At 46.5% G+C, this 72,089-nt stretch overlaps 3 protein-coding genes across 3 annotated transcripts; 1 reads left to right on the forward strand and 2 right to left on the reverse strand.

The window, feature by feature from the left end:
- The first annotated feature begins 18,081 nt into the window (after positions 1-18,081).
- LOC124671925 (cilia- and flagella-associated protein 99-like) lies at positions 18,082-20,139 on the forward strand. Its single transcript, XM_047208242.1, has 2 exons — positions 18,082-18,357; positions 18,504-20,139. The coding sequence occupies exons 1-2, from the start codon at positions 18,193-18,195 to the stop codon at positions 20,106-20,108; spliced, it is 1,770 nt and encodes a 589-aa protein (XP_047064198.1). The 5' UTR covers positions 18,082-18,192; the 3' UTR covers positions 20,109-20,139.
- Positions 20,140-33,547: 13,408 nt separating this feature from the next.
- LOC124675939 (histone H3.3) lies at positions 33,548-36,578 on the reverse strand. The gene is made up of 5 exons (XM_047212026.1): positions 36,492-36,578; positions 34,500-34,590; positions 34,256-34,332; positions 34,066-34,156; positions 33,548-33,975 (listed from the first exon to the last, which is right to left on the reverse strand). The coding sequence occupies exons 2-5, from the start codon at positions 34,569-34,571 to the stop codon at positions 33,805-33,807; spliced, it is 411 nt and encodes a 136-aa protein (XP_047067982.1). The 5' UTR covers positions 34,572-34,590; positions 36,492-36,578; the 3' UTR covers positions 33,548-33,804.
- A 2,701-nt stretch (positions 36,579-39,279) lies between these two features.
- LOC124673879 (26S proteasome non-ATPase regulatory subunit 11 homolog) lies at positions 39,280-43,953 on the reverse strand. The gene is made up of 2 exons (XM_047209922.1): positions 43,848-43,953; positions 39,280-40,820 (listed from the first exon to the last, which is right to left on the reverse strand). Exon 2 carries the CDS (start codon positions 40,797-40,799, stop codon positions 39,531-39,533), a length of 1,269 nt encoding a protein of 422 aa, XP_047065878.1. The 5' UTR covers positions 40,800-40,820; positions 43,848-43,953; the 3' UTR covers positions 39,280-39,530.
- Positions 43,954-72,089: the final 28,136 nt, after the last annotated feature.

Here is a 72,089-nt window from a genome sequence, read left to right on the forward strand (position 1 = left end):
GGAATCCTCACGAAGGGTTACGGCCGCCTGCGCGGGGCGGAGAACACCGAGAGAAAAGAGCTCTCCGGCGGGCGAGGAATCCGCCGGGAAGTTCCCTCCCGGAGGGGAAATCGACGCCATCGTCACCGCCATCGAGCTGGACATCATCTCCATCACCATCATCATCATCTCCACCATCATCACCGCCATCTCCACCGCTGGACATCGTCACCGCTGTAGCAATTTGGGTTTGATCTTGATTGTTTGTTAGGGGAAACTCTCCCGGTACTGATTTCTACTTGTTATTGATGCTATTGAGTGAAACCATTGAACCAAGGTTTATGTTCAGATTGTTATCCATCATCATATCACCTCTGATCATGTTCCATATGATGTCTCGTGAGTAGTTCGTTTAGTTCTTGAGGACATGGGTGAAGTCTAAATGTTAGTAGTGAATTATGGTTGAGTAATATTCAATGTTATGATATTTAAGTTGTGGTGTTATTCTTCTAGTGGTGTCGTGTGAACGTCGACTACACGACACTTCACCATTTATGGGCCTAGGGGGATGCATCTTGTACTCGTTTGCCAATTGCGGGGTTGCCGGAGTGACAAACCTAAACCCCCGTTGGTATATCGATGCAGGAGGGATCGCAGGATCTCAGAGTTTAAGGCTGTGGTTAGATTTATCTTAATTACTTTCTTGTAGTTGCGGATGCTTGCAAGGGGTATAATCACAAGTATGTATTAGTGACAAGGGATTAACTTATCAATGCCTATGGATTGTAGGCTAGGGTTTAGTTAGAAGTAGAGGGCAAGTAGATCTCGAAGGTTTCAGCCGAAAAGTACTCGACGAATATGAAAATTTGGGTTTGCAGACAATGATTCGATGATCTCCTCGTCCCTCGACTCCCCTTTATATAAGAGGTGGAGCCGAGGGTTTCGTTTTGTACAAGTTACAAAGTCCGGGACGGTTTCTAACTCATCCCGCCGGATTACAAATAACACTTCCTATTGCAACTCTATCTTTTCCTTAAATACATCTTGGGCTTCCGAATCTTCTTATTCTTCGGGTAGTGGGCCTTCAATAAACCCCGGGTACTATATTCAGCAGGCCCATTTGGGATGCCTATGTCAGTAGCCCCCGAGATTTTGCTTGAATCATAGAGTCAGGGAAAATCTCCACTGTTTATTTTTACTCGAAAGCTCTAACTTTTATACTTTTTCTCATAAAATTCTATATTGTACAGGGATATTGGTAGTTGGGGCTAGTTCATCTGACGGATCAGGTACTAGTTAACTGCTCTAGTGGCAATCCGCAAAAACCTACTTCAAAATCACGTCCCTGGACATGATCTCGGGATACTGGTGTAAACTTCGACGGGTGCCGCTTAAGGTCTTACCATTCTGTCGAGTCCCGGTCAAATTTATCGAGTACCTAACGCGTCCGTTAGGATTTTTCTTCGTATCCGTGTGATACGGATAAAAGTAGCAGAGCGCGGTCTTCGGCGATGCCACGCCCGGCGAGAATAGATCCGGGGTCTTACCTTCGCAAATTTGCGGCATTCGGAAATTGATCGCAACTTTGGCGTTCGAGAATATATTGTCGAGTGCTTTTCCGGCTGTTGGAATGGCACATTTTATCGAGTCAAATATGACTTATATTAATCTCCCGATGGGAGTATATGTAGAGTTAATTATAACTCGAAATATACTCTCTTGTTGTTCTATCTTTCTTTTTCTTTTTTCCTTTTTATATTTCATCGGGCACGCGAACAGGCGTTCCCGATGGGAGTAGCCCCGAGGCTACAGCCAAGAACTTGTGCTTGGTTGTAGGCTCAACATTTTAGTCCACCTTGTCGCTATATTGCCATTATCTCCCGATAATCTTTCTCTTCTTTTTTATCTATCGGGTGCGCGAACAGCGCTCCCGATGGGAGTAGCCCCCGAGGCTACAGCCAAGAACTTGTGCTTGGTTGTAGGCTCCCACAACTTCTATATTTGTCATAGTCGAAACTTTACTTTTTTCGAAGTAGCCCCCGAGCATTTGGGCAAAAACTTGTTCTTGACCAAAGGCTCCCGAAGTATGCAAATAACTTATCCTATCGCCATTCTCCTTTCATTTTTCTTGTCGACCTATTTTCCCTTGTCAAATTTTCTTCAACTCTATTAATGGTCGAGTTTTTTCTGCCTTGTGGGTCCATCGTTCCCACCACGTTGACACGTCGTGTAAGTGGGGGACACACGTCCTCCGCTTTTTCTGGCGCACGTACGGTAACGCCTATCTCAATAAAAATACTTGTTTGCCCTTGTATCTAGAAGATCTATTCTCACCATACGATTTCCTCATCCAACGGCACACTGCTTCACCCAATTCTTATATAAACCTGTCTTCAACCTCCGTTCATCCCCTCGCTTGCGCCGCTCACCTGTTCCTCTTCGCAAATCTTCCCCTGCGCCCAACTCTCTCTGATTTCCCGCACTCGCACACATTGCTCTGCCCATTACCGTTGATGCCACCGCGTGCGCGTTTGACTCGGCACAGCACTCCGGAGTCCAAGATGGCCGCTGAAGATCTTGAGTGGGAGAGATCCAAAATCTCCAACCAAGATGTCAATATGCTGAAGAGGCTCGGCCTGATGAAGAAGGAAGACGCCATCCGCTTTCCCGGCGAAGAAAGCTACCCCAAGCCTCCAATGGAGTATCGGGTTAGTTTCGTTGATCATCTCATCCGCGGCCGCTCTACCCCAATCCATGACTTCCTCCGCGGTCTTCTCTTTGTCTATGGGATTCAGCTGCACCAGTCGACCCCCAATTCCATCCTTCACATTTCTATTTTTATCACGCTTTGCGAATGCTTTCTTGGAGTCGCTCCCAATTGGGTTCTTTGGAAGCGCATTTTCTGCCTTCGCCGCAATGGCGCTCACAACGCCACCTACAACATAGGTGGCGTAGTTATCTGTGTCCGAACCGATGTCGATTATTTCGACGTTAAATTTCCCGACTCTGTCCAAGGATGGCGCAAAAGGTGGCTCTATATACACGAAGAAAGCGCCAATTCCGTGGAACACAACATAGTTCCTTTCGACGGAAACGCAAAGATTCAACGCCGCTACTCTGGGACGTCGAAGCTTCCGAAGAAGAGAAAAAGGCGACGAAGCTCTTATGTCTCGTATTCATCAACTTCAAAATACTCGAGGCAAAGAGTTATCCGGTGTCCAAATCACTGCCTATTTTCTTAGGATTAGAGTGCGGCCTCTTCGGGCTCGCAAAAATCCCCTTTGGACGTACTACGGGTGCCAATGACGCCAATAGGCTCTCCAATGATCTTTACGTGAAAGACTTGGAGAAGCTTATTCGAAGAATTACCTCGCTGAGTAAGAAGGATCCTATTCCTTCCTCTTGTCGCGTGGAACCCTACAACTCCACCAATCCTCTCCCCGAGGTATTTTGTCTTCTCGAATTTTATCTTGTTGTGAATTTTCCCTGCATCTCATTGCATTGATATTTCTCTATTTTTCCCTTTGTCGCTATTTTCTCGTAGAATCACCCTACTATGGCTTCCCTTCCTCCTCTTCCTGAGGATGGAGAAGTCGAAGAAATGGGCATGGTTACTGACGACAATCAAGAAGCTCCGTCCTTTGTGAATGATCCCGTGGATTCTCGAAAGTCTGCGGGATCTTCCGAGGACACCACGTCGATCCAATCTCCTCCTCCCGCTGTTTCCCCACAAAGGAAAAGGAAGAGGAACGATGTCGAAGATTCCGGCACTTCCAAAGCCGAAGAAGTTGTTCCTTCTCCTCCGAAGGCAACTTATGATCCTTATGTTGCATCCCTCGTCGGCTCGTAAGTTCCTCGGCTTCCTCTTTATTTACTGTAATCGAAGTTTTTTCTTGTCTTGCTTTTTATGCTATTGCTCCTTACTCGCGGTGATGACGAGGAAGAAGTACCAACTCGTGACGTAGCTCCTCGGACGAGCACGTCACACACTTTGAGTTATTTCGAGAAGCTTGTTGAAGGAGAAGAATCGTCGCCTCCTCAACGGAATGTTGATACATCTACTCTTCCTTCAAGCCCCCTTGTCCCTTCGCCAAAAAGGGCAAGGGTTGAAATGATCGTTGAGCCTCCTCCTCAATTGAGCAGCTCTTCATCGCAGCTCTTGGATGATGTAAGTTTGTCGATGTCTATATTTCTTCTATTTTGCTTTTGTGGACCCTTACTTTTTGTAATGCCGAAGTTTTCCCCTTCTTTTCTTCTTCTTTGACAGCCTATGATCAAGGATCTTATCCGCATCGGGTCCCAATTTATTGGGTACCGCGAGTATGCCGGCGAGCCGAAGGTAACGACTTTTATACTTGCTTGTTTTTCCTTGGTTTTTTACTCCTGCTTGCTTGTCGCTATTTTTGATCTTTCTTCTCTCTCTTTTCCACATCTCAACGGAAAAACTTGCGAGAGGCTAACGAACGTGCCGAGACACTTGCTCGAAAACTTGAGCAAAGTGAGGCGGCTCGCAAGAAAGCTGAGCTTGCCGCTAGCGAAGCTAGAGCTGAAGCTGATGATGCCAAAGCAAAGGCCGCTAGTGTCGAGGAATTGCAGCAAAGGCTCAAAGATGCTGAATCTGCCTTACACGAGCAAAAATCTGCACAGGCTGCACGTGAGCAAGGGATCATCAAGCGTTTGAAGTCGCAAAGTCGACGTACGCTGAGTAATATCCTCAATTTCTTCTATTTTATTGTACTTCCTGTATCTTTGTTTTCAACTAATGTTTTGTCTCATGTGGCAGCCCAAACGGACCAAGATTTTGATCCGGAGAATCCCGTCAATGACCCTCTCCTTGACGCACTTTCTCTTTGGAGCTCCATGGGCGCGAAATTCGTGAAGGCGTGGCCAATGCCAATGCGGGTTTGTCGGCGTTGTTCCCCTACTTCTTCCCGAAGAAAGAGGAACCTTCGACTTTCCTTGACCTTGCCAAGCTTTTCAATTCATCGGAAGATCTTGGACTGAAGATGCGCCATGAAAATATGAAGGTGGCTGTTGAAAATACTTGTTGCTGCGGTTGCTGACAGCCAACGGACTCTCGACTTGGATGAAGGTTGGCGACACCGATCGGATAGAACGGTCGAGATGGAAGTCAACGATTAAGGCGGCCAAGCCCAACACGAAGAAAATCTTGGCGTATCTCGGGATCAAGCCAACTTCGACTCCTAGCTCCTCGAGGCCGGAGGTCTAGTTGCATGCCTCCTTGTTTCTTTTCTGTTTCTTTTGCTCTCGTCGCCATTTTAGCCTTGGCGACAATTACTCACTTAGTCCTCTGGAGAACTTTCTTTTGTAATACCCATGTAAATTTTCTAGCAAGTAATGAAATTTCCCTTCGTGCTTTTCATTGATCCTGGGCCTTTCTTTTCCGGTTAATATTTGATAACTACTCGACTCCTCCTTGTTACTGCATGCTGCTTCCCTGCATCTTCCTTCTCGAAGAAAATACTAGTCGACCATAATCTCCTCGAGAGTTCATCAAGCGGACATTTGTCGGAAGATTTACAAGAACTTCGACAACAACTTCAGTCTATGAAGAAACAAACTTTGGCCATGATGGAACAATCTCGAAAAGCCTGCGAGGAGAAAAACTTGCTCTTCATCAAGCCGAAGAAGGCTGTGGCTGCTAGGGATGCTTCTGTATCTTGGAAGCAAAGGGAGCCACAACCCGAGAAAATAGTATGCTTGAGCTAATGCTGGAAGCTAGCACGGATATGCTAGGTACGTTTTTGCTTTCTTTTGATGCCTCTTCTTTATCTTGCTTGTGCCTTTCTTCCAATTTCTTGCCACTGTCGCTTTTAACGGGCTCGAGTTCTTGATTCCTGCTGCCAAAGATCGGAGAGTGAATGAGAGGACAAATCTTCTTGTTAATCTCTCCCTTAATCATGGGTGTTTGTTACGGGCCACTCCTGAACGAACCCAACAAATTGTTAGGTTCCAAGATCGTGCTTGCCAGGTGCGCGATTTTCTCAGCTTTTGCACGTCGACATTAACCCTTGTCTATAGGAATCTGTTTCCCGAAACGAGGTTCCAAAAACTCTTCCCGAATTATTGGAGGTATTCGGAGATGCTCCTCGCATCCATAACTTTGTGCGGGCTCAACTCACTGCTCGGAGCGAGATTTGCCATGATTATGATAAACATTTGTTATCCAAAGTTGGACCTGACGAAGATTGTTGCTTGGTTGCACGGCCAAGAAAACGCGGCGAAAAAATGATATTGACTCAATCGATGCAATGGTAGCTCATGTAGCTGAATCGATGATAGATGAACTTCTTCGGATGGACTCGGAGTTTTTTACCAAGGGTTCTTATGCTGAGCATAAAACAACCAGGGGCTTGTCCGTAGATACTATCTTGGGATTTAACTGACTTGTATTATATTGGAAACCTTATATCTCACTCTTTTTTAATGTCCCTTCTCTTTTTTATGTTTCCGAAGGATTTTATTGTATATTGCTGAGGTCCTCTATGTTGTTGAAGCCCCAGAGCCTAACTAGGCGAAGATTGCACTATTTTTCCTTCCTTGAAATCTATTTTTTCTGTTGGTAGCAGATTGCCCCTTGGGTAGATTGCCCATTTTTGAGTATCTTTGATGTCGAAGTTCTATATTTGCATGGCGAGGTTTTTAAACCAAGGCACTTACGTTTTTGATGTGTACACTATATTTATGATTGCTTTGTCTTCCGACTTTGTTATATTTGGCGAGGTATTAATGTACCAAGGCGAAATATTTCGGTGAATCTATATTGTATGTATTTTGAGATTTGGGCGTTTGAGCCCCGGCGTGTCGAAAAAATAAGAAGTATATCTCCACTATCTTTATTATATTGCAGCACCACGAGCCCGCCTCATTAAAAACCTTTCCCGGCCCCACTCGGTGCCCAGAAAAAGGAAAAGAGTGAGTCTGAAAACTCGTGGGCGTTTCAGTACATTGAAGTTTTTACAAGGACTATATTTTAGCTCTAGGCGTAGAACCGCTGAGTTGCGCCACGTTCCAGGGGTTTTGCTCCTCCACCCTGTCTTCTTGTCCTTTATTCTGTATGCTCCTCCTCCAATTACTTCCGTGACGATATAGGGACCAAGCCATGGTGACTCGAGTTTTTCATGACTTTTTTGCGTGAGCCGAAGAACTAAGTCCCCCACTTGAACAGATCTTGGCCGCAAACGTCGGCTGTGATAATTTTTCAAGTCTGTTGATATTTGGTGACCCTTGATAATACTTCGTCTCGAGCTTCGTCGAGTGCATCTACATCGTCTTCCAATGCTTGTCTTTGACGCTTCTTCATCATATCTTTGTGACTCTAGGGGAGTCGTGCTCTATTTCTATCGGAAGTACGCTTCCGCGCCATGGACTAGAAAAAACGGGGTTTCTTGTGTCGCCGTATTTGGTGTTGTTCGGATGCTCCACGAGCACACTTGGTAGTTCTTCGGGCCGAGGTATGTCGAGCTTTTTCTAAAGGTCCCAACGAGACGTTTCTTGATGCCATTGCGGATGATGCCATTGGCTTTCTCGACTTGCCATTGGTTTGAGGATGTGCAAGCGACGCAAAGTTCAGCTTGATACCCACCTCTTTGCAATAGTCTTTGAATTCATTGGATGTGAAATTGCTGCCGTTGTACGTGACGATCTTTGTGGGGCACTCCAAATGCGAAGACGAGGCCTTTTATGAATTTTCTGCTGCGGATGCTCCGTACGGTGAATTTATCGGCTTCGCTTCTATCCACTTTGTAAATTTGTCGACAGACTACTAGCATGTATTCCTTTCCTCCTGGCCATGATTTGTGTAACTTGCCCACCATATCGAGTCCCCATTGTGCAAAGGGCCACGACAAAGGTATTGGTGCTAGCTCGCTTGCTGGAGAGTGAGGTTTTGCGGCAAACCTTTGACACGCGTCGCAAGTTCGTACTATGTCCTTAGCGTCCTCAATTGCTGTTAACCAGTAGAATCCTGCCCGAAAAACCTTGGCTGCGATAGCTCGACTACTTGCGTGGTGGCCACATATCCCTTCGTGTACATCCTTCGAATTATTCTTCCTTCTTCGGGTGTGACGCACCTTTGCAAGGCGCCTGAAATACTTCTCTTATATAATTCTCCCTTAACCACTTGTGAAAGCTTTGGAGCGTCGAATTACTCGCCTTGCCTCAACTTGGATCGTCGGGTATTTCTTTCCTGAGTATATATGATATGTATGGCTGCATCCACGGTATCCGTATTACCATGACCAGGTCTTGCTCTTCTTCTTCTTCCTCTTGCTTCTCCTTGGTAGCCCCGAGGGTTTCTTCTCCTTCTTTTTTGATTTTGTCGACTCGGTGGATCTCTCTGTTATCTCTTCCTAAAATACACCTGGTGGGACTGCAGAGGCACTTGCGACCCGATGTTTGCAAGAACGTCGGCTTCGTCGTTGCTCAATCTACTAATATGATTTACTTCGCATCCATCGAATAACTTCTCGAGCTCATTGTACACCTCCTTGTATGCCATCATGCTATCATTGATTGCGTCACATTGGTTCATAACTTGCTGAGCTACCAAGCTGTGAATCGCCAAAGATTTTTAATCGAGTTGCTCCGCGAGCTTTCGCCATCTTCATCCCGTGTATGAGAGCCTCATATTACTGCTTCATTGTTAGATGCGTTAGGGAACGTCATCCGAAGGATGTACTTCAACTTGTCGCCTTCGGGTGATATGAGTACTACTCTGCGCCGGCCCTTCTAGTCTCTTGGACCCATCAAAGTTCATAGTCCGGGTTCTCGACAAATGCGGAGGTCCTGTATTTTGCAACTCCATCCACTCTGCGATGAAGTCCGGCGGTATTTGCGACTTTATTGCTTTTCTTTTTCGTACGTGATGTCCCGAGGGAAAGTTCTATTCCCCAAAGGGAGACACGACCCGTAACTCACGGATTGTTCGGTATATTTGACAAGGGAGCTTCGTTGACCACTATGATCGGGTGTGCCAGAAAAATAGTGGCGCAATTTCCGTCTTTGTCGTGAACACTCCATATGCTAGTTTTTGATGTCGAGGGTACCTTTGTTTTGAGGGCGACAAGACTTCGCTCACGAAGTATGCTGGCGCTGCACTCCATGGATTTTCCCTTCTTCTTCTCTTTCGACAACTAACACCGTGCTAACCACTTGGGGTGTGGGCTGCAATATACAACGGGAGAGGTTCCTTTTCCTTTGGAGCCACCGGGATTGGTGGTGTCGAGATTTTCGCTTCGGATCCTCGAAAGCTCTATCGGCCTCTTCGTTCCACTGGAATTTATCTCCTTGTTTTATCGGCGCATAAAATGGTAACGCTTTTTCTCCTAACACTGGCGACAAATCTGCTCAAAGCTGCGATTCGCCCGGTTAGCTGCTTTGTATTTCTTTCAACTTTGTTGGCTTTCTCATTGTTACTATGGCTTGTATTTTGTCGGGATTTGCTTCAATCCCTCTTGCTTGAAACTAGAAACCCCGGAAGTTCTCCTGTTCGGGACGCCAAAAGAACACTTCGTCGGGTTCGGCTTGAGGCGGAATCTGTCGAGGTTGTCAAAAGTTTCTTTGAGATCCTCGATCAGCGTTGCCCCTTTTTGACGTTATGACGACATCATCAATGTATACTTGCACATTTTTCCCGATCTGTGTTGCTAAACACTTACGCATCATCCTACGATATGTTGCTCCCGCATTTTTTAGACCGAAGGGCATTGTCTTGTAGCAAAACACGCCGTAAGGTGTAATAAACGCTGTTTTGGCTTCATCATCTTCTTTTAATCTGATCTGGTTATAACCATAGTATGCATCTAAAAAGGAAAGACGTTCACAACCTGCCGTGGAGTCGATGATTTGATCGATCCTTGGGAGGGGAAGTGATCCTTAGGGCAATGTTTGTTGAGACACGTAAAGTCGACGCACATGCGAAGGGCTCGTCGTGTTTTCTTCGGCACCATCACTGGGTTAGCTACCCATGTGGCTTCGTAGATATCTCTACGATAAAACCAGCTTCCTCTAGTCGGTTTATTTCGATAGCATGGCTTTGCGGTTTGGTTCCGAAAAACGCCGCAAGGTTGTCCGATTGGTTTATTTGTTGGATCCAAATTTAGGTGGTGCTCGGCAAGTTCCACTGGGTACTCCTGGCATGTCGGCTGGACACCATGCGAAGATTTTCCGGTTCTCACGGAGGAACTCGACGAGCGCGCTTTCCTATGCGATATCCATGTTGTTTGCAATGGATGTCGTCTTTTGGATCTGTCGGGTGAATCTGCACCTCCTTAGAATTTTTCTCTGTGTTGAAAGTTGATTCTTTGTTTGGCCTTCCAACGTACGGCGATGCGTCGTAATCGGTCATGCTTTTCGACGCCAAGTATTCAGCTTGCATCCCGAAGGTTTCGATAGCCGATGGAAATCCTTGTCGCACTTATCGGCTAAGGCAAAACTCCCTTTGACCGTGATTGGTCCCTTGGGTCCGGGCAATCTCCATAACGGTATGTATAGTGTGGTACTGCCATAAATCTAGCGTATGCTTGGTCGTCCCAACAAAGCGTGGTGCTTGCGATGGGAAATCCACGACTTCAAACTCCGAGTTTCTCGATTCTATAATTTTCTCGGGTTCCAAAGCTGAACGTCAAGGTTGATCTTCCCCAATGGGTAACTTGGTTTCTCCGGTGTGATGCCGTGGAACCTTGTGTCCGTTGGCTTCGGGTTTGCTAAGGATATGTTCATCTTCCTCAATGTATCTGCATACATAAGGTTTAAGCTGTTGCCACCATCTATGAATACTCGAGAAACGTCAAATCCTGCGATAGCTGTCGGCGAGAATAAGTGCTTGTGCCCTACGGTCGAGGAACTTGTTGCGGGTGGTGCTGCTATGGTGAAGCCGATGTCTTGCCACGACCAATTGAGGTACTCAAGCTGTTGGTGGAGGCATTTTCTACTGCCATGAACACCTGTCGTGAGATTACTTTTTGAGCTCTATTGGACGGCCTTCCCTTCGAATCATCGACACTTGCTCCGTTGGAATTAGGATCAACATAGGGTGGTGGTGCGGAGTCTTGCCGCTATTCCGAGCTGGTGTCGATTGTCCTCTGTAATCGCGGGAGGTGGCGGTAGGTGAACTTCGCTCCTGGGCTCCCGAGGATTTCTCTGTGCTTGCTCGAGCGTGAGCATTTTACGCGTATACGAACATTGCACTGAAAATTTCGACGGTCTTCTGCGCAGTGCCACTGACTTGTCTTTTCCCATTGCTGTCGAGGAAGAAGTGCATCTGGCACGGTCCGTTCAGCATTTCTTCGGGGGACACGAAAGGTCTTGGAAACCTCGGCCCGCTATTTTGTCTATTGCGGGAGTCGTCTCTGTTGTCGCTTCTCTGCTCATTACTTCTCTGATAATCATCTCTATTATTTCCGCTGCGCGGCTCGGAATCCAGCCGAAATTTGCCCTGGAGCGTCGTAGTTACGATGCTGCCGAGGAAATCGTCGCCTCGATTGATAATTTCGACCACGGTCCTCCTGCGGCGACTGTGTCGTTTATTGTGGACGAGCGTCTTCTCCGTCCGCCCATCTATTTGCTATCTCCATCAACGCGGATCTTGTTTTTGGATTGGTCCTTCCCAAATCCTCGACAAAATCTCCACGCCTAATTCCTGCGACAAACGCATCTATTGCTCTCTCGTCGGATATATTTTACTGCAGAGTTTTTTATGATGTTCCACCTTTGGATATATTTTCTCATTGACTCATCGGCTTTTGTCGACATGCCCTCGGCTCTTCTAACGACGCGGGTTTTTTGCACGTGGACCTGAAGTTCTTGACGAATACGTCCTCGAAACTTTCCCGAGTTGTCGATGGATCTGGCGGAAGTTTTTTGATCCAAGATCGTGCGGCTCCACTTAAGTGCACCTGAATACTTTGCATGGTCTGTTGCTCTAGTTCCTCCGGTTAGCTTCATTGTCTCGAGGTAATCAATTAGCCGGTCCTCCGGATCTTGCGGGCCGTCGAACTTTTTGAAGTGATCGGGTAACTTGAATCCTGAGGGGACTCGAGTTTTTCGGACTCTTCTCGTGAAGCACGGTAGACCGCACATATCCTCGTCATTAAGCTCCGGGGACTGCCGATGATCTCTTCTGCTTTGCCTCGCTCTATCGACCCTTGCTTGTGCTCCTGTATCTCTTGCTCCACTTGGTCCTTCCGGAGCTGCCGCTGTTCTGCTGCCGCGGGTCGTGGACTATTTTGCCTTGCCGCTCCTTCGGGAGGCGTTGCTACGAGCAGCTGTCCCCATAGCTCCAACCCCTGCCAATGCCATGTTGTATAATGTTTCCCTTGGATCTCCTGGGGGTGGCACGGATGCAAGGATGTAAGCTTGTGTCGCCATATACCCGGCTTACGGTGTCTTAGGGATAATATTTCCTCTTGTATCTATCGACATAAAAGACATGTCGAGGTTTTGAACCAAGTGCTCTCTTTACGCTTCGGGTATGTGTTGTAACCTTGATCTTCCTGCATTCGAGCCTCCCTGTGGCTATCACCCGAAACTCTAGATTGTCCACTTAGATCTGCCCTTCTCTGCCTCGGATGCGAAGCTGCCTCCTTTCTCCTGTTCAACTCAGTGTACTGTTTTTCTATTTCTCGGGCGGTTCGTGCGAGCCTATATTGATAAGCTTGCGGTTCTTGAGCTGTAGCTGTTGTCGTCATTGGTTACGAACCATCTAGGGCTTTTGCCGCTCTATCCCAGAGCTGCTGTGGAAGTTGAACTCCGACGCGTGGTGTGGGCCCGACATATTTAGTGCCCATACCTCTCCTTAGATCCGAGGGATCGACAAAAGGATTTCCCAACTCGTCGAAAGCCTCCGATGTTTCCTCTTGATTTTCGATAGCATAAATCGATGATATTTTGTACTCGGATCTATGTTGGGTTTGGTGACATCATTGTTGAGATTGATGAAGACCTTGCCTTGTGAGAGATTTGTCGATGAAGTCATAGCTCATCGACATCGCTTGAGCCATCGCTTATATATGAGTCCGCGAGATGACTCAAACGATGCGTTGCTGAAGATCTTGGCGAGTTTCTCTCTTGCTCGATGCTGACGTAACGTGTTGCCGAAGTTTCTTCTTCGACTCAGTTGACGATGCATAGCTTGAAAAATCAGAATCGACCGCCGACGATCCCGACGAAATCGGAATTTCGAGACGATACGATCCTTCCTTCTCGACGCGAAAGTGGAACCTTCCGAACGTCATCTCCAAGGGCTCCGCCAGATACGCATATGCATCCAAACGGGAGGGTGGGTGAGGAACAAAATCAACAAGACCGGCGGCGATCTGTTTACCTCGATCCATAGTGTTGCTTCCGGTTGACGATGTCGAAGATCTTGAACGTGCCATCGAGATCGAGATCCTTACGCCTCTAATTCCCACAGACGGCGCCAATTGACAAGGGATTAACTTATCAATGCCTATGGATTGTAGGCTAGGGTTTAGTTAGAAGTAGAGGGCAAGTAGATCTCGAAGGTTTCAGCCGAAAAGTACTCGACGAATATGAAAATTTGGGTTTGCAGACAATGATTCGATGATCTCCTCGTCCCTCGACTCCCCCTTTATATAAGAGGTGGAGCCGAGGGTTTCGTTTTGTACAAGTTACAAAGTCCGGGACGGTTTCTAACTCATCCCGCCAGATTACAAATAACACTTCCTATTGCAACTCTATCTTTTCCTTAAATACATCTTGGGCTTCCGAATCTTCTTATTCTTCGGGTAGTGGGCCTTCAATAAACCCCGGGTACTATATTCAGCAGGCCCATTTGGGATGCCTATGTCAATTAGTCCTAGGAAGGGCGGTACATTAGCATAGGTTCACCCACACAACACTTATCAAAACAATGAAGATTAATCAACTGTATGTAGCGAAAGCACTAGACTAAAATCCCGTGTGTCCTCGAGAACGTTTGGTCATTATAAGTAAACAAACCGGCTTGTCCTTTGTGCTAAAAAGGATTGGGCCACTCGCTGCAATTATTTCTCTCGCATTTTACTTACTCGTACTTTATTCACCTATTACATCAAAACCCCGGAATACTTGTCCGTGAGCATTTACGGTGAATCCTTCATCAAAACTGCTGTCAACACCTTCGCTCCTCGTTGGGATCGACATTCTTACTTATCGAAGATACTACGATACACCCCTATACTTGTGGGTCATCGGGGAGTGCATCTTGTACTCGTTTGCCAATTGCGGGGTTGCGGAGTGACAGAAACCTAAACCCCCGTTGGTATATCGATGCGGGAGGGATCGCGGGATCTCGAGTTTAAGGTCTGTGGTTAGATTTATCTTAATTACTTTCTTGTAGTTGCGGATGCTTGCAAGGGGTATAATCACAAGTATGTATTAGTCCTAGGAAGGGCGGTACATTAGCATAGGTTCACCCACACAACACTTATCAAAACAATGAAGATTAATCGGCTGTATGTAGCGAAAGCACTAGACTAAAATCCCGTGTGTCCTCGAGAACGTTTGGTCATTATAAGTAAACAAACCGGCTTGTCCTTTGTGCTAAAAAGGATTGGGCCACTCGCTGCAATTATTTCTCTCGCATTTTACTTACTCGTACTTTATTCATACGTTACATCAAAACCCCACGAATACTTGTTTGTGAGCGTTTACAGTGAATCCTTCATCAAAACTGCCTGTCAACACCTTCTGCTCCTCGTTGGGATCGACATTCTTACTTATCGAAGATACTACGATACACCCCCTATACTTGTGGGTCATCAATAAGCAGGATAAAGAAGGTTCAAATAAAATGGGATCGGCATCCCCTAACAGACCGAAGCTTGGATAATTACGAAAGTCTGGGCGGGGTGTTTGCCTGCGAAGATTTGCTTTAGCCCTTGCGCCTGGAGTTCCAGCTTTGCACGGTCCCATGCCTTTGAGTTTATCGCCCTCGGCTGCAAAAAGGTAGAACTTTTTCAAATAAGATCAGAGGGGTGCTTGCTAACTTTAGTTTCAATAGTAAGCTTATTAAGAATGTGTCACAATGCTCAAGCCTGAGCCCCAAACAAGATCTAAAAAATTATACGTGATTGCCTCCGAAAGCAAAAGAGAGAATGGTGAAAAATGTGCAAAGTTCCCATGGCACCGACTACACCCGAGTAGATGTTGAACCACATTCCAGGCAAACCTATCCATAGCGCACGTGAAAAATATATGTGAGGCATGCTCTGGAGGGTTACTAAGAATACACAAGCCGTTGGAAGGGTCATGCCTAGATGCAAGCAACGTGTTTGAGGGGAGGCGGTCAAGGACAAGTTGCCACGAGAAAACATAAATTTTAGAAGGGATCCTAGCATACCAAATAACATGAAGTGCGTCACGGGAACGCTTTAAGATAGCTTGGCATACATCAAGCTGGCCAAGAATTGTCGATTGCGTTCGACAGCCTAGGACACCTTATACCAAGCCTATGAGAGAAACATCTATTACATGAGTTGAGTTAACTGAAGCCTTCACGAGCTCCGTCTTGGTCAGGAGAGTGTTAGAGTCGGATGTTAATTCTGTCATTAGCAAGCACCCTGTTCACCAAGATCAGTTGGTTGTCGCAGATCGCAAACAGCTTTTGAAAGCAACAACCAGAACATGTCTAGCCCCAAGCTTAAGTAAGTGTTTGATTTTGTTTAGGCTTCGCCAAAACTGCAAGCCATCCTGGCCCGAGCTAGCCAAAATGTTATATGCTTCTTCGTAAACTATGACAACATCACACAAAAGCAAACCAAGCTTTCAGTTCATCGGTTCTTCCATAGCTACTTCGCGTGTTTAGGTAAATCAAGTACCTAGCTAATAGGAATGGCAGTTTATATGTTAGTCCCTAGCTACTAAGAATGGGGATTTATTATTACAGTACGATGGTAATCAAAGGGGGAGTTCTTCTTCCTTCTTCTTCCTCCTTCTTTTTCTTCCTTGTACCTTTTCTTCTTCTTCTTCTCAAATGGTGGTGTTACCTCTGTTCTCCCACATTGTTTTTTCCTAGTCCACCATCTTCAGGCTTCATTGTCGCCTACTCCATGTCATGTCCATCTCAAATTCATCAAACACAACAGTTTCTAGGAAGTAGTCATCTTTTTTCCCAACCTTAGTTTCAGTTGTGTAGAATGCAGAAAGAAAGAACCACTTTGACTTGGTCCTCGTCGGTGTGAAAATGGTCAAGGACCTTGAACCTATTCTTCAAAGCAACAAATGCCCCATCAATAATGGTGACTCTAAGGCTAGAGTCTCTGAGATTGAACAATTCTTTCGCATTCTACGGTCCTTTGCTTGCACTGAACTCGTTGAGATGGTACCTCGTTTTTCCTAAATGGTGGTAGAATTTCAGATTGGCATGCATATCCAACATCTCCTAGATAAAACTTACCATCAGGAATTTTCAGCCCATCAGCCCTAAACAAGTTGTCAACAATAATGATTGCATCATGATCAGGGACGTAGCTAGCAGGGGCTGGCTAGGGCCATGGCCCCCTCTATGGTGGATTTTTTTCTAAAACCCCCCTTGGTAATCTGTAGATTTAAGACATAAATTGCCGGAATTTACCCATATGGCCCCTCCAAGAAATTTTACATGTAATTGGCCTCCCTCGTGTAACTTTCCTGGATCCGTCCCTAGTCATGAGCAGATCCTTCTCACCCAGCTAGCACATATGTGAACTTCAGATCAAAATCCACATAACCCATCACATTTTGGCTGGTGTCGTGATCCCTTCCCATGAATGATGAAGAATGCGGCACCCTAGTTGTGACATAAGTACCATCGATGGCCCCAACACAATACTGCCTAGTAAGGAATAGAGAGTCATATTTCTGAGTATATTATTCTATGATGAATTGAAAGTAGATATTTAGTGCTCACCCCGATATATGGCCCACCATTTGTAGTCGTTCTTGATCTTGAGAGGTGTGCTACCCAATGGTCGTTTGATCACTTCTCTAATAGCAAACAACACCTGCATGAAGTAGAGAGTAAAATTCTCCATCGGTCTCCTGAATGGATCACTTTGAACGGATCTCTCTGAACCTATGGTTATGGCCAGAAACATGCCAACCTGTTTTTCATCCAAAGCATCTGGAAAGCCTATACATCATCGTTGTTGTAGATGTAATTCAAGTTTGCTATCATCACCCGATATTGTGGTAACATAGGATCATGAGTGAGTGAAGGAAATGTAGCACACTTTCTCCTCTATTCTCCCTTGTGGCATGATCCAGGCCTCAATGAGAGCGATGAGTGTTGTTGTCTTATGAGTAATTAGCTCGAGTTGGTTGCTCTAATCAAAGCGATTAAACATGACCATGAGCAAAAACGACCATTACTTACTTGTACCTAAATCGATCTACAGTGGGACAAATGGTAGAGTATGAGATTGTGGTTTTACCTCTAATCTAGATTAAACATTTTCATCCCAGCTCCCACCTTTGGAAGTGGGACACGACGCGCATCGCCTCCTCACGTGAGAGCAGCTTCCGCAGAATTTTCAGCCCTGACGGGCGTGACAACAGCCCCCACCAAATCCAGTCCGCGGGGAGAAGAAGAAGAACATCGGAGTGAGGACCGGGGACAAGAGCTTCACCAACGCCCACTTCCAACGCGGCGGTCGGCATGCACAGAGACCCGGCCACTGTCCCGGCCCCGATCCAATAGAAATCGGCCAAAACCCACCACCAATCGAGCCACAAGCACGAGAAAACCTCCGTCAGTTTTTGAGTTGACCAGCTCGCGCCCACGCCCCGCACCCCCACGACCCGCCATTTGCGGCCACCCCCGCGCGCTCGCGCCACACAAGTTAAACAAATCCAAGAACACTCTCTCTTTCCATCGTTAATCCGTGCCCGACCTCACTCTCTTCTACCTCTAATCTAGACTAAACCTTCTCCTCATCTTCGCAAGTAGCACTATTAATTCCTCCCATGTTACGCCGGCCCTTGTAAAATTCGGTTCCCCTGCCACGCCTGTCGCCGCTTCCATTCTTTTTCCCGTCTCGGACTTCGCGCCGCCCCGCGTGCGCCCGCGATGCTCTCCTCCAGGCCGAGGTGAGTGTGGTGGCGGTGCCAGTGGCCGCTGCGCGACCATTCCTTGAGATCCTTCTTTCGCGGCGCCTCGCTTCTTTTAGTAGTGGTTTGACTAGTATTTACTACTCCGCCTGATTCGATTTCATGAGCTGGGATTCTTCGGCGTGCAGATCCGGCTCCTTCGAGGCCGGCCTCAGAGCGGGCGCTTCGTCGGCTTCCTCTTCCAGCTTCCGGGAATCCAAGCCCTCGCCTCGGTTCCAACGCAGCCGCTCCACCGCCGGCGCCTCCAAGGCATCGCCATCACCAGAGGTACCTACCGGGCGGAATTCATTGCTAGCATCTCGTTAACGTTTTGTTCATCCCTGGCATCAAAGCCCTTGCCGGTTGCCTGATCGGTCGGGGGTTTCGTGCTTCTTCTTCTAACGGTGATTCTTTCTTGGTTTGCCGTCCGGCAGAAGCGTCGAGGCGCCACTGGCGGTGTGACCGGCGGCGGGGTCGGCGCCATGCCGATGCAGCAGCGGGTGGCGCAGCTGGAGAGGGAGCGCGACGAGAAGGCGCGGCTGGCGCAGCTCGAGGAAGACATTAGAAGGGAACGGGAGGAGAAGGCGCGGGTGGCGCAGCTCGAGGAAGACCTGCGGACGGAGCGTGAGGACAAGGCACGGGCGATGCGGGAGCTCGACGAGCTAAGGAATGGCAGCGAAAGTAAAGACGCGGAGAAGGTGCAGCTTCTCGAGCGCGAGGTGGAGAAGGCCAAGGAGTCGGAGCGCAAGATGCTCGAGTCGCTGATATACCAGACCAAGCAGCTGGAGCAGGCCAAGATCGGCCTCGAGGAGGCCAAGCTAGAGATATCCACGCTGCAGCAGCAGCAGAGCAGCACCCGGAGCCTCGAGCCCGCCCCGGCGTCGGCGTCCGGGACATGGCGCGGCGTCATGGAGCAGATGAGCGTCAAGGACCTCGTGTTCGGCGGCGGCGGCGGGGCGGACGACGAGGAGCTCCGGGCCCTGCGCGCCGACCTGCGGGCGGCGACGCAGGGCGAGGAGCGGAGCCGGAAGGCGCTGGAGGACCTCTCCGTCGCGCTCGCCGACGTCACCGCCGAGGCCAAGCAGGTCAAGCGCTGGCTCGCCGACGCGCAGGCCGGGATGGAGGCCGCCAACGCCGAGGCCGGGCGCCTGCGCGCGGCTCTGGCCGACGCCGAGACGGGCCTCCGCGAGCAGCGCCGGCGCAGGCTCGAGGCCGAGGAGGCCGCGGCCAGCTGGGCCGACAAGGAGCGCGTGCTGCTCGGCTGCGTGCGCGCCGCCGAGGAGGAGGTGTGCCTGGCGCGGCAGGAGAACACCAAGCTGGTGGAGTCGCAGCGGGTCATCCGCGACGAGAACGCGCGGCTGCGGGACATACTGAAGCAGGCCGTCGGCGAGGCCAACGTCGTCAAGGAGTCGCTCGAGCTCGCCAGGGTCGAGAACGCGCGTCTCAACGACGTCGTCGACGACAAGGAAGGCGCGCTCCAGAGCCTCCGGCAGGAGTACGAGTGCGTCAAGGTCAGCGAGGCCGCCGCGCAGAGCAGCCTCAAGGAGCTCAACAGCCTGCTCGCCGCCACCACCACGGCCTGCAGCACCCCCGTGTCGTCCAGGACCGCGCCCGTCGCGCCGGCGCCGGAGCACGACCATTACCTGCCGCCGAGCGCGCGTCTCGTCTCCAGCGCCAAGGGGTCTCCGGCGTCGCGGCGTTGGATGGCGGAGAAGCCCCGGACACCGAGCAGCCGGAGCTACTCGGTCGGCGAGCCCGCCAAGTTCAAGGGGGTGGGCTACTCGCAGTCCGCCAGGATGGGGAACCTCAACCCCAAGGACCGCATGTTCGCGTCGCTCAGCAACATTGCCGATCTCAAGTCTGCCGCGGACTGTGCCGCCATGGACGATTACGACGATGAGTTCGACCACATCGACGAGAGCCACTACGTGGAGCACTCCATGAACGACAAGAAGAAGCGGCCGATATTTCGAAAGTTTGGGGACCTCTTCAGGAGGAAAAGCTTCTACAAGGCCAATTTAGCGCCAGTACACACTTGAAATTTTTCTTCCCCCCATGTAATGTAATGCATGTAGTAGTTTTGATCTGTTCATCCAAATACACGACATATGAAATATATTCTTTGCATCTAAAATTGTGTTCTTTTTTGCTCTAGAATTTCAAGCAATTGCTTCTAAGTGTCAGGCTATCACTTTTAGGCTAAAAAGTTGGACAAAAGATTAACGTTTTACATGTCTGATACTACTAGTATACTCTTGTGATTAGAAAGATAGCATTTGAAGGCGACAGCCGACAGGGTGACAAAGATTAGAAGATGCTGCCCCTGATAAGTTTTAGCGTGCCCGTTGGCACCTGAGTTTCTAGAAACACGCAGACAAGTCAAGTTTCGGTAAGGTCGCCATTTGTCAGTAGTGCAGATCAGTGAAGATGATGATACTTACTTCTTCGCGTTGTTTGTTTGTCAGAAGAAGAATGGATTCTGCCGAGATATGATTGGAGCCTTCCGCTTGCGTGACATACATAGCATGGAAAAACATCATTTTGGCGCCATTGCTTTGAATGTGATGTCAACAAAATGAACACATACCAGAAAAAGTCTGAGCTCATACCGAGAGTACTCTTAAGTCATACCTCTGAAAATGTCAGTGTCTTCCATCTTCATTGTTCTCTCTCACTTTGTCAAAAATTCATTTCACACCAGAAACAAGCAAATGCCCGGACGTGGGAATAGGGATGAAAATGAAGCGGAAAGTTTTCAATTTTTCCGCGGAAAAAAACGGAAATGGAATGGGGGTGGGAATATGGAAACGGAAACGGAAACCAAATTTTGCAAAACGGAAACAAAAACGGAACTTTTTTGGCGGAAACGGAAACAAAAATGAAACAGCGTTTTCCGGCGGAACGGACGCGAAATCGAAATTTATGTTCCAGCCAATATGAAATTTTCGTTTTAGGGTTGATGTGCATTGTCAAATCCCACGTGCCCATCACATGATCTTATCAAGCCGAACCTTCAAAGCGGCTCTTCCCAAAATTGGTGACAATGTATTCCCTTCATGTATTCGAGGAGTGTTTCAAGGTTTGACCTTCCCCTATTCCATAGGAAATCAAGGATCACGCTGGAATGCCTAAGTTTTTTTCCATGATTCAAGGGTTATGTTGGTTTCGGCCAATATCTGCATCACTCTTTGTTTACACCGTATTCAGTCTGTATCTGCTTCTGACACTATCTGCCTCCATTTTTGTTTTAGCGGTTTCTGTATTCGTTTTTGCTTCTAAAAAACTGTGAAAACAAATATGGCACCACTAAGTTCCGTCTGTATCCGCTCCATTTTATCCCTACGTGGGAAGTAGCATGCTTTGGTGGGTCGCTAGCCAGACCTTTTAGTTCGGAGAGTAGTAAAATACCACTAGTGAAAACCAAAAGTACTAAAATGCCACACCACTAATGAAAACCGAGGTGTTAAAATATTACTCAAGTTCAATTTCCTCATGCCAAAATACCTCCATCAAATGTCAAATAGATTCCATTGATCAAACTTTGATGTTTTTTAAGGGCATGTACAATGGTAGGGAAGACATGTCTTCTTTTAGTAGTCCACATCATCTAGAGAAGACGATAAATATTAGAGGTACAGTGCAATATCTCCTATTGTCACCCCTTACAATAAATAAAAATTAATTATTTTTAGTAGAAAATTGCGTGGCTAAGGAAAGACAAGTCGTACAATGGAAAAAATAGTCTTCTCTTATTTCATAAGACATCATCTCTTAGCTAAGGGAAAACAACTTTCTCTTTCTTTCTTTTCTCTTGTTCAACTAAGTAAAAATCCTATGTGGACAAACGTAAGGGAAGGCTGACGTGACCCTATTATACATAGCCTAATTTGCACAAACTACTCTTCTCTACATGTAAGGAAAAGCAGCAATGCTACATCTACAACAGTTTTTTAAGGAATGCAACCTTCAGGGTTACGTGAAGGTTGGATAGAAACCACGGCCCCTAAATTCAAGGGAGGCAAGCTTATTTGTACCAACAGATTCATCCACTTACCGTAAGCCAATCTTGTAAAATCCTCCATTAAGTCTAGCATTTTAGAAGGAAAAAATAGGAAAACCCCTCCTTTGTAGCCTATCTCCTCTCCTAGCCCTCTCACTCTCATTCTACATAAAGGAACAATGGCGGAACTGCCCAAGTCCTCACGCCTCTGTCACTAGCCCCCAACCCCGTGCAATGCCGATTGGCCTCCTTCTGTTCGCCCCACACGCACCAAACTCTAGCATCAACACATAACGATGACCGTATGAGGCCGCCGTTAGGGCCATGGGAGCATGGTGAGACGAGTAAACCCGTTAAATACCTGACAAGTAAATGAGGCCTAAGGGAAATATGAACAACCTTCGGTGTCGGCTTCTAAATTTATACTTCAAGGTTAACGGAAAAAGAAATCCAAGCGAACCTCACATATAAAGAGCGACCTTTTCTGTTGAGATCTTAGATCATCTTTTAACTTTTCTCTCTTATTTGGTTATGCTCATTTGAGCAGTGTTAAAAGACTCTTGTTCTGTTTTCTGACGATAGTTAAACCCCAAGCTACGCTTGGTATGGAAAAAAAGTGGAACCACACTGTGATCGATTTCCATTATCAACAAGTGAAACAGCGACGGACAACATTCCTGTGCAAAAAAGGAAATTGAAAACGAAAAAAAAATCCCACCGACTACTAGCCACAGTGGCTAAAATGAGTGTATGTGGACATATTTTAGTGTATATTTTTGTTAAAATATATAGTCTAGCTCTTTGCAACAATTCGGACTTTTAGAAGATTTGGCTAGTGCATCAATCTAATATAGCTAACGCACTATTTAATTAATCTACTATGAAGGAGCAGTATTTCTTCGGCCGTGTGTTATCTAGGTTTTGTAAAGAGAGCTCCATAGATTGTGCTCCGTAAGATGTTTCTGAAGGCCCTGAACCGTATAAAACGGAGGTATACGCACTCGGATCCTATGTCGGTCTTGAACGTGATTATACTCTCGGCGATATAACTTCGAATCACGGCATGGTCTATGGTCGGTGGAAGGGTTTGGAAAAGATCGTACGTGACGTGCGATTGATCAACCTACGCCCTCGCATCATGTGCCCGCAGAATGTGTGCTGAGAAGATACACCCCTAGTGGATCACATCGTACTGAATCACATCACCTCGATCCCTGGAAATCTGTAGGCAACTGTATGTCTGTATCGCCAAGCTACCGGCATGTACTCGACGTGCTAATTATTCTCTCACACCGAGAGTACTCTTAAGTCCATCTCTGAAATGTCACTGTCTTCCATCTTCATTATTCTCTCTGATTTTGTCCTCAGTTCATTCCACTGGTAGTCGATCTTGTACCATTTCTTTTTATTTTATTTTCATTTTTTAAACGAAGCTAAAAAAATTGCCTCATCTATTAATTAAGAAGAAAGTGCTTAGTGGAAGAAAATCGAGCGAAATGCTACAACAATAGAGCCACGTCCACCTTAACACCGCCCACCCACACTCACCAACAACCAAGCCTAACAAAAGACCCGAACAACAAGGCCGAACTCACTCATGACAACAAAAAGATCACAGAGCCACATGAAACGGACACTCCAGACTCGACACGCCTACACCGCGCCGACTACCAGGCCAGGGCAACGGGGCAACCATCAAGCAAAAGCAGATGCCTTTCATGTAGCACCCCACTTCTTACTTCTACACTCGTCTGGACTATCACCATCACTTTTGGACGTACCCTTACACCTAGGGTAGGCAGTTGCCAAGGTGGCGAGAAAAACGCAAATCTTCCTCGCAACGAAAGCCCGGGGCATAGGTGTCAACACTCTTGACTTAGCAACCACCTTCCTGGCAGACTCAGGCGAGCGCGAGGGCACGGATATGATCGTGGCTGAGGCACGACCTTGTACCATTTCACACCAGAGAGACTAGGAATGTGGACGTGGGAAGTAGCATGCTTTGCTGGGTCGCCAGCCCGATCTTTTAGTTGGGAGAGAAGAGATGAAATACCGCTAGTGAGAACCAAAAGTTCCAAAATATCACACCGCGAATGAAAACCGAGGTGTCAAAATATCACTCAAGTTTGATTTCCTCATGCCAAAACGCCACTACCATCAAATGTTAAACAGATTCCATTGGTCAAACTATTAGTATTTTTGTAACTTGCACAAACTGCCCTTGTCTTCATGTAAGGAAAAGAATAGGAAATACCCTCCTTTCTAGCCTATCTCCTCTCCTAGCGCTCTCACCCTCATTCTACAGAGAGGAATGATGTCGGCGCTGGCCATGTCTGACTGTTGCTACGCCGATTGATTTGGGCATTACCCTTCGGGTACCCGACATTAGTCTACCTCCCTTGGCCCAACTAAGGGCCCACGAAGAGTGTCCAAGACCAAGGTGGACCCGTACATCGGTTGCAACGAAGGAGACCTACCAGGAGACGAATTTTTGATGAACAAGGCAAGAAGATATAGTTAAAGGAAAGATTAGATTAGATCTCAATGTAACCTAGTCGAGTTCGAACAGGACTTTCGGGGCCTGGCCTGCTATATAAAGGCCAGGAGAGGGTCTGCCGATCAACAGAACAACAATACGCAGAACCACCGCAACTTAGAGCACAAACCCTAGAATCCTTGCCTCTCGGCGAGTCGACCATAGCAGCCTATCGGCTACCCCATTGTAACTCGATATATTCGATAAATCAAGATCAGACAAGTAGGAAGTAAGGGTTTTACCTCATCGAGAGCCCCGAATCTGGGTAAATCTCTCTCCCCGTTTGTTTGGTATCCAATGTCTCGTGCTAGCCTACAGGATTCCGTCAACCCTATGCCCCTCAAGGTGGGCATTGCCGGGGAGCTCCCTCGTCACCGATCGTCCTCCTCCCTTTGCTCACCCCCACACGCGTCGGAGTCCATGTGTGCTCTCTATCGAAGAATGATGACCACGTGAGGATACCGTCAGGGCCACGGTCAAAGAAGAGCATGGTGAGGCGAGGCCACCACCCCGAACCATGCTTGCATGCATGACTCTCACGAGTGCTTCTAATTATGTAGATTTGTGTTTGTTAGTTAACCGACCCCCGAGTGGCAGGATAACAACAAGGCCAGTTATAGTGCACCGACGATGGGCAGCATTCATGTGCACCGAGGGGGGGAGGGGGGGGGAGTGAACATTATGCCAATATCAATGGCGGAAACAACGACGGGTAGCATTCATACGCAAGAAAAGGAAATCGAAACCGGAAGAAAAAATCCCTCCGATGCACCATAAATGTGGCTAAAATGAGTGAACGAGGACATATTGCAGGGCTTATGCTCACTCAATGCAGCGACAAGTATTATTCATCGGAGGGAGTAGTATTTCATTAGCAGTATGATATCTAGGGTTTGTAAACAGAGCTCCATCGATGGCACTATATAAGAAGTTTCTGAAGGCTCTGAACCGTAGATAGCGGAGGTGCGTCATACGCCACTTGGATCCTATGTCCATTCAGTACGTGATTATACACTATCGGCGACGTAACTGTCGACCACGGCATGGTCTATGGTCGGTGGAATGGTTGGAAAAAGATCATACGTGACGTGCCCTTTCTCAACGTACGCCCTCGCATCATGTGCCAGGAGAATGTGTGTTGAGAACACACCACCACTGGATCACATCGCTCTGAATCGCATCACTTCGATCCCTGGAAAATTTGTAGGCAACTGTATCGCCAAGCTACCGACATGTACTCGACGTGTTAATTAGCTGAAGTTGTTGTCACATTACCAGAAAAGATGTCTGGAGGAGTCTGATTGTGTCGAAGAACATTGACGCGACGGGCCATGGCGTTGCCACCGTCCATTGCCAGTGCCACTGCTACTCCACACACCTGCCAGCACGTCACTACTTTAGCATAGCATCATTCCGAAGGCAGGACCACGGCGAATTTCCTTGTCATGCTGGGACGAGTCACAGCTCGCAACACCCATCACTCCAATAGAAGAGGTGATGAGAGAAGGAGAACACCCCCGTGTAGTGGTGCCGAGACTAAGAGCATCTCCAGCCGCGTCCCTCAAAGCATCCAAAATACGCCGGATTGAGCGTTTGGGGGACGTGTTTCGTTCGTGCCGCATTTGGGGGACGTCGCTTCCCAGTCGCGTCCCTTAAATAAAATTTTGGAAAATTTTAAACTTAACGAGATTCGATTAAGATTTGTTCAAACTTACATAGATTCGAACATAGATTCGAACGAAATTTGACTAAATTTAAACTAAACCTAATCTAGAACCACTTGCGGCGGCCGGAGGCGTCGTAGTACTGCTGGAAGTTGTACATGTCGTCGGTGACGACCTCCTGCTTGACGCGCTCGTCGACGGGCTCGTCCTTCACCAACCCGCTTGGTCCTGCCTCGCCGTCGTCGGAGAGGTCCACCAGCGGCTTGCCGGAGTCGCGGATGGACATGGCGATCGCCGTGTCGAGGTCGCCCCTCCAGGCGTCCTTGTTGTTCATGGACGCCAAGAACGCCGCCCGCAGACCTGGGCAGTCCTCGGGGTCGTCGCTGCTGGCGATGAGCCGCTGCTGCCGCTCGTACTCCGCCAGCAGCGCCGCCTGCGATGGTTCCTCCGGCTCCTCCTTCACCTCCGGCTTTAAACAGCGGCGGCAGCGGGTGGTTGCACGCAATAACGCCGGCGCGGACGGCCACGCGGCCATGCACGATGAGACGCGTCCCTGCGTCGCCTGGGAAAACAGGGACGCCATTAACGTCACTTGACCAAAGGCAGGCGACGGGGTTTTAGGCTTCCGAGCCGCTGACGCGCCGGGCCCGCGTCGATTCGCCTCGCTTTTCGGTGTGTCCGGCGTCCCCGGTGCGTCCCCTGTGGGACGGGGACGGGCTCGGGGCGCCGGACACCGTATCGGGGCGCGCCGGACAAAAATGGGATTTGGGGGACGCGGCTGGAACGGTTTTTTGGTCCGGCGCGCCCCAAATCCCTTTGGGGGACGCTTTGGGGGACGCGGCTGGAGATGCTCTAAGGGCATCTCCAGCGGGCCGACGCATTTCGGACGTTCGAAATGTCCGTTTGCGTCGGCCCGCGGACGCGATGTGGCCCAGGGCGACCATTTGCGTCTGGGGTACCTCCAGCGGTGCCGACGCATTTTTTTCACCGGGGACAGCGTCAAGCTCGCTAATGGCGTTTTACGTCCCGTCGAGGACTGCCGCCGGCTATTAACTGTTCCCGCGCGACGACGATCGTTTCCTCGCGTGCCCAATACATTGGCAAGTTTCGCCGGCGTTTCGTGCGCGCGGGAAATGCCCTGCGCGCTAACGCCGTTTCCCGCCCCGCCGTGGCTATATATGGTGGACACCGACGGGGGCGACGGGCACACCTCAAGCTAACCCTACCATCCATCCATGGTCGACCACATGAGTTGGGAGCACGTTGTTCGCATGTGCCGTCAGCTCCACCCGGACGAGGAGGAGGAGGAGGTCGTCGTCGCCGGCGTTGAGGCCCAGCAGCTGGACCTGGAGGTGGCGGCGGCGGAGGTGGAGGCGGCAGAGCGTGCGGAAGGGCGCCTCGCGGCGACCAGGGCGGAGATCGCCAACGCCATGGCCGAGCTCGCCGACGCCAGGGCCGAGCTCGCAGAGGCGCGGGCGGCCATCGCGGCCCCTCCGGTCGATGCCGTCATCCACGACATCGCGGACGACGACCCCCCCCCCGTGCCCATGCGCTTCGAGTGCGCCGGCGACCGGCGGGTTCTGCTCGCGTCGTTCGAGTCCCTGGCTGGGGACGCCCAACGCCGTCAGGGTTGGGTGGCGGAGGAGGAAGCCCACAGCTATGCGATGGCCATGGCTCGGGGGTTCATGTGCTCCGACCTGGACTCGCTCCAGCGTAGGGTCCCTTCTCCCGCGCGGGTCAAGCAGGAGAACCGCGAGCTGGAGGCCGCCATCGCCGCCAGGGACGAAGGTGGCGGCGGCGACAAGGGACAGGGCCCGCTTCGTCGCCGATGTGGCGGCGATTCAGGCGGCGGCCCAGGCGAACGAGGACGCGGCGGCCCAGGCGGTCCAGGCGGCGGAGGAGGAGGGGGAGGCCCAGGCGGCAGCGGAGGTGGCGGCGGCCCTGTGGGACAGCACCCTGGCCGAGGCCCTCGAACGGCGCAGGCGGCAGGACGAGATGTCCGTTCGCCGCCGTGCACAGCGCGCGGAGTGCGCGAGGCGCTCCCGCTTCGACGACGGTGTCGGCCCTTCCGGCGGCCAGTAGTAGGACGCGCGACTGCGAGTAACCGAGGCCGCTGTAGGCCGCGCGACAGCGAGTAGGTACGGCCGTTGTAGTTTTAGGTTAACTTGACTAACCATCTCTGTAATGATGGTCCTTTTGGCCAATCAATAGTAATGAAAAACTCTTTTGCTTACCTACTCACTGCCGACCGGGTCCGGATGCACCCAAGGCGGACAGATTCCGCGACCGCCGAGTGTCCGCGGAGACGCAAACCTGGCGCATATTTGGGCCAGGTTTTGCGTCTCCGCGGACGGCCCGGTCACTTTGCGTCGCCCCGCTGGAGCAAGCACCAGACGCATCTCCAGTCACGGCGGACAAAAACGGTCGCTCGGCGACCGTTTGCGTCGCGCCGCTGGAGATGCCCTAAGAGCTAAAGTCATCTCCAAAGGGGCGATCGCTTACGTCCGTGGAGACTGAAAATGCGTCTGGGTCCTGCTAGAGCGGGGCGATGCAAAATGGCCGGGCAGTCCACGGCGACGCAAACCTGACACAAATATGCGTCAGGTTTGCGTCTCCGCCAACGCTCAGCGGTCGCGCCGAGTGTCCGCCAAAACTTACGTAGGATCCGCACGTTAGTGGCAGGGAGGCCGATAATATTCCCGCCAGTGACCATTCCCCACGCGAAAATTAATGTAGACCGACATCAGCAGTCTAGAAGCAATGGATGTTCTCGCCGCCGCAGCCACCACCATGGATTCCGAGGGAACCCTCGCACCCGCCGCCGCCCCATACTCCCCCATAGCCATGACCATAGCCCCAAAGGAGGCCGTAGCTCCGGCGGAAGCAAAGCGTGTCGCCACCGGCGGCCGGGACGCTAAGCCGAAGGCGGCAAAGAAGGTGTTGTCCAAGGAGAAAAAAGACATCAAGGACGCGAAGGGTCGCGGCCGGCGCAGGAACCAGAAGGAGAGGAATGCAGCGGCCGTCGCCCTGGAGGCCACCCAGCAGGCATGGCAGATGTAGCTAAAAGCCGGCGTCACGCAAGTAGGCCTCCATTCGAGCATAGCGGAGGCCTACATGCTCGTCAAGCGAGAGTGGATCGCCGGCGTCGCTCCCCCGGCCTCTTCGGTGAGCTTGGTAAGTTCCCAGCTGCATCCTGGAACGCTTGCTCCCTTGCAGGTCCACGCGGTGTCGTGGTTCGCCTCCGGCGTGGCGTCGGTGCAGTTCAACGGGGCGCCGGTTCCTGACCTCAACCGGACGCCGAGAAGCGGTGACTTGTGCCCGGGCGCGACAAGCCGCGTCAGGTGCCAGAAGTGAGCATGTCGGTGCCTCACAACCTGTTTGAGGAAATGGCACCATCTGCTCCGATGATGGACGACCCGGTACGTAAGTTCTCTCACTGTGTGTGATTGTCGTGTGTCATGCGTCTGGCGTCTGGTGATTCGTAGGCCTATTGGAAGGGACGGCATGACATCGATATCGAGGCCATGATCTACGGCGGCGGCTTCGTTGGCGACGTCGGGGCCGGGATAGGACCGCATGATGAGTGGGCACAGACGCAAACGAACGTATGATCATTTTCGCATCCACGGGCCGACGCAAACGGAAGCACGCGGACATTTTGGTCATCCAAAATGCATCAACCCGCTGAAGATGGCCTAACTCTAGGAGATCCCGTAGTCCGCTGACTGTATAAACGCGAGTAGAGAGTGTGAAAAACACGATTTCTATGTTTAGGTTGGCGCCCATTAGATCCCGTAAACTGAAACTACAAAATAGAGAATAAATACTTCCTACTTTTAGGTGTAGTACACCCACGTGTCACTACCATACGGAAGTATATCTAATATTTTGTCGGTTTAAGTATGTTTTTAACTATATCTCAGATATTTCAAACCAAGTTTGATGAAAAAAATCAAATAAACCCATAGTTTATACTATATATCCGTAATGCATGCATATTATACGTAAAAAATGTGCATACCTAAAAAAAATACCTACAAAATAGTATATACATTAATAAATTAGTCTATACTTCTTATTAAATATACATGCTCTCCGGTATGATAGATACAACCTACATTGTGTGATGCACACATCGGTGTTGTATGAAACAGTTTACGGGATCCGATCAACGGCGGCGGACTTCAAACAAAAACCTAAAACATGAAATGTGATAATATAACAACAAACTGAACAAAGTAAATGAATGTTTTAAGCATCGAAGTTACAATATTCTTCAAATCACATTACAACAAATAGCAAATAATTAAACAAATAATGAACGGTTTGGGGGGAAAATATTGTTCACCTTGCACACAAATAAAGAAAATAAAATGAATGAAGGAGGAACAACAATTTCTGTCATGTATCTGCCATTGGTGCTCCATGAGATCAAGGTTGAGATGGGTATGTGTGGCGGTGCGACTCAAGAAATGCTTGAATGTGATCGGGGTTTCTTTGTGCTTGCACACATGGCTACCAACATTTCCATAGAATCACATTAGTAGTTTAACCATCTTTCATCTTCGGTGATCAAATTATGAAGAATCACACAATATTTCATGATGTTGTTGAGGGTTTTTGTTGTCACAAAAACGACTTGGGCCATATACAATGGTAAACCGAGCTTGCAAAACACCGACACCTCTTTCAATGTCCTTTCGGCATGCTTCTTCTGCCTTGGCAAACTGAACTTTTTTTTTGTTTGGGGGTTCTCGATGATCTTCACAAATGTTGCCAAACCGGATAGATCTCGTCGGCAATATAGTAGCCCATGGTGCAGTTATGACCATTGACTTTGTAGTTGCAAGGTGGAGCATCTTCACTAGCTAATCTAGCAAACAAATGGGATCTATGCAAGATATTGATGGCATTGAGTGTTCCCCGCAATCCAAAGCAGCGATGCCAAATCAACAAGTCCTCTGATGCCATGGCCTCAAGCACAATGGTGGCATCACGACTTTTATCATAGTATTGCACATGTCATGCCTCTGGCCAATTCTTCCACCTCCACTCTAGGGGAACTTTTATCATAGTATTGCACAATCAACACTTCCTATCATACCCGGCCACCCTCACTTTTCATTCGTCACCATAAACATTTGTGTGTGTTCTTCGTTTAAAGATCGAAGATATAAGGTTGGCTATATCTTGTAGCTCTTTCGCGGCGAGGATGAACATCATATTTGAACAAATCGTCGAGGTCCGAATCGTCCGAAGACAAACTCCAAGCTCAACGAGGAACTCATCTAGAACAATCCTATGTCAAAATTGAATCAAGCGGAATAGACCGTACTCCAAGAACATCCGGAGACCAAATCTTACCATGGCGGGGTCTATGTGGTCGATGCGGTGGAAAGAAGGAGCTCTGGAGAAGTCGAATCCGGCGGCCTAGGTCAAGGGCGAGGCCGAATCGGAGCTCAGTGGCGCATCCATGCCGGCCGCCATTGCCGAGCATTCCGCTGGAAGAAAACGTGCGCAACCCGCGAGATTCGGCCTACAACCGATGCGGCGGTTGCGGGGCACTGGTAGGCGATGAGGCATGGTCGTTGTGGCCAAGATAGATGGCGGGATGTGGCTGCGGCTTCGCTAGGGAACGGAAAGGCGTGAAAGAAGAAGGCGCGGAGGAGAGGAATGGAAAAATTGAACGCGCCAACTCGTTTTGGCCGCGCTTCCCGCAAATGCCCAGTTTGGATGGCGGTTTTCCAACCCTAATAAAAAGAATATAATTCGCGTATATTCATAGTATTAATCCAGTTCCATTGTTCCACGAGAATTGTGAACTAGCGATTATTTTACGGTTTTCGTAAGTTTAAAATATCTGCTGTGGTAGCTCTATTAAATTTGCAGGTGGAATGGGTGAGCGGTGAGCCGGGACCGATCTCCAAGGTTTCCGGTGGTCCCCGGAGCTATGGTCGGAGAAGGAGAGTGACGAAAGCAAAAAGGGCGAGGCTCACGAGCTTTTCGCAGAGATGAATTGGTCAGCCCAGCCGTCAGCGGGGAACAATCGGGATGGGAGACCGGCCGGTCAGGGCAGGCCAGGGATGGGCTAGAAAGAGCAATGGTTTTTGCGCGTGCCGAAAGAAAGAACGGGCGGGTCCTTTTAAAGGCCTCTCTGACTCTGACTGCATCACCACATCGTGCTTTCAGCGTTTTCGTTCGGCTGTTTGCCGGCCTGTGCTTCACTAATCCTGTCAGGAATTGGGAATGGAATGGTGCACATTCTCATCCGACATTGGTACTGGCGCATGGAACCTCGTCTGACCTATTGCAACAGAGTTGAGTCGCCAAATTATGCTCAGAAATACTTCTTTCCACATTTGGTTAGCTTTCGGCGTCTGCCAATGTAGCCACCCCTCCATAATAATCTCTGTGAACTCAGTGGCACAGAGCAACAGTTTAAGGTCACAGCCAGTAACTTTAAACTTATGATCAACGCTACTGTATGGTGTTGCACTCCAACAACTTAAATTTTGTCATTTAACTCTTGACACAATAACCACAGCTTAGGCTGGCCATAGTGCTAGTATCATAGGTAGTATCATGCATACTAGGTCCACAAAAATGATGATGTGGCATGTAATTAAGGAGGAGGGATAAGGTTAGAGTAACATAGGTGGATACTGTATCATAGCGCACATTACGAGAAAAGTACATGTCAAATAGATCATGTACTCCCTCCGTTCCAGTTCGCAAGGCAAATTCTAAAAAATATTTGTCCCAAAATCTCTCACCTCCTAGGCACATTTTGCATTTAATATGAGAGTAAACTAATTTATTTTTGCATGCAAACACTCTTTTCATCTCCCAGCACACTAGTACTCCATGCATATGGAACCACCACGCACTAGTACTCCATGCATGTGAAAGGCAAAGTTTTTTGCATGTTTTAACGTGTAAATTTAGAGCCAATGAGAATTCACCTTGAGCCAAGATATTTGAAAACTTTGCCTTACGAACTAGGACGGAGGGAGTACATAGATTTACATTGGGATTTTACAAAACAATAAATTTAGAAGTTTATGGTACTACTCTATAATACCACTCACTATAGAGATAGTATCATAGAGAAGTATCATATGCATGATACTAGTATACGATACTATGCACTATGACCAGCCTTAGCACCAAATGACATAATTTCACTTTGCTGTAGGCTTACTAAAAGATAGGAAAATTGCGTGCCACACACTAGCACCCAAGCATCACAGAAACAAATAAAATGAGAGACACACGGAATAATCTTCTAATAGTTCACATATTATCGATTTACCAAGCATAAATCCAAGGTTCAGATAGCAACAAGACTTACACCCATCAGCTGGATGCTTTGACAGACCAACGAACAAACGACCAAGTTCTAAAACATAGACACAGAGTACGGTACTGACATACTCCCAAACAAGACTAGTGCTATTAGTAGTTCATGACACACGATAAGTGTTCAGCTGATAGGCGGAACATTGGTGTCCAGAGGCATTCCAGAGACAGAGCACCTAAGCCCTCTCACCACGGATCCTCCTGGCCAGCTGAATGTCCTTGGGCATGATGGTCACCCTCTTGGCATGGATGGCGCACAGGTTGGTGTCCTCGAAGAGACCCACCAGGTACGCCTCTGCAGCCTCCTGAAGGGCAAGCACAGCGTGGCTCTGGAAACGCAGATCAGTCTGCACAGCAAGATGACAAAAGGAAAGCTTAGTTTACTTGATGAGAGTTGGCGGTAAGAGGGGCACAGCAATAGAGTCCACAAATGTCACCTTGAAATCCTGGGCAATCTCCCTAACAAGCCTCTGGAATGGGAGCTTCCTGATCAGCAGCTCAGTGCTCTTCTGGTACTTGCGGATCTCACTGCAGTCACAAATACAATTCAGATTTTCTAGTCTGAAAAAACACTCTAAATGAAACTATGTGCAGTGACACAGATCAGAAGTTCAAAGCATTACATACCGAAGAGCAACAGTCCCAGGGCGGTAGCGGTGAGGCTTCTTCACTCCTCCAGTAGTCGGAGCAGACTTACGGGCAGCCTGTTGAACAGCAATAAACACTGTATTGTCAATAATGACATAACATTCCATATATATTATTTATAAATGCCATAAAGTTAAGGTTCAAATTGTACTGCAAAGTATAGTATACTCAAACAGCAAGTAACACTATGGCATAATAAATCTGTCAATTTACAGCAACAAACCTTGGTGGCTAGCTGCTTCCTTGGAGCCTTTCCTCCAGTGGACTTACGAGCAGTCTGCTTAGTACGAGCCATGAGCACAAACTTTGGTTACCTGAACAAACAGAAGACAGTCAGTTCCCTGAATATGGACATAACACATCAAATAGTAGGCAAATAACCGCATGTCAATGGTCAAAGATGTGTTTTCTTATTAATGAATAGGTTCAGTAACTATACAGACGTTCCAACAAATATTCAACCCAGAATACCTACATAGGAGACATTCTACAACAACAATGCTGTCTACACCTTCAGATGAAAAAACACAGTACACTTCTAACTAAGATTCTGAATACAACAAGATACCACAAGATAGAATGTCCTACTTCAAAAAAAAAAAAGACAAGTCTACTTTTAACTAAGATTGCTGCAGAACCACTAGGAACACTAGAGCTACTACTATGTATCCAAATGTTAGAACATAATGATATGTAAACAAAAATAAAATTAGTTTGGGCACCTAATTTCAACATAGAAAGCATGAGAAGATATAGCCCATCAACTAAGAACTCTACTTTCCAATTATCAGGTATAATCATTTGTCTCCCAAAGATAGCTGCATGTACATTCAGTTTTTCAAAGTACAAGTGTAAGGAAACTAACAGGTCAGTATGGTACCAACATCAGACACAATATCAATACAAACTCTGTAAGCAGGCAATAGTGAACCAAGATAGCAATTGCTCCTTCAAATTTTGACTATACAGGCAGTCTTACTAATGCATACAGGTATTAGTGAACACAATTCAATTCCATTGTTAGAGCTAGGTCAAGTTAATCCTGCACCCGTTATTCCCTAATGAGCCTAGGCTGCAGATGGCGCCAAATGAATATCATAACATAATCACATTGGCACAGACAGTATCGTGGCAAATCATGTCATACAAGTATAATAAATAGTTCAGACAATTACTACTGCCACCTCTTTCCATCCTACCAACATAAAACAACAGAACTAGTAGATACCAAATACTACAAACAATTTTCAGCTCTTGCACAAATACAGCACACCCCACAAATGTTTTGAAACGAATTCTGATACTACCGTAGCCAACATAAAGATAAAGGTTTGCCGGAGAAGGAGATACCAAATGCCCCATAAAACAAATATAGCACAAGCTATTAATCAAAATGAACTTGGATACACTAATAGCATAAACAAAGTTACAGCAATTCCTAATTGGGCAGTCTGTGTGCTCACATATCATCAAATCATGTGATGCCAACTACAACAATCGGTAATACTATAATATCACTATTGTAGAACAATCACATACTACAAAATTATGACATACAGGTGTGAACAAAGGGTTTCCCCCGATTCGTAATTGTTTATGTCATACAAGTCTAATCCATACTTCAGATGTGTGGTACCATCAACCCAGACTAATTTCGTTTCATCCTATAACAACCAAAAAGCACTAACTAGTCACATCTTCCTATCCTAAAAAAACAGCAAATAGAAACCAACATCGATACTACTGGTACACAAATGAAGCAGCAGATTTGCAGGACCAGCAGATACGAAATTCGCTACAGATCACTTACATCACAAGCCACTGGTACACAACTAACCTGAATCACACTATAGCCTAAACGAAGGTACTCATACACACTTGCAGGAATTCCTAATCGGGTACGCCGCAAACTGTATATCATCAAACCACGCGTTCCAACTACATCGTTCGGCAAAACTAGCCAACCACAAATCCCGTGCCACGCAGACACACGTAACCGCGATTAATCCAGATCTAAGCATCGGAAAAAAAAACCTAAACAAACAGCCCAAACAACCGCAGCGACGAACAGCGCACAAACCCTAATCGCGCCTAAAAATCCAGATCCACACCCCCGCAAATCGACAGCCGAATCGAGATAACCAGGAACCGATCACCAACGAAAGCGAGGAACTACAGCAGAATCGAAGAGAACGAGAGGGGATGGAGGATTTACCTCGCGCGCTTCCGAGATCCGAAATCCGCCGGGAGAGAGGTTGCAACTTCCGGGAGTCGATGAAAGCGGCTGTGGGGTGTGACTTTTGTTTTTTTATTTTTTTCTGGGATGAGGTCAGGATTTATACTCGGGAGCGGGGTCCCCCAGCCACGCGTCTCGGTTAGAACGGACGGTCGCGATCTGATATTTGTGTGCTTGGCCTGACGCGATCCAACGGTGGAGGTTGACGGTCCGGCGGTGCCACGGATCGTGGTTGCGGCGCGCCGTGCTCCTATTGGCTGGAACTTGGCGGTCGCGGATCGGGGATTGGTAGGTGGGGTAGTTTAGGTGCCGGTACCTACCGTGATTGTTTTGTACAGGGTGGAGTACACCGTATTGTTTCCCTCAAAAATAAGTATACACCGTATTGTTCACGAGTTGGACTTCGGCACGGATACGTGGGTTTACTACCTCAGCCAAGGATCAGTTTATCTAGGCATATTTTAGCTTATACTTTTATCTAAATTTATGGTAAATATTTGGAGCCAGAAAGGGTACAGTCGTTGTGACTTGTAAGTTGGTCCAGAACACGGCTTTTGCTAAAGTTACATTTAGGCTGACCATAATGATAAGGCTGCTCATAGTAGGGAGTAACTTAGACTAGTAACATATGTCATGTTACTAGTCTAGGTTACTACCTTCATAGTGGGTATTAATTGATATGTGGTGTTATGCATTATGTTATTTATTATGTTGTAGGCTCATTTTGCCTTGGGGTGTGTGATGTTATGGTAACGTAGCTAGTTACCAACTCACTCTCTTTCTTCATTTATCCGCATGCCATGTCACCAAAATGTCTTGAGATGTGTGATGTTACTAGCTATGTTACTCCCACTATGAGCAGTCTAAGTATCAATCTTTATAGTGGTTATTATCATGAAATAGTATCATAGTTATGCTATATTTATTGTTGTTTAGAATTTCAATACAAATTTGTGCACAACATTTGTTTGACATTAACAGACATGTATTATGATACAGTATCCACCTATATTACTTTAATCTCCTCTCTCCTTTTTAATTAGATGCCACATCAGTATTTTTTGTGGGACCAACGTGCATGATACTACTCCCTCGCTCTCAGTTTTTTAGGCGTGCACCTACTTCTAGGTCGCGAATTTGATCAAGTTAGCATTAGTTATATGTTATAAAAATTATATCATTACAAAATTTAGATGTTCTATTTTTTAGTGATATAATTTTTGTATTATATAATTTAAATTATATAGGTTAAATTGGTGACCTAGAGATACGGAAAAAACTAGTGAAGTGAGATGGAGGGAGTAGCTATAATACAACCACTATGGCTAGCCTTATCACACTCCCTCCGTCTAAAAAATAAAACTAGGTGTATTGACTTATTTTATATATTAATGTATGACTAACAGTATGGGTTTTAAGATCTTGCATCGCTAGTTTGATTTTGGATCTTTTCTCATAGTTGCCGTCGGGAGGATTATTCTTATGTTTTTGTTCCGGCTGCTACATCCTCGACAATGATGATTCGTAATCTGGGCTCTACAGCAACGTCGATAAAGATGGTCGGTTGTTATTTCCTAACATACTGGTGTTGGTACTCTTGTCGATGTTGATTGACGACTTTAATGGTTGCGCGCGTGTACACAGTCTTAGCATGGCGGCTGAAATTAAAATTGTGGGAGAACCTTCGTTAGTATTTACATGTCTATGGGTTATCGTCTATCTTTTAGTTGTAAACGCTAGATACAACTCGTGTATCCTTTGTACTATTTGTTCCTATAAATATATGTGGTATTGATTGTAAAAAAAGTGTCTATATCTAGACAAAGCTAAGACACCTAGTTTTAGACAGGGGTAGTAGAAAATCTCGTGCAAAAACACCTATTTAGATTGATTTTTGATACTAGCTTGAATGTATTTTTTCGTTAAACCAAATGATGAATATCGGATCAAAACAAATACTAGTTGCAACCTTGGCCGACAAAAAAATATGCAGCATCACGAGGAACCAAGCTAATCTCACATTATTAGTAGTACTCTTTCAAACTCTATCTTAACTTTAGGCTGGTGCCAATGCATCACAGGTTATAGCCTCGCCACGTCAGCTTTTACCCTTACTCTCACCCCACTCTCACCCCACGGTGCCAGTGCACGGGCTATAGTCCCAGCTCTCACTTCTCTCGACTCCACATCACCCAACGGCTAGCTGACGTGGACGAATCAGATCGCGCCACCCGCTCTCGCCCCCGCTACCACCCCCACCCGTCAGCGCGCCGCTCCCGCTCTCGCCCCCTTCTCGCCCCGCTCTTGCCTCCCTCTCCGCGCCAACGCCGGCGGCAGCCGGGCGGTAGCGGGCGCTACCGCCGGGCGATGGATCCGTCGCCCCGCGCTGCCGTCTCGCCACCCTCTCGCCCCGCTATCGCCCCGTCGCAAGCGATACCGCCCGCCTTACAGCTTGCGTTGGCACCAGCCTATTAAAATTTGGATGTATGTAGACACAATTTAACATCTAGATACATCCAAATTCTGAGACAGAGGGAGTACAAGTAGGGTGTCAAGGTGGGATCCCAGTGGGATATCATTTTGTACTATGTAGTTCAAATTTTGATGTCAAAATTTGTACTAGAAAAATCAAATTATACTACAAGTGGGACAAAAGTGGGATCCCACTTGATACCCTTAAGTACAAGTACAAGCAGCATGCACTTGAATCTGCAGCATGTACTTGAATCTGCACTGTTGGACCATCACAAAAAACCCACAAGGAGGGTTGCTAATTCATAACATTGCATATTTCACCAAAATGAAAACGGGTTTATATCAGGAAGTGTTAACACTTGACAGTATTTCCATCAAGCAGAAGCAACAGTGCCTTCTTGTCCATGAACGAGACATTTAGCTTTAAAGAAAACAATTTGCAAGGATGAAATGGCGCTTCGGATGATATCATGTCCTGAGGGCTCTAACAGATCTCAAGGAAGGTTTTAACCAGAGAAACCACATAAAGAATAAAACATGTTCTCAAGCCATGATCTTGGCCGACCTCATGTAAAGGCTCTCCACAACCTTCCCTACATTTGAAATCGTTTCGAGCGTAGCAGGGAAGATCGCCTCCGTCTTGGAGTCCTCGAAGATGATGAGGCAACCAGCACCCTGATCCAGGGTCCCTGAGAATTTCTTGTCAAGGATCATCTGCGACAGCTTCTTCTCAACATGGTCGATTGGCAACTCAATCATCTGTGCTACGTGTGCGATCTCCACCCTTGAGTAAGGCTCAATCAGCCTGCAGAGGTTCTGTTCCAGGAGGGTATCATACAGAGATGAGAGATGCCTGTGGACAATTGGATCCTCCTCCAGCTGGGCTTTGTAGTCACGAAGAGCAGTTTCAAAGTACTTGAGAGATCTTTTTGAGTAGGCATCAGCCACAGCTTTCATAGCATCAACATCAGGACCAACATACTTCAGGCCTGCCTTAGACGAGATAATTCCAGCAACATCATCAGCATGGTTAACCATTATCTTGCACAGAAGCATGTACTTCAAGCAGAAGATGGCCTTTGGATCCTCCAGTGCATTGAATCCTTCAAATGCTTCAAAGAAGTAACTGTAGGCAGTCTTGTAATCCTTCTCCTCAGCATGAAGGATTCCGCTCTGCAGATCAATGGTTCCCTGCTGCGCTGGCGGAACATAAATGGCATTTGCTGCAGTTCTTGCAGCAGTGAGAGAAGCTTTGGCCTTTGGCAGGTTCCTCAGAGAGAAATGGAGTTTGCTCTCCAAAAGGTCAATGTCAACAAGAAGCAATTTGTCATCCAGCCTCCTCACTTCCTTGATAAGACTAGAAAGAAGGGTAAGAGCTTCAGTGTACTCCTGAGTTTCCAACAGAAGGGATGCTAGCCGTGCTTCCACACGCTGCCTGAGAAAGGTACGCTTCTCTGCACGTGTCCATTCCACCATTTCCTTGCAGAGTGAGATCTGAAGATCAGATGTTCCAGGTATCTTGGAAACAGCATCAATGATGCCACGTACAATCTTTGCCGTCTTTGCCTTGGGAATCAGTGCGAAAAATGGCCGAAGTTGGGTCAACAGATTCCTCAGCTCCTCAGCTCTGTTCTCTTTGGTGAGATAGTTTGTCAGATTTGTAATGGCAAGTTCTTTCACTCTCACTGCATCTGATGAAGAAGACGGGTCTTCAAGCACACGGTAGAGGATTGAAATGGACTCTGAAGCATCCTTAGCCTCCTGAGCCAATGCAATTGACTCAGTGGTAGCGGGAAGATACGATGATTGCATCGCAGATATGGTTAACAGGCCCTGTCACAGCAGAATATGGATTATTACAGAACAAATCAGGGTCAGCCCAGAAGGCAGGATAAACAATGATCAACAGGGTAAAACACAACAGATACTTAAGCATCTAGAAGCGATAAAGGTGGAGAGATGTTCATCCATCGCAAACCAAACTAACAGTTTCAATGGTTCAAATTAATGTGTAACTAGCTGCAGCACCTTGTTATTTATTGATGCCTACAGTCAAGACATGAAAAGAAGATACTCATACAGAACCTAAGATCAGCCACTAACATTTTTGGCAACCAACAGAACACCTTGTTAATACATGAAAATGTTATACTAAAGTAGGAGAGAAACATATGAAGAGAAGCTCAGCGAATACAAATGACTCAGATAGTAACTAGTTTCAAGATATAGTTATTCAACTAGGCCTGCCATCAATACATGAGCAGCAGATATACGGAGTAGCACAGATTCTAATATCAGCCAGTAAAAATACAACAGCCAACAGAACAGGTTAATGAAAAAGGTAAGCCATGCCATGTGCATTCAGCTAACTCGATTATCAAACATGTGCGCAGCCTAAAATTTACAACCATGACAGCTGACAGGCATACTCATTACCTCCTTAGGGTTAGGAGATGCACCAAGTAAAGGAGAGGAAATTGAGCAAAAATTGCTATGCCCTAGGTCGTCAGCCTATATCTCAGCATCATTATATAGCACCCGACAAACCATACTAGGAAAAACCAGTATATCTTAACAGGTGAGAGGATGATGTTGGTAGATGTTTGACGAACCTCTTGACAGAAAGGATAAAACGTTAAATCAAATCACACGATTCTTCTTTCAAGATTTGGTGAGGTTCCAACTTCCACGGGTATTTTGAGACCAAAGTTGTCTCGTTAGCTAATGAACAAATCCAGATGAATACGGAAAAACCTAAATCAAAATAGCCTCACAAATCGCCCCTTTTGAGTGCTCATAGGCCAGATCTCATCCTCTAACCAAATCAAGAAGTGCGCGCTAACAGAACCACCATACCATGACTATGGTCAAACTAATCGGAGCCTACTGGCCTCACAAAATTAAGATGTGAGCTCGTCACGGAGGGACTATCCAATTCCAATCCAAAGTACTGAAGCACTGAACCCTAACAATACCATGCAACCGGTGGCGGATTCCGGCGGAGACGATGCGGTTTGTCGGGTGCTATATAATGATGCTGAGATATAGGCTGACGACCTAGGGTATAGCAATTTTCGATCAATTTCCTCTCCTTTACTTGGTGCATCTCCTAACCCTAAGGAGGTAATGAGTATGCCTGGCAGCTCTGTCATGGTGGTAAAGTTTAGGCCATGCTCATGACTAAGAATTTTAGTATGCCTGTCAGCTATCATACAGTTTTAACTAAAATTCTTAATCCACAAGATCATACCTACCACAAAAGGGCCAGCCTACTTTTACTAAGATTGTTCGTAGATAGATAACAAGACATGCAGTGACAAACTGGAGGACCACTAAAATTCTACCACTATTTAGCCAAACAAATGTTAAAATATAAACCAAAACTAAATTATTTTAGGCAACGAAATTCACAAGTAACAAGCATGATAAAATATAGACCATCAACTAAGAAGAAACCTACTTTCTAATTACCAGGTATAATAGTTGAACAGCTGTCTCCCAAAGTTAACTGCATTCGCATTTAGTTTTTCCAAAGTATGAGTGTGACGAAGCTAATAGCTCAGTACAAAGCCAACATCAGACACGATATCAATAGAAAGACATTAAGCAACAGTGTTGGATTTACAGCAGAGATAGCAGTCGCTCCTTCAAATTTTGACTATACAGGCAGATGGTATAGTACTAATGCTTCCAGATATTAGTGTACACAATTCACTTCCATTGTTAGAGATAGTTCCAGTTTACCCTGCGCCGGTTATTCCCTAATGAGCCTAGGATGCAGATGGCTCTAAGCATCAAATGACTACTATAACATATAATCACGTTGGCACAGACAGTATTGTGGCAATTCATGGCATACAAGTATAATGAATAGTTCGGATAGTTACTACTGTCAGCTATATCCATTCTACCAACATAAAACAACAGAACCAGTAGTTACCAAATATATACTACAAACAAATGTTCAGCTCCTGCACAAATACAGAACCCACGCAAATGTTTCGAAACAAATTTTGATGCTACAGTAGCCAACATGAAGATACAGGTTTGCGGGGCCAGCAGATGTCGAATGCCCCATAAAACAAATATGGCACAAGCAAATGGTTCAAAGAGAACTTGGATACCAACGAAAACAAAGCTAAAGGAATTCCTAATAGGGCAGGCTGTGTACTCACATATCATCAAATCATGTGACTCCAACTGCAACAATCGGTATACTATAGATAGTACTATTATAGAACAATTAACATACTGCAAATTTTTGGCATACAAGTGTAATGCATGCTTCAGATGTGTACTATCAGCCCAGACCAATTTCTGTTCATCCTACCAGTCTAAAAGAACTCTATTCCTATCCTAAAAACCAGCAGATACAAAACCAACTTTGATACTACTGGTACACACATGAAGCAGCAGATTTGCAGGACCAGCAGATACAATTTTGCTATAGATCACTCAAGCCACTGAAACTCAACTAACCTGAATACCACTATAGCCTAAAAGAAGGTACAGACCTGCAGGATTTCCTAATTGGGTAGGCCGCAAACTCGTATTTCATCACACCCACGCGTTCCAGCTTCATCGTTCGGCAAAACTAGCCAACCACAAATTCCGTGCCATGCAGGCACAGGTAACCGCGATTAAAACAGGTCTAAGCAATTGAAACCCCCGGAAATAGGCAGTTGAAACAACCGCAGTGACGAACAACGCGCAAACCCTAATCGCGCGTAAGATTCAAATCCGCATCCAGTTCATCTCGCCCAAATCGACCGCCCCAGCGAGATTACCAGGAACCGATCACCAACGAAAGCGAGGAACTGCAGTAGAATCGAAGGGAATGAGAGGGGATGAAGGATTTACCTCGCGCTCTTCCGAGATCCCAAATCCGCCGAAAGAGAGGTTGCAACTTTCAGCAAAAGCGGCTGCTGGGTGCGAATACGGCGGGCTGTTTCATCTACGGTCACTGCCCTCGGTAGAGCTATGTATTTGCTGATGTGTCAAGTGGTAGACCCCATATGTCAGTCCAAGTAAGGGTCCAGCTGTGGATTTGTTTTGCAAAAAAGGCCCCGAACTTTGGGATGCCGACGAAAAATTCCAGCCTCGAGGGGACTCACTCGCTCGTCCCCTTCCTCGTCTCCGTCTCAAATCCGGTGACACCGCCGCCGAGTTAGCATGTCGGCGTGCGCACCACTACCTATGCCCCCTCCGCCCACGTTAGAACGTCGGCGCCCCCCCCCCCCCCGCGCGTTGCACGCGCCCTTCCGAGGCTCGCCGCCAGGAATGCTAGCGCGTATGACACCGTGTACCACATCGACATGTTGTGGAAAATTGCAAAGCATCTCCTCCACGAGCGGCATCGACCGGCTTCAACGCCGACATCGGAGCTCCTAGGCAGAGGCTGACATGGGTATACCATATTGGATACTCAATATTACTATCCCAGGTACGGATCCAGGAGGGAGTCCAGAAAGCCCATGAGAAATTGAAGCCTAGAAACTAGATAAAAATTGAAGGATCTACCTCTCACGTTTCCGAGATCCCAAATCCACCGGGAGAGGTTGCAACTTTCGGGGGTCTAGGAAAGCGGTTGTGGGGTGTGATTTTTGTTTTTTATTTATTCTGGGATGAGAGGTCAGCTTTTATACTCGGGAGCGACCCTCTAGCCACATTCTCGGTTAGAACTGACGGCCATGATCTGATATTTGTGTGCTTGGCATGACATGATCCAACGGTGGAAGCCAGCGGTTCGGCGGTGTCACGGATCATGGTTTCACCGCGCCGCGCTCCTATTGGTTGAAACATGGCGGTCGCGGATTGGGGGTTAGTGGACTGTAGTTTATGTGGTGGTTATATATGCACCGTGTTTTTTTTTTGACAATTAATACCACATATATTCATAGTAATAAATAGTACATGGTAGAGATACATGAACTGACTCCAACGATTACAAAATAAAGTCTAAAAGATAGTAACAAATCTTCGAGGTCTTCAAATTATTTCTTCTTCCAGAACACAATCTTGTACTCTTCTGAAATCAGCCAAAGATAGATAACGAACCATAGACCTATAAATACCGACAAAAGTTCTCCCATAATTTTTGAGCCACAATGCTAAGGCTGCGTGCACGCACGCAACTATTAAAGCAGTCATTCAACATCGGCAAGAGTACCAACACCAGTATATCAGGGAATAACAACCGACTAGCTTTGTCGTTATCGATGGAGAGCCGAGAGTACGAATCACCATTGTCGAGGACCTAGCAGCCGGGACAAAAACTGCAAGGATAATCCTCCTCGTGGCAACAACGACTAAAGTTCCAAAATCGATCTGGCGAAGCAAGATCCGAAGGCTCATACCTAGAAAATTGTAATCGTTCAACACCACCATTGATGCCAGGAAGAAAATTTTGTGGCCGAACAAAAGGTCGAAGATCACTTATTGCAGACGATGCCATCTCCATTGAGGGGAAACTAACAAGAAGGCGGCTACCAAAATCCTAACATAATCTAATGAAAACAATACTTTTATTGAAAACTCCATGCATAAATCGGATTCCCCACTCCTCCCGACGCCGGCGAAGCCAACCAAAGGAGGGGGAACCGATCTATAGAGGAGAATGAACTGGAGGCGGCTAGAATTGAGACGGCGGCTGCGCGTGAGGCAAAGAGGCAAACTTGCACCGTGTTTCTTTTTGTTCTTGTGAGAAAACGACGTGCCACTGATACGTGGGAGATGGTGGAGTACCCTTTTGGTAGTTGGGGCGCTCTTTTTTTAGGCAAACCATCCAATTTATTCAATTGGCAAGATAGTTACAGTACAAAGATGAGAAAATCAGGGATGCCACTGTGTATGGACCCCAAGGGGTGGAGGAGAAAATCATGTTTCTTGAGGAGTTGGCGGAGAGGAGGTCCCTATGCCCGGGCCCGTGGGTGTTGGCGGGCGATTTCAATATGATTCTGAATGCCTCCGAGAAAAATAACGAGAATCTTGATAGAAACATGATGCAGCGTTTCAGGGCGTTTGTCCAGGCACATGAGCTAAAGGATCTTTATATGCATGGAAGGGTTTACACCTAGAGCAATGAAAGGGAGAGAGCCACCCTCACACGCATTGATAGGGTGCTGGTTTCGGTGGATTGGGACTTGCAGCACTTCGACTCTGTGCTGCAAGGGTTATCCTCGTCGGTTTCGGATCATGCACCACTCCACTTGGCCCTTAATGCGGCTTTCCGGCCAAGGAGAAGGTTCAAGTTTGAGAGCTTCTGGCTCAAGTTGGAAGGTTTCGATGAGGCGGTAAAGGAGGCCTGGGTTTGTGACCCCGGCATTGTAGATCCCTTTCGGAGGATAGATGCGCTCTTTAGGAATGCGGCTGAGCGCCTGCAGTCCTGGGGGCAAAAACGTGTTGGGAACATCAAGCTAAACATTGCGATCGCTAACACCCTGATTTTACGCCTTGATGTGGCCCAGGAGAGACGGAGGCTGACACCCATGGAGGCTTGGCTGAGGAGAACCCTCAAGCAATCTGTGCTTGGGCTTGCATCGCTTGAACGTACCATGGCGAGACTGATGTCTACGCCCCCTCCTTTTCCTGTAGACAGTGTTGGGCCTCCAAGAGCAGAGGTTTGTAGAACAGCAGCAAGTTTCCCTTAAGTGGATCACCCAAGGTTTATCGAACTCAGGGAGGAAGAGGTCAAAGATATCCCTCTCATGCAACCACTGCAACCACAAAGCAAGAAGTCTCTTGTGTCCCCAACACACCTAATAGGTGCACTAGTTCGGCGAAGAGATAGTGAAATACAGGTGGTATAAATAAGTATGAGCGAGTAGTAACGCAGCGAGTAACGCTTGATAGAAACGAGTAAACAAGCAGCGATAGCGATATTTAGGAACAAGGCCTAGGGATTACACTTTCACTAGTGGACACTCTCAACATTGATCACATAACAGAATAGATAAATGCATACTCTACACTCTCTTGTTGGATGATGAACACATTGCGTAGGATTACACGAACCCTCAATGCCGGAGTTAACAAGCTCCACAATTCAATGTTCATATTTAAATAACCTTAGAGTGCATGAAAGATCAACACGACTAAACCAAGTACTAACATAGCATGCACACTGTCACCTTCACACCATGTAGGAGGAATAGATCACATCAATACCATCATAGCAATAGTTAACTTCATAATCTACAAGAGATCATGATCATAGCATACGCCAAGTACTAACACGGATGCACACACTGTCACCATTACACCGTGCAGGAGGAATAAACTACTTTAATAACATCACTAGAGTAGCACATAGATAAATTGTGATACAAAACACATTGCAATCATAAAGAGATATAAATAAGCACTTCACTACGCCATTCATAACGGTGAATAAGTATTCCGTGAAATATAGCCTAAGAGACCCACACGGTGCACACACTGTCACCTTTACACACGTGGGACAAGGAGTCTCCGGAGATCACATAAGTAAAACCCACTTGACTAGCATAATAACATCTAGATTACAAGCATCATCATATGAATCTCAATCATGTAAGGCAGCTCATGAGATTATTGTATTGAAGCACATAGGAGAGAGATTAACCACATAGCTACCGGTACAGCCACGAGCCTCGATGGAGAACTACTCCCTCCTCATGGGAGACGAGCGGCGTTGATGAAGATGGCGGTGGTGTCGATGGAGGAGCCTTCCGGGGCACTTCCCGTCCGGCGGTGTGCCGGAACAGGAGACTCCTGTCCCCCGGATCTTGGCTTCGCGATGGCGGCGGCTCCGGAAGGTTTTTCGTATCGTGGCTCTCGGTGCGGGGGTTTCGCGACGGAGGCTTTAAGTAGGCGGAAGGGCAACGCGGGGGGCCACACGAGGGCCCCACACCACGGTCGGCGCGGCCGGGGCACGGGCCGCGCCGCCCTAGTGTGGCGGCGCCTCGTGGCCCCACTCGACTCCTCTTCGGTCTTCGGAAGCTTCGTGGCAAAATAGGACCACGGGCGTTGATTTCGTCCAATTCCGAGAATATTTCGTTACTAGGATTTACGAAACCAAAAACAGCAGAAAACGACAGAACGGCTCTTCGGCATCTTGTTAATAGGTTAGTTCCGGAAAATGCACGAATATGACATAAAGTGTGCATAAAACATGTAGATATCATCAATAATGTGGCATGGAACATAAGAAATTATTGATACGTCGGAGACGTATCGGCATCCCCAAGCTTAGTTACTGCTCGTCCGAGCGAGTAAAACGATAACAAAGATAATTTACGAAGTGACATGCCATCATAACCTTGATCATACTATTTGTAAACATATGTAATGAATGCAGCGATCAAAACAATGGTAATTACATGAGTAAACAAGTGAATCATAAAGCAAAGACTTTTCATGAATAGTACTTCAAGACAAGCATCAATAAGTCTTGCATAAGAGTTAACTCATAAAGCAATAAATCAAAGTAAAGGTATTGAAGCAACACAAAGGAAGATTAAGTTTCAGCGGTTGCTTTCAACTTGTAACATGTATATCTCATGGATAATTGTCAACATAGAGTAATATAACAAGTGCAATATGCAAGTATGTAGAAATCAATGCACAGTTCACACAAGTGTTTGCTTCTTGAGGTGGAGAGAGATAGGTGAACTGACTCAACATAAAAGTAAAAAGAATGGTCCTTCAAAGAGGAAAGCATCGATTGCTATATTTGTGCTAGAGCTTTTATTTTGAAAACATGAAACAATTTTGTCAACGGTAGTAATAAAGCATATGAGTTATGAAAATTATATCTTACAAGTTGCAAGCCTCATGCATAGTATACTAATAGTGCCCGCACTGACAAGGGATTAACTTGTCAATGCCTACGGGTTATAGGCTAGGGTTTAGTTAGAAGTAGAGGGCAAGTAGATCTCGAAGGTTTCAGCCGAAAAGTACTCGACGATTATGAAAACTAGGGTTTGTGAACAATGATTCGATGATCTCTTCGTCCCTCGACTCCCCCTTTATATAAGAGGCGGAGCCGAGGGTTTCGTTTTGTACAAGTTACAGAGTCCGGGACGGTTTCTAACTCATCCCGCCAGATTACAAATAGCACTTCCTATTACAACTCTAACTTTCCTTAATACATCTTGGGCTCCCGAATCTTCTTATTCTTCGGGTAGTGGGCCTTCAATAAACCCCGGGTACCATCTTCGGCAGGCCCATTTGGGATGCCTATGTCAGTAGCCCCCGAGATTTTACTTGAATCGTAGAGTCAAGGAAAATCTCCACTGTTTATTTTTATTCAAGAGCTTTAACTTTTTTATATTTCTTCATATAAAATTCTATATTGTACAGGGATAATGGTAATTGGGGCTAGTTCATCTGACGGATCAGGTACTAGTTAAGCTGCTCTAGTGGCAATCCGCAAAAACCTACTTCAAGATCACGTCCCTGGACATGATCTCGGGATACTTGGTGCAAACTTCGACGGAGTGCCGCTTAAGGTCTTACCATTCAGTCGAGTCCCGAGTCAAATTTATCGAGTACCTAACGCGTCCGTTAGGATTTTTCTTCGTATCTGTTGATACGGATAAAAGTAGCGGAGCGCAGTCTTCGGCGATGCCACGCCCAGGCGAACGGATCCGGGGTCTTACCTTCGCAAATTTGCGGCATTAGAAATTGATCGCAACTTTGGCGTTCTGAGAATATATTGTCGAGTGCTTTTCCGGCTGTTGGAATGGCACATTTTATCGAGTCAAATATGACTTGTATTGCTCTCCCGATGGGAGTATATGTAGAGTTAATTATAACTCGAAATATACTCTCTTGCTTTTCTATCCTTTTTTTTTCATCGGGTACGCGAACAGCGTTCCCGATGGGAGTAGCCCCCGAGGCTACAGCCAAGAACTTGTGCTTGGTTGTAGGCTCAACATTTTAGTCCACCTTGTCGCTATATTGTCATTATTTCCCGATATGATCTTCTTGTCATCTCTCGGGTGCGCGAACAGCGCTCCCGATGGGAGTAGCCCCGAGTGTACGGCCAAGAACTTGTGCTTGGTTGTAGGCTCCCGCAATTTCTATATTGCCATAGTCGAAATTTTACTTTTATCGAAGTAGCCCCCGAGCATTTGGGCAAAAACTTGTATTTGACCAAAGGCTCCCGAAGTATTCAAATAACTTCTCCTGTCGCCATTCTTCTTTTATTTTTTCTTGTCGACATACTTTCCTTTGTCAAATTCACTTCATCTCTATTAATAGTCAGGACTTTGCTGCCTTGTGGGTCCATTATTTCCACCTTGTTGACACGTCGTGCAAGTGGGGGACACACGTCCTCCGCTTTTCCGGCGCACGTACGGTAACGCTCGTTCCATTCCATCTCAGTAAAAATACCCTTTTACCCTTGTATCTACAAGATCCTTTTTTCACCACACGATTTCTTTATCCAACGGTGCACTGCTTCGCCCGAATCCTATATAAACCTTTCTTCAACCTCTGTCTACTCCTTCGCTTGCGCCGCACATTGTTCCCCTCTGCAAAAACTTCCCTTGCGCCCAACTCTGTTTGATCTCCCGCACGCACAAGCATTGCTTTTTCCAGTGCCGTTGATGCCACCGCGCACGCGACTCACTCGCCATAGTACTCCAGAATCCAACATGGCTGCTGAAGATCTTGAGTGGGAGAGATCTAAAATCTCCAACCAGGATGTCAACATGCTGAAGAGGCTTGGCTTGATGAAGAAAGAAGACGCCATCCGCTTTCCCAGCGAAGAAAGCTACCCCAACCCTCCAATGGAGTACCGGGTTAGTTTCGTTGATCATCTCATCCGCGGCCTTTCTACCCCAATTCACGATTTCCTCCGCGGCCTTCTCTTTGTCTATGGGATTTAGCTGCACCAGCTGACCCCCAATTCCATCATTCATATTTCTATTTTCATCACACTGTGCGAATGCTTCCTTGGAATTCCTCCTAATTGGGTTCTTTGGAAACGCATTTTACGCTTCGCCGCAATGGCGCTCACAACGCCACCTATAACATAGGTGGAGTTGTTATCCGTGTCCGAACCGACGTTGATTACTTCGACGTCAAATTTCATGATTCTGTCCAAGGATGGCGCAAAAGGTGGCTCTACATACACGAAGAAAGTGCCAACTCTATCGAGCACAACATAGTCCCTTTTGACGGAAGTGCCAAAATTCAACGCCGCCGTTCCTGGGATGCTGAAGCTTCCGAAGAAGAGAAAAAGGCGACAGAAGCACTTATGTCTCGTATTCATTCTCTTCAAAATACTCGAGGCAAAGAGCTGTCTGGTGTCCAAATCACTGCCTATTTTCTTAGGATTAGAGTGCAGCCTCTTCAGGCTCGCAAAAATCCCCTTTGGACATATGCTGGTGATAATGACGCCAATAGGCTCTCCAATGATCTTTCTGTGAAGGACTTGGAAAAGCTTATTCGAAGAATTTCCTCGCTGAGCAAGAGGGATTCTATTCCTTCCTCTTGCCGCGTGGAACCATACAGTTCCACCAATCCTCTCCCCAAGGTATTTTGTCTTCTCGAGTTTTTATCTTGTTCCGAATTTTTCCTGCATCTCATTGTATTGATATCTCTCTAATGTTTCTTTTGTCGTTATTTTTCTGCAGGACCATCCTACTATGGATTCTCTTCCTCCTCTTCCTGAGGGTGGAGATGTCGAGGAAAGGGCTGTTGTCGCCGATGACAACCAGGAAGCCCCCTCTTTTGTGAATGAACCCGCAGATTCCCGAAAATCTGCGGGATCTATTGAAAAGGATGCTGCCTCCGAAGGTACTACATCAGCACAATCTCCTCCTCCTGCTGTTTCTCCAAAGAACAAAAGGAAAAGGAGCAAAGTCGAAGATTCGGGACCTCCAAACCCGAAGAAACCGCCCTTCACCGCGAAAGGCAGCTTATGATCCATATATCGAGAGTCTCATCAGCTCGTAAGTTCCTTGTTTCTTTTTATTTTTCTATTCAAAGAATTTTATTTGCCTTGCTTTTTATGCTGCCACCTTTTTGTTTTTCACAGTGATGATGATGAAGAAACACCAACTTTGGATGTGGCTTCTCGAACGAGTACGTCACATACTTTAGTTATTTCGGAAAAGCCAGTTGAAGGAGAAGAATCGTCGCCTCCTCAACAAAATGTCGGCACATCTACTCCTCCTTCGAGCCCCCTTGTCCCTTCGCCGAAAAAGGCAAGGACTGAAGCAATTCCGAGCCGAGTCTCCAATTGAGTAGCTCTTCGAACCCTCTCTTGGATGATGTAAGTTCTCCATACTCTTGTCACTGTCTGTACTTCCTCTGTTTGCTTCTAAATGCCATTATATTTTCCTCATACTGAAATTTTTCTTGCTTCGTCCTTTTCTTTCCTTAACAGCCCATGATCAAAGAGCTTATTCGCATCGGTGCTCAATTCATTGGGTATCGTGAATATGCTCACCAAACTGAAGGTGATGCCTTGCCGCTTTCTTTTGTACCATTACTCTATTACTCCTTTGTTGTCGATATTTTAACAAAGTTCTATATTTCTTGGCAGAAAAATTGGCGGCTATCAACGAGCGTTCCAATGCACTAGCTCAAAAATTAGAGCAAAGTGAAGCGGCTCGTAAGAAGGCCGAATTGGACGCTGTTCAAGCTAGAGCAGAGGCTGACAAGGCCAAGGCCGAAGGCTGCTAGTGTCGAAGATCTTAGAAAGAGACTTCACGCTGCCGAGAATTCGCTGAGCGAGCACATAGCTGCACAAGCTGCTCGCGAGGAAGCAATCCTTAAGCGTATAAGGACGCAAAGTCGCCGCTTCCTCAGTAAGTATCTGAACCACTTCATATCTTTTGTATTTTCTTCTCGCATTCACTTGTTGCTCAATAAGTTTCTTTCTTGACGGACGGAACATCTCAAGAGTTTGAACTTGAAGATCCCGACAATGATGCCCTTCTTGACGCCCTTTCCTTCCTCGAGTTTCATGGGTCGGAGGCACGCGAAGGCATTGATCATGCCAAAGCGAGGGCATCGCGGCTCTTTCCTTATTTCTTCCCGAAGAAAGAGGAACCCGCAACTTTCCTTAACTTGGCCAAGTGCTTTGATCCACCAGAAGATCTTGGGCTGAAGGTGCGTCATGAGAATATGAAGGTCGCCGTTGAGAACACTGTTGCCTTGGTAGCCGATAGCCAACAAACTATCGACTGGGCGAAAGTTGGCGACAACGAGCGAGATAGAACAATCAAGGTGGAGGTCGCCGATCAAGGCGGCTAAGCCCAACACGAGGAAAATCCCGGCCTATCTCGGGATCACGCCGTCTTCGACTCCTAGCTCATCAAGGCCGGAGGTCTAGTTGAATGCCTCTTTGCTTTTTCTTTTTAGCGTACCTCGTTCTTTTGGCTTTGTCGCCGTAGTGTTCTTGGCGATAACTTGCTTCAGTAGGTCTCTAGAAGGTCCTTCTTTTGTAATAGACATGTATATATTATGGGAATGAATGGAAATCTATCTTTACTCAATGATTGATGTCGAAATATTTCTTTTTTTCCAGTTAATTTTTGACAATTATACGCCAGCTCCTGGTCCTTCCAATATTTCGCCTTCTTCTCACTCAAAGAGAGCTCTTGCTGGTATTACACCTGTCGAAGATTCTTTGCCGCAAGAATTGGATGAACTTCGGCAGCAACTTCAGTATGCGAAGAAACAAACACTTGTGATGATGGAGCAGTCTCGTAAATCATCTGAAGCCGAAAAAGTTGCACTTCAACAAGCTCGCGAGGCCGTGGCTGCCAAGGAAATTGCTGCTTCCGAGGCTGAAAAGGCGACTACTCGAGAAAATTTCATGCTCGAGTTAATGAACGAGGCCAGTGCAGATATGTCGGGTATGCTTGTTTTATCCTCAATATCTTCCGTCTTTATGCTATGTGTCTTGAAGTTTTCTGTTTCTTTGTTTTCATAGGCTCCTTTACTGATGCTGTTGTTGCGAAGAGGATAGGATAAATACCGGGACGAACCTCCTTGTTAACCTTTCCCTTGATCATGGTTCTCTATTTTGGGCTACCCCGAGAGAGGACCCGCCGGATTGTCGGATTTCGGGAGCGTGCCTCTCAAACTCGCGATTTCCTTGACTTCGTACCAAGACCTCGTCCATGGTTTATAACTCTATGTTTCCTCGGAACGTTCCACCAAAAACTCTTCCCGAGTTAATGGAGAAATTTAAGGATGCTCATAAGATCCATGATTTTGTCAAAGCTCAGCCGGTGGTCGGCGCCAGATTTGCCCTTATCATGCTGCAGATTTGCCACTCAAAGCTTGATTTGACCCAAGTTGTTGGGAAAGTTCACGCGAAGGTACGGCGCCGAAGAGTTGGAGTCGATCGTATTAACACGAAGGTTACGCCTATAGCTGAAGAAATGATCGAAGATCTTCTTCGGATGGATGCCGACTTTTTTGCAGATGGTCATTATGCTGATTTTCTTGGCGTTGCTCCTGAAGAAAACAGGATTACACTTGACGATATATTGAATCATGACTAATTTTTTCTTTAGGTAGATAATTCTTTCTTGTAAATCACGATTGTAATCATATTGTGCAGCGAACATCATGTTTCTATGTTTTTCTAACCCCCGAGTGTTTTCGGTGACTATTCGCTGTATTTGTATAATGCGAGGTTTTGAACCAAAGCAGTTATCCAATATGTAGTTTTGGCGAATATCAGCCCCCGAGCTTCTTTGTTGAATACTATTTTGCATTTTTATTGACTCGCGAGGTAATTTAATACCAAGGCAAGGCTTTTTATTTTTTCGAAGGAACTATATTGAAATTCGTCGGGTTGGGGAGTTTGAGCATGTCGATGGAGAAAAGCTATATTGACACTATCTTTATTATATTGCAGCACCGCGAGCCCGCCTCATTAAAAACCTTTCCCGGCCCACTCGGTGCCCCGAAAAAGGAAAAGAGTGCGTCTGAAAACTCGCGGGCGTTTCAATACATTGAAGTTTTACAAGGACTATATTTAGCTCTAAGCGTAGAACCGCCTGAGTTGCGCCACGTTCCAGGGGTTTTGCTCCTCCACTCCTGTCTTCTTGTCCTTTATCCTGTATGCTCCTCCTCTCGATTACTTCCGTGACAATATAAGGGCCAAGCCATGGTGACTCGAGCTTTTCATGACTTTTTTGCGTGAGCCGAAGAACTAGGTCTCCCACCTGGAAAGATCTTGGCCGCAAACGTCGACTGTGGTAATTCTTCAGGTCATGTTGATATTTGGTTACCCTTGATAATACTTCGTCTCGAGCCTCATCGAGTGCATCTACGTCGTCTTCCAATGCTATCCTGGAAGTTTCTTCATTATACTCTGTGACTCTAGGTGAGTCGTGCTCTATTTCTATCGGTAGGATCTGCCTCGCTCCATGGACCGGAAAAACGGAGTTTCTCGTGTCGTCGTATTTGGTGTTGTTCGGATGCTCCACAACACACTTGGTAGTTCTTCGGCCGGGTATGTCGAGCTTTTTCCGAGTGGTCCTAACGGGCGTTTCTTGATGCCATTGCGGATGATGCCATTGGCTTTCTCGACTTGCCCATTGGTTTGAGGATGTGCCACTGATGCAAAGTGCAACTTGATACCCATTTCTTTGCAATAATCTTTGAATTCATGGGATGTAAAGTTACTGCCATTGTCCGTGACGATGCTGTGGGGCACTCCAAATCTGAAGACGAGGCCTTTTATGAATTTTACTGCGGATGCTCCGTCTGGCGAATTTATCGGCTTCGCTTCTATCCACTTTGTAAATTTGTCGACAGCTACTAGCATGTATTCTTTTCCTCCTGGCCATGATTTGTGTAGCTTGCCCACCATGTCGAGTCCCCATTGTGCAAAGGGCCATGACAATGGTATTGGTGCTAGTTCTGCTGCCGGAGAGTGAGGTTTTGCGGCAAACCTTTGACACGCGTCGCAAGTCCTTACTATTTCTTTGGCGTCTTCGATTGCTGTCAACCAGTAGAATCCTGCCCGAAAAACCTTGGCCGCGATGGCTCGACTACTCGCGTGGTGGCCGCATATTCCTTCGTGTACATCCTTCGAATTATTCTTCCTTCTTCGGGTGTGACACACCTTTGCGGGACGCCTGAAATACTCCGCTTGTACAATTCTCCTTTGATCACCGTAAAAGCTTTGGAGCGTCGAATTACTCGCCTTGCCTCAACTGGATCATCGGGTGTTTCTTTCCTGAGGATGTATGATACGTATGCTTGCATCCAAGGAACCTGTACCATCATCACCAACTCTTGTTCCTCTTCATCCTCCGTGGTTTCTGTGAGGTATGTCGAAGTTTTCTCTTTTGCTTTTTCGCACTTTGTTTTGGCTTCGTAGATCTCTCCGCTATTTCTTCCCAGAATACTCCCGGCGGAATTGGGAGGCATTGCGACCCGATATTTGCGAGGACGTCGGCTTCATCGTTGCTCAATCTCATCGATGTGATTTACCTCGCATCCATCAAATAGCTTCTCGAGTTCATTGTACACCTCCTTGTATGCTACCATGCTATCATTGGCTGCGTCACATTGGTTCATAACTTGCTGAGCCACCAATTGTGAGTCGCCAAAGATTTTTAGTCGAGTTGCACCGCAAGCTTTCGCCATCTTCATCCCGTGTATGAGGGCTTCGTATTCTGCTTCATTGTTAGATGCGTTAGGGAACGTCATCCGAAGGATATACTTCAATTTGTCGCCTTCAGGTGATATAAGTATTACTCCTGCGCCAGCTCCTTCTACTCTCTTGGACCCGTCGAAATTCATGGTCCATGTTCTCGACAAGTCTGGGGGTCCTGTGTTTTGCAGCTCCATCCACTCTGCGATGAAGTACGGCGAGAACTTGCGACTTGATTGCTTTTCGTTTTTCATACGTGATGTCCCGAGGGAAAGTTCTATTCCCCAAAGGGAGACACGACCCGTAGCTCTGGATTGTTCGAGTATATTTGACGAGAGGAGCCTCATTGACCACTATGATCGGGTGTGCCGAAAAATAGTGGCGCAATTTTCGTGCTTGTTGTGAACACTCCGTATGCTAGCTTTTGGTGCTGAGGGTACCTTTGTTTTGATGGCGATAAAACTTCACCGACGAAGTATACTTGTCCTCTCGTACTCCGTGGAGTTTTCCTTCTTCTTCTCTTTCGACAACTAGCACCGTGCTCACCACTTGGGGTGTGGCTGCGATATATAGCAGGAGAGGTTCCTTGTCTTTCGGCGCCACCAAAATTGGTGGTGTCGAGATTTTGCGCTTCAAATCTTCGAAGGCTCTGTCGGCCTCCTCGTTCCACTGGAATTTGTCTCCTTGCTTTATCAGAGCGTAAAATGGTAACGCTTTTTCTCCCAGCCTGGCGACGAATCTGCTCAAAGCTGCGTCTCGCCCAGTTAGGTGTTGTATCTCTTTCAACTTTGTTGGCTTTCTCATTGTTATGATAGCTTGTATTTTATCGGGATTTGCTTCAATCCCTCTTGCTGAGACTAGAAACCCCAAGAGTTCTCCTGCTGGGACACCAAAGGAACACTTCGTTGGGTTCAACTTCAGGCAAAATTTGTTGAGGTTGTCGAAAGTTTCCTTGAGATCCTCGATCGGTGTTGTCCCCTTTTTTGATGTTATGACGACATCGTCGATATATACTTGCACGTTTTTTCCAATCTGTGTCGCCAAACACTTCGCATCATCCTCCGGTATGTTGCTCCCGCATTTTTAGACCAAAGGGCATTGTTCCGTAGCAAAACACGCCGTAAGGTGTAATAAACGCGGTCTTTACTTCATCTTCTTCCTTCAATCTGATCCGGTTATAACCAGAATACGCGTCCGGGAAGGAAAGACGTTCGCATCCGGCCGTGGAGTCGATAATTTGATCGATCCTTGGGAGGGGAAAGTGATCCTTTGGACAATGTTTATTTAGACACGTAAAGTCGACGCACATGCGAAGGACCTTAGTGTTTTTCTTTGGCACCATCACGGATTTGCTACCCATGTGGCTTACGTGAATATCTCTTTGATAAAACCAGCTTCTTGTAGTCGATTGATTTCGACGAGCATAGCTTTGCGGTTTGGTTCGAAAAACGCCGCAAAGGTTGTTTGATTGGTCTCGCTAATGGATCCAGATTTAGGTGGTGCTCGGCAAGTTCCACGGGTACTCCGGCATGTCAGTTGGACACCATGCGAAGATTTTCCAGTTCTCACGAAGGAACTCGACGAGCGCGCTTTCCTATGCGATATCCATGTTGTTTGCGATAGATGTCGTCTTTTTCGGGTCTGTCGGGTGAATCTGCACCTCCTTTGAATTTTTCTCGGTATTAAAAGTTGATTCTTTATTTGGCCTTCCAACGTTTGGCAATACGTCGTAATCAGTCATACTTTTGGACGCCAAATACTCAGCTTGCATCCCGAAAGTTTCTGACAACCGATGAAAATCCTTGTCGCACTTGTCGGCTAGGGCGAAGCTTCCTTTAACTGTGATTGGTCCCTTTGGTCCAGGCAATCTCCACAACAGATATGTATAGTGTGGTACTGCCATAAACCTAGCGTATGCTGGTCGTCCCAACAAAGCGTGGTATTGCGACGGAAAATCCACGACTTCAAATTCCAGCTTCTCGATTCTATAATTCTCTCGAGTTCCAAACTGAACGTCAAGATTTATCTTCCCCAATGGATAGCTTGGTTTCTCCGGTGTGATGCCGTGGAACCTTGTGTCCGTTGGCTTCAGGTTTGCTAAGGATATGTTCATCTTCCTCAATTTATCTGCGTACATAAGGTTTAAGCTGCTGCCACCATCTATGAATACTCGAGAAACATCAAATCCCGCAATAGCTGCTCGGCGGAATAAGTCTTGGCTGTCCTGGTCGAGGAACTTGCTGCGGATGATCCGCTATGGTGAAGCCGATGTCTTGCCCACGACCAATTGAGGTACTCGGCTTGTTGGTGGAGGCATTTTCTCTGCCATGAACACCTGTCTCGAGATCACTTTTTGAGTTACGTTGGACGGCCTTCCCTTCGAATCATCGACACCGCTCCGTTTGAGTTAGGATCAACATAAGGTGGTGGTGGAGGTGCTGCCGCTATTCCGAGCTGGTGCCGGTTGTCGTCCGTAATCGCGGGAGGTGGTGGTAGGTGAACCTCGCTCACGGGCTCCCGAGGATTTCTCGTCTGCTGCTCGAGCATGAGCGTTCTCTGCATATCCGAACATTGCTTGAAAATTTCGACGAGTCTTTTGCGAGGTGCCCTGACCTGTCTTTTCCGTTCTTGTCGATGAAAAAATGCATCCGGCACGGTCCGTTCATCATTTCTTCGGGTGACACGAAAGGCCTTGGGAACCTAGGCCCGCTATTTTTCTGTTGCGTGAGTCGTCCCTGTTTTCGCCTCGGCTGCTCGGCTGCTTCTGCGATAACCATCTCTCTTGTTTCCCCCTGTGTTTGCCCGAAAGCTTCGCTGAAATCTGCCCTGGAGCGTCATAATTCGGATCGCTAGGGGAAATCGTCGCCTCGATTGGTAATTTCGACCACGGTCCTCCTGCGGTGACTGTGCCGTTTGTTGTGGATAGCGTCCTCTCCATCTGCCCATCTATTTGCTATCTCCATTAACGCGGATACTGTCTTTGGATTGGTCCTTCCCAAGTCCTCAACAAAATCTCCACGCCTAATTCCTGTGACAAACGCATCTATTGCTCTCTCGTCAGATATATTTTCTGCCGAGTTTTTTATGATGTTCCACCTTTGGATGTATTTTCTCATTGACTCATCTGGCTTTTGTCGACATGCTCTCAGCTCTTCTAACGACGCAGGTTTTTTGCACGTTGACCTGAAGTTTTCGACGAATACATCCTCGAAACTTTCCCAGCTGTCGATAGATCCTGGCGGAAGTTTTTTGATCCAAGATCGTGCGGCTCCACTTAAGTGCACCTGAATACTTTGCATGGCTGTTGCCCTAGTTCCTCCGAGTTAACTTCACCGTCTCGAGGTAATCAACTAGCCAATCTTCTGGATCTTGCAGACCGTCGAATTTTTTGAAATGATCGGGTAGCTTGAATCCTGAGGGGACTCGAGTTTTTCGGATCCTCCTCGTGAAGCATGGTAGGCCACACATATCCTCGTCGTCAAGCTCCGGGGATTGCCGATGATCTCTTCTGCTTTGCCTCGCTCTATCGACCCTTACTTGTGCTCCTGTGTCTCTTGCTCCACTTGGTCCTTCTGGGACTGCCGCCGTTGCTGCTGCAGGTCGTGGACTATTTTGCCTTGCCGCTCCTTCGGGAGGCGTTGATACAAACGCTGTCCCCATAGCTCCAACTCCTGCTAACGCCATATTGTATAATGTTTCCCTTGGATCACCTGGGGGTGGCCTAGATGCGAGGATATAAGCTTGTGTCGCCATGTACCCAGCTTCTGGTGTTTTAGGGATAATGTTTCCTCTTGTATCTATCGACATAAAGGACATGTCGAGGTTTTGAACTAAGTGCTCTCTTTCTGCTTCGGGTATGTGTTGTAACCTTGATCTTCCTCTGTTCCGAGCCTCCCTATGGCTATCACCCGAAACCCTAGATTGTCGACTTAGATCTGCCCTTCTCCTGCTGGATGCGAAGGCTGCCTCCTTTCTCCCGTTCAACTCAGTCTGTCTGTTTTTCTATTTCTCCGGCAGCTCGTGCGAGCCTATATTGATAAGCTTGCAGTTCTTGAGCCGTGGCCGTTGTCGTCATTGGCTCCGAACCATCTAAAGCTTTTGCAGCTCCATCCCAGGCTGCTTGTGGAAGTTGAACTCTGACACGTGGTGTGGGCCCGACATATTTAGTGCCCATACCTCTCCTTAGATCTGAGGGATCGACATAGGGATTACCCAAATCGTCGAAAGCCTCCGATGTTTCCTCTTGATTTTCGATAGCATAAATCGATGATATTTTGTACTCGGATCTATGTTGGGTTTGGTGACATCATTGTTGAGATTGATGAAGACCTTGCCCATTGTGATAGATTTGTCGATGAAGTCGTAACTGTCGACATCGCTTGAGTCATCGCTTATATATGAGTCCGCAGATGACTCGAACGATATGTCGCCGAAGATCTTAGCGAGTTTCTCTCTTGCTCTGGTGCTGACATAACGTGTTTCCGAGGTTTCTTATTCTCCTGACTCGGTTGACGATGTATAGCTTGAAAAATCGGAATCGACCGCCGACGATCCCGACGAAATCGGAATTTCGACACGATACGATCCTTCCTTCTCGACGCGAAAGTGAAACCTTCCGAACGTCATCTCCATGGGCTCCGCCGGTACGCATATGCATCCAAACGGGAGGGTGGGTGAGGAACAAAATCGACAAGACCGAGCGGCGATCCGTTTACCTCGATCCATTGTGTTGCTTCGGTTGACGATGTCGAAGATCTTGAACGTGCCATCGAGATCGGATCCTTACGCCTCTAGTTCCCACGGACGGCGCCAATTGACAAGGGATTAACTTGTCAATGCCTACGGGTTATAGGCTAGGGTTTAGTTAGAAGTAGAGGGCAAGTAGATCTCGAAGGTTTCAGTCGAAAAGTACTCGACGATTATGAAAACTAGGGTTTGTGAACAATGATTCGATGATCTCTTCGTCCCTCGACTCCCCCTTTATATAAGAGGCGGAGCCGAGGGTTTCGTTTTGTACAAGTTACAGAGTCCGGGACGGTTTCTAACTCATCCCGCCAGATTACAAATAGCACTTCCTATTACAACTCTAACTTTCCTTAATACATCTTGGGCTCCCGAATCTTCTTATTCTTCGGGTAGTGGGCCTTCAATAAACCCCGGGTACCATCTTTGGCAGGCCCATTTGGGATGCCTATGTCACGCACCTTGTCCTAATTAGCTTGGACTACCGGATCATCGCAATACCTATGTTTTAACCAAGTGTCACAATGGGGTACCTCCATGCCGCCTGTACAAAGGTCTAAGGAGAAAGCTCGCATTTTGGATTTCTCGCTTTTGATTATTCTCAACTTAGACATCCATACCGGGACAACATGGACAACAGATAATGGACTCCTCTTAAATGCATAAGCATGTGGCAACAATTATTATTCTCATATGAGATTGAGGATATATGTCCAAAACTGAAACTTCCACCATGATTCATGGCTTTAGTTAGCGGCCCAATGTTCTTCTCTAACAATATGTATGCTCCAACCATTAAGGTGGTAGATCTCTCTTACTTCAGACAAGACGGACATGCATAGCAACTCACATGATATTCAACAAAGAATAGTTGATGGCGTCCCCAGAAGCATGGTTATCGCACAACAAGACACTTAATAAGAGATAAAGTGCATAAGTACATATTCAATACCACAATAGTTTTTAAGCTATTTGTCCCATGAGCTATATATTGCAAAAGCGAATGATGGAATTTTAAAGGTAGCACTCAAGCAATTTACTTTGGAATGGCGGATAAATACCACGTAGTAGGTAGGTATGGTGGACACAAATGGCATAGTGGTTGGCTCAAGGATTTTGGATGCATGAGAAGTATTCCCTCTCGATACAAGGTTTAGGCTAGCAAGGTTATTTGAAACAAACACAAGGATGAACGGTGCAGCAAAACTCACATAAAAGACATATTGTAAACATTATAAGACTCTACACCGTCTTCCTTGTTGTTCAAAACTCAATACTAGATATTATCTAGACTCTAGAGAAACCAAATATGCAAACCAAATTAGCAAGCTCTAAGTGTTTCTTCATTAATGGGTGCAAAGTATATGATGCAAGAGCTTAAACATGAGCACAACAATTGCCAAGTATCAAATTATCCAAGACATTTTAGAATTACTACATGTAGCATTTTCCAATTCCAACCATATAACAATTTAACGAAGAAGAAACTTCGCCATGAATACTATGAGTAAAGCCTAAGGACATACTTGTCCATATGCTACAGCGGAGCGTGTCTCTCTCCCATACAGTGAATGCTAGGATCCATTTTATTCAAACAAAACTAAAAAAACAAAAACAAACCGACGCTCCAAGCAAAGTACATAAGATGTGACGGAATAAAAATATAGTTTCAGGGGAGGAACCTGATAATGTTGTCGATGAAGAAGGGGATGCCTTGGGCATCCCCAATCTTAAACGCTTGAGTCTTCTTAGAATATGCAGGGGTGAACCACCGGGGCATCCCCAAGCTTAGAGCTTTCACTCTCCTTGATCATATTGTATCATACTCCTCTCTTGATCCTTGAAAACTTCCTCCACACCAAACTCGAAACAACTCATTAGAGGGTTAGTGGACAATAAAAATTAACATGTTCGGAAGGTGACACAATCATTCTTAACACTTCGGACATTGCATAAAGCTACTTGGACATTAATGGATCAAAGAAATTCATCCAACATAGCAAAAGAGGTAATGCGAAATAAAATGCGAGAATCTGTCAAAACGAACGGTCAGTAAAGATGGATTTTATTGAGGCACCGGACTTGCCCTAAATTTAATGAAAGTTGCGTACATATCCGAGGATCACTCACGTAAATTGGCTTAATTTTCTGAGTTACCTACGGAGAATTAGACCCAGATTCATGACAGCAAAGAAATTTGTTTACGCGCAGTAATCCAAATCTAGTACTTACTTTACTATCAAAGACTTTACTTGGCACAACAAAACACAAAACTAGGATAAGGAGAGGTTGCTACAGTAGTAAACAACTTCCAAGACACAAATATAAAACAAAGTACTGTAGCAAAATAACACATGGGTTATCTCCCAAGAAGTTCTTTCTTTTTAGCCATTAAGATGGGCTCAGCGAGTTTTAATGATGCACTCGCTGGAAATAGTATTTGAAGCAAAAGAGAGCATCAAGAGGCAAATTCAAAACACATTTAAGTCTAACATGCTTCCTATGCAAAGGAATCTTGTAAATAAACAAGTTCATGAGGAGCAAAGTAACAAGCATAGGAAGATAGAACAAGTGTAGCTTCAAAAATTTCAGCACATAGAGAGGCATTTTAGTAACATGAAACTTTCTACAACCATATTTTCCTCTCTCATAATAAAACTCAACAATATAACTATCACATAAAGCATTCTTATCATGAGTCTCATGCATAAAATTATTACTACTCCCAACATAAGCATAATCAATTTTATTAGTAATAGTGGGAGCAAATTCAACAAAGTAGCTATCATTATTATTCTCATCATCAAATATAGGAGGCATATTGTAATCATAATCAATTTATCCTCCATAACAGGCGGTACTAAAAGACTACTATCATTATAATCATCATAAATAGGAGGCAAAGTATCATCAAAGTAAATTTTCTCCTCAATGCTTGGGGGACTAAAAATATCATGCTTATCAAAGCCAGCTTCCCCAAGCTTAGAATTTTCCATATCATTAGCAACAATGGTATTCAAAGTATTCATGCTAATATGTTTCATGGGTTTTTTAATTTTCAGATCAAACCATCCATGTCTTAAATCAGGAAATAGAGTAAGAAGCTCATTGTTGTCCATTATGCCTAACTAGTGTAAACAAGAAACAAAAAGATGCAATTGCAGGATCTAAAGGAAATAGCTTCGAGTACTTACAACGGTGAAAATAGCTTAGTAGCCGAGATCCGGAGTGTGAGTACCTTTTACCTTTCCTCCCGGCAACGGCGCCGAGAAAATAGCTTGATGTCTACGCCCCTCCTTTTCCTGTAGACGGTGTTGGGCCTCCAAGAGCGGAGGTTTGTAGAACAGCGGCAAGTTTCCCTTAAGTGGATCACCCAAGGTTTATCGAACTCGGGGAGGAAGAGGTCAAAGATATCCCTCTCATGCAACCCTGCAACCACAAAGCAAGAAGTCTCTTGTGTCCCCAACACACCTAATAGGTGCACTAGTTCGGCGAAGAGATAGTGAAATACGAGGTGGTATAAATAAGTATGAGCGAGTAGTAACGCAGCGGTAGTAACGCGGTAGAAACGATAAACAAGCAGCGATAGCGATATTTAGGAACAAGGCCTAGGGATTACACTTTCACTAGTGGACACTCTCAACATTGATCACATAACGAGAATAGATAAATGCATACTCTACACTCTCTTGTTGGATGATGAACACATTGCGTAGGATTACACGAACCCTCAATGCCGGAGTTAACAAGCTCCACAATTCAATGTTCATATTTAAATAACCTTAGAGTGCATGAAAGATCAACACGACTAAACCAAGTACTAACATAGCATGCACATTGTCACCTTCACACCATGTAGGAGGAATAGATCACATCAATACCATCATAGCAATAGTTAACTTCATAATCTACAAGAGATCATGATCATAGCATACGCCAAGTACTAACACGGATGCACACATCGTCACCATTACACCGTGCGGGAGGAATAAACTACTTTAATAACATCACTAGAGTAGCACATAGATAAATTGTGATACAAAACACATTGCAATCATAAAGAGATATAAATAAGCACTTCACTACGCCATTCATAACGGTGAATAAGTATTCCGTGAAATATAGCCTAAGAGACCCACACGGTGCACACACTGTCACCTTTACACACGTGGGACAAGGAGTCTCCGGAGATCACATAAGTAAAACCCACTTGACTAGCATAATAACATCTAGATTACAAGCATCATCATATGAATCTCAATCATGTAAGGCAGCTCATGAGATTATTGTATTGAAGCACATAGGAGAGAGATTAACCACATAGCTACCGGTACGGCCCGAGCCTCGATGGAGAACTACTCCCTCCTCATGGGAGACAGCAGGCGTTGATGAAGATGGCGGTGGTGTCGATGGAGGAGCCTTCGGGGGCACTTCCCCGTCCGGCGGCGTGCCGGAACGGAGACTCCTGTCCCCCGGATCTTGGCTTCGCGATGGCGGCGGCTCCGGAAGGTTTTCCGTATCGTGGCTCTCGGTGCGGGGGTTTCGCGACGGAGGCTTTAAGTAGGCGGAAGGGCAACGCGGGGGCCACACGAGGGCCCCACACCACGAGTCGGCGCGGCCGGGGCACGGGCCGCGCCGCCCTAGTGTGGAGGCGCCTCGTGGCCCCACTTCGACTCCTCTTCGGTCTTCTGGAAGCTTCGTGGCAAAATAGGACCACGGGCGTTGATTTCGTCCAATTCCGAGAATATTTCGTTACTAGGATTTACGAAACCAAAAACGACGAGAAAATAACAACTGGCTCTTCGGCATCTTGTTAATAGGTTAGTTCCAGAAAATGCACGAATATGACATAAAGTGTGCATAAAACATGTAGATATCATCAATAAAGTGGAATGGAACATAAGAAATTATCGATACGTCGGAGACGTATCAGAGAAAGAGGTCGAGAGTCCGCTGGTTGAGAGAGGGGGACGCAAATACGGCGCTTTTCCATGCTGTTGCCAATGGTAGGCAAGCGAAAAACCACATTGCCTCTGTGAGGATTGGAGATGAGATTGTGACGGACCAAGAGAGGAAAGTGGAGGCTTTTACGGAAGCTTATTTCCAGCTGCTGGGTAGGATACAACCTAGAGAACATTCGATTGATCTGCAAGAGCTTGAGATCCCTGTAGCTCAGCTGCAGGACCTGGATGCCATGTTCACTGAGGAGGAGGTTTGGAGGGTGGTTAAGGATCTGCACCCGGATCGGGCACCGGGCCCGGATGGGTTTATAGGCGCTTTCTACCAAAGGGCTTGGCCAATCATCAAAGGAGATATTCTTGCTGGGCTGTTCAAACTGAGTGTTGGAGATGGGCGTGGCTTCGCGCGCCTAAACCGAGCCCTCATCACCTTGATCCCTAAGAAGCAGGATGCCACAGAGGTCAAGGACTATCGCCCCATCAGTTTGGTGCATAGCTTTGCAAAGCTTTTCTCCAAAATTATGGCGAATAGGCTTCGGAGAAGGCTTGGAGATGTTGTGAGCACCAACCAGTCTGCGTTCGTTAGAGGGCGGTCCCTACATGATAACTTTATCTTAGTGAGGCAAGTGGCGAGAAAGATCAATCAACAGAGACAGTCGGGTGTGCTTTTAAAGTTAGACCTCACGAGAGCTTTCGACTCAATATCTTGGAGCTTCCTGCTTGAGGTTCTTCGACGCATGGGGTTTGGAGAGAGGTTCTTAAAATGGGTGTCCCTGCTGCTTAGCACGGCAAACACCAGAGTGTTGGTGAATGGAGTTCCTGGTGGCAGGATTGTACACGTGAGAGGTCTCAGACAGGGTGACCCCACATCACCCATGTTGTTTGTGGCGGCTATGGAGGTGCTGACTGCGGCTGTCAAGAAAGCCGTTGAGAGACATCTTTTCTTTGGGCTTGCGGGGATCACGGAGCTTCAAAGAATCTCGATTTATGCGGATGATGTGGTGATTTTCTGCAAGCCGCTGGCTACGGAGTTGGAGGCGGTGAAAGCCATTCTGCGGGTCTTTGGTGAGGCCTCGGGGCTCTGTGTCAACTATAGGAAGACCTCAGCCACGTTGATCAGAGAGCATGCAGGAGATGCTGAGAGAGTGGCGGCGACTCTGGGATGTGAGGTGGTGGGTTTCCCCATCAAATATCTCGGTATGCAACTTGCTTTGAGGCCTCTGACAAAGGCGGAATGGCAGCCGATGATTGACCAGGTCATGCACTGTGCCCCGGCCTGGCAAAGAGGGATGATTCAGAAATCTGGGAGACTGGTTTTGGTCAAATCGGTGATAAGTGCGCGGCCTATACATCAACTGATGGTTGCGGAGGCACCAGCCTGGGTGCTTGAGGAGCTGGAGAGGTGGATGAGAGCCTTTTTCTGGGCAGGAAAGAAAGAGATCAAGGGAGGGCAATGCCTGGTGGCGTGGGACACCATATGTAAGCCAACACGCTTGGGAGGTCTGGGAGTTAAGGATCTGAGGCTGCAAGGGCTGGCCCTTAGAGTTCGTTGGTGTTGGTTGCGTCGCACAGACCCCTCCAGGCCTTGGCAAGGGCTGCCTGCCCTCAAGGACCAGGAAGCCAATGAAGTGTTTCAGAGTCTGGCGCAGTTTCGAGTTGGTGACGGGGGGAGCATCCTCTTTTGGAAGGACAGGTGGATCAATGGCAGGAATGCGGAGGAAATGGCGCCTAAGGTGGCTGCTTTAGTTCCAACGAGAAGGAAGAACATACAGAAGGTGAACGAGGCTTTGGTGGATGACTCCTGGCTCCTGGATGTATCTGGTGACTTGTCGATTGAGGGATGGATGCAGTGCACCCTGCTTTGGGAAGAACTGGAGAGAGTGCCTAGGGACAGCAGCAGACCAGATCAGATCTTATGGAAAGGCTCGTTGTCTGGGGGATATACCACTGCCGCGACCTATAACATGCTCTGTCATGGGAGGGTCTCTTGGAGTATGGCTAAACCAATATGGAGGTCGTTCGCACCCTCAAAGTGCAAAATCTTTGGTTGGTTAGCGATTAGACGGAGGCTCTGGACGTCGGATCGGAGGGCCCGACATGGGCTGCAGGACCACCCAGATCCCTGCGCTTCTTGCTTACAGGAGGAGGATACGGTGGATCACATTCTTGTGCAATGCCCGTATGCCAAGATGGTATGGTTTGGATGCTTGAGAGGGGCAGGGTCACAGCTACAAGAACCGCAGGAGAATACAAATCTGGAGAGATGGTGGACGGAGACAAGGAAGAGGCTAAGGAGGGAGGATAGAAGAGGGTTTGACACTTTCGTCCTGCTGGTTGCCTGGACGCTTTGGAAGCAAAGGAATGCCCGTGTGTTCGGGAACTTAGAAAGGCAGCGATCTACGGAACAGGTTATTGTCATGATCCTTGATGAGTTCAGTCTTTGGAGGGCTGCGAGGGGAGTGGAGCGGAGAATCATGTCGCGAGAGTAGGGTTTTTTGTGTTGTGGGTGGTGTGTGTGGGTTGGCCAATGGTAGATGTTCGCATCCCCCTTTTGGTCTCTTGTAATTGTTGTTGCTCCCTTCTATAAAGATATGGCACGACTTTCGCGTGCCCGCGAAAAAAATATATCGGAATTCAGGATTGGAGCTCACTTGCTTAGGCACATTCCCATAGAACTGAAACATGACCATGCATACCCTAAGTACAGCAATTTGTGAGCAGGCGTTCTCGAAAGAACGGGGTGAACCTCTTGACCCTTTGGAAATTTTTTCCTTTCAGAATTCTAGGATGTTTAGCTGGATCATTTTATCTGAAAAACACCTTCTAGCTGCATCCGTGAGCATGCATTCTCAAAATGAATGGGACTAGTGAACCTCTTGGCCTTTTGTCACTTTCCATCCATTCAACCATCCTTGCAAGCCTAGCCCATCTGATGCACAGGAACATAAGTCATATAGGCCTATATGCCGACCAGATCGGCCGATGCAGGACGCCGCACACCCCCGCACCTGGTATGGGTTGGCCTGGTCTGTCCATTTTGCTTTTCTTTTCTTATTCTTCTTCTTTATGTTTTTTTGTTTTTTTTATATTTTTTGTTTTCCTTTTGTTTTCATTCTTTTAAATTTTTAGATTTGAAAAATATCAAGTTTTAAAAAATGTTTAAATTAGAATTTGACACACATGGGTGTGGGTGTGTTATGAACCATCAATTTATTGCTCGAAATTCTGCTTGATTCGATAGATGGAAAGATTTCTTTCTCTCTTTTTCAATCTGAATTTCTGCGTGTAAATACAAATGTATTTCACAATTAGAAAATTGTATAAATTTTAAAATTGTTCAGATTTGAAACAATTTCAGACTTGACAAATGTTTAATTTTAAAATTACATAAATTAAAAAATCACTTTCATAAATTATTCAAATTTAAAGAATTCAATTTTGAAAATGTTCAGATATTTAAAATTATCATATTAGAAATGTAGTAGTTTTAAAAAATGTTTTTCCTGAAAAATAAAGTTTTCAAAAGAAAAACAACATAAAAACTGGGTCGGCCCAACACCCCCTAGGGTATGCGGGGCATAGCATCTCCCAGTATTATAATAAATAAAACTATTAAGATTTGTTCCCAAATTTTGATGAGTTCACCCCCTAAATAACAAGTTTAACCTTCCACCAAATTGCATAATGTTGCAAGCTGACACCATATCGGTTTTTTTACTCCTCCAGAGGCCAAAGGAATCCGTTTCCTATATCTCTAAGGCCCAATAAAGGAGTCTTGAATACATTGTCCGTGTCGCAGCGAGCGTAGATTCATTGATGGTTTTGCTAATTCCTAGTTAACCAAACAAATTAGCATAATTCTGAGTTAACTATAAACTGCTAACTTTTGCTTAATTCTCGGATGAATTTAGAATGTTGGATTACGTTGTGGTCGTAGTGTTTAGCAGGGCCGGTCCACAATGTGCTTAGGCCTTACGGCGTGAAGACCCCCTTGTTCATGGTAGTAGAGCTTCTCTATGGCAGTGGCAATGATCCCCCTACAGCAAAAAAATCTTTAAAAAATCTATAATATTTTATTTGAACTTGTAAATTATTACCTAGATAAAAATTACACCTCTTTGCTTTAACCACGACCATTTGAGGCATTGATCCCTTACCTGTTTTCACTGTAAATATTTACCTATATTACTCAAAGTTAATCATGATTTATGTTATCAGCCCCTCAACAATCATTGTCAACTCGAGGAGGATTTGGTTGTTCATGTTTTGTGAAGGATTACTAGTTAACCAAACAAATTAACATTCGGTTGGTAAACTCGATGCAAGACCATTGAAATGTATGTTTGTGGGGTACTCTGGTAAGCAAAAAGGTTATACATGTTGGTGTCCATCTGAAAGGAGAATGCTTGTTAGTGTGGATGCGGATTTTAGAGAGAATGAACCATTTTATGGAGGATCAACTAGGTTAATCGTCGTGTTTCCTGATTTATTTACTAATGATATCTATGATATATATTATGAGACAGAGGAACAAAGAAAAGGGAAAATATGATTTGGTTGTAAACGAAAAAAGATGATGTATCGACAAAGGTGATATTTGGAGCAATAGCGGCTAAAGATGAAAGTGTCTTGGGAATAGGACAAGGACAAGGACAAGTACAAGAAGGACAACAAGATACAGCAAATAAATCACTACGGTGGCCAAGACCAAATGAGAAACACCACCCTCAAGTGTATACACGAATGCACCCGACTGAGGAGAGGGTGAAACTACTCCATTGGAATGTGATCGTGAAGCCCAAAAACAATCTGACATGCATTCTCCAACATCATACCACACTCCATTGTCATCCTCAAGCGATGGTAATACCCCTCCAAGATATGACTTAGATGTCTCCATTGCACATTAAAAACTGCCACTGCGCGTCTCCTATATCTGTAAGAACCGAACCATCGCTGGCCGCCACCCACATCCAGCCGCCACCATGTCGATCTCTGGCCATCGGCGAACTCGACCTTCTTCTGCCGGAGGAACATGATCGCAGTGGCCACAATCTTCGGCATCCCTGATCTCCATGCATTCCCGCGAGTACTTATACTATTGTTGCTTGAGCAAGGTGTTTTGTGTTCATTAAGAACAAAAAACTAATACATTTTTGCCTGCAAATAAAACTAGAAATTAGCTGCCATATACATTCTAAACTTCATCTATAATTTGATTTCAGGTACAACTTAACCAAGTACTTAAAGGAAGAGAAATTGATACATTTGAAGGGGACAATGACGATCAGCTAAACGTTTTGCATGCTTGCCTTAGACCTTTATAATTAGTTCCTTTAGAAGTTGCCATGTTGATTGCTTTGGTCGTAGCTGCACAGACTGAACTATGAAAATTGGGACCGGCTGCTTCCCAGACATTGTTGTTATAAAGTGTTGAAGATAATGGTTTGCTTATGATGGTTTGTCCCAAGGAGTGGCGCAAAAGGCATTTTAAATTTGTTTGTCCGAAAGATAGTGTTAGATGACAAAGCATCACCAAAATAAGAATAACTAATTATAGCTTCATCATCTGTCCGAAAGAAATTAGCTATCTAGCAATCATCCTTATTTATTCGTATGGCATAGAAAAGATCTTCTAACTACTTGTTTTTAAGAACCCCAACAATACAAATAAGGAAATAAAACATCCATATGCATCATTTCGATAAAGAGGCTAGGATACGCCCGCATTTTGAAAAAAAAAAAGAACTCCAACAGTATTTGCGCGTTATTGTCTTCCAACTA

Source organism: Lolium rigidum, chromosome 7 (assembly GCF_022539505.1).
Source record: "Lolium rigidum isolate FL_2022 chromosome 7, APGP_CSIRO_Lrig_0.1, whole genome shotgun sequence".
NCBI classification, from domain to species: Eukaryota; Viridiplantae; Streptophyta; class Magnoliopsida; order Poales; family Poaceae; genus Lolium; species Lolium rigidum.

What these genes read in the sequence shown, in the direction of transcription:
- LOC124671925 (XM_047208242.1), top strand. Translation starts at nt 18,193, where the DNA reads ATGAGCTGGGATTCTTCGGCGTGCAGATCCGGCTCCTTCGAGGCCGGC. An exon ending in AGGCATCGCCATCACCAGAG is followed by an intron (nt 18,358 to 18,503) that starts GTACCTACCGGG and finishes GCCGTCCGGCAG; the next exon opens with AAGCGTCGAGGCGCCACTGG.
- LOC124675939 (XM_047212026.1), bottom strand. Translation starts at nt 34,571, where the DNA reads ATGGCTCGTACTAAGCAGACTGCTCGTAAGTCCACTGGAGGAAAGGCT. An exon ending in GGAAGCAGCTAGCCACCAAG is followed by an intron (nt 34,333 to 34,499) that starts GTTTGTTGCTGT and finishes GCTGTTCAACAG; the next exon opens with GCTGCCCGTAAGTCTGCTCC. An exon ending in CCTGGGACTGTTGCTCTTCG is followed by an intron (nt 34,157 to 34,255) that starts GTATGTAATGCT and finishes TTGTGACTGCAG; the next exon opens with TGAGATCCGCAAGTACCAGA.
- LOC124673879 (XM_047209922.1), bottom strand. Translation starts at nt 40,799, where the DNA reads ATGCAATCATCGTATCTTCCCGCTACCACTGAGTCAATTGCATTGGCT.